The sequence below is a fragment of the Chaetodon auriga genome, chromosome 10, assembly GCF_051107435.1.
Source record: "Chaetodon auriga isolate fChaAug3 chromosome 10, fChaAug3.hap1, whole genome shotgun sequence".
Lineage (NCBI taxonomy): Eukaryota > Metazoa > Chordata > Actinopteri > Chaetodontiformes > Chaetodontidae > Chaetodon > Chaetodon auriga.
The window spans coordinates 24,390,241-24,441,277 of record NC_135083.1 but is presented as its reverse complement, the minus strand read 5'-3'; the positions used below and the strand labels follow the sequence as shown (position 1 = coordinate 24,441,277).

At 41.3% G+C, this 51,037-nt stretch overlaps 1 protein-coding gene across 1 annotated transcript; it reads left to right on the top strand.

Annotated features, from left to right (window-relative positions):
• The first annotated feature begins 4,289 nt into the window (after positions 1-4,289).
• LOC143326492 (zinc finger protein PLAGL2-like) lies at positions 4,290-45,708 on the top strand. The gene is made up of 4 exons (XM_076740058.1): positions 4,290-4,540; positions 42,146-42,308; positions 42,403-42,894; positions 43,783-45,708. Exons 3-4 carry the CDS (start codon positions 42,560-42,562, stop codon positions 45,266-45,268), a joined length of 1,821 nt encoding a protein of 606 aa, XP_076596173.1. The 5' UTR covers positions 4,290-4,540; positions 42,146-42,308; positions 42,403-42,559; the 3' UTR covers positions 45,269-45,708.
• Positions 45,709-51,037: the final 5,329 nt, after the last annotated feature.

Genomic DNA, 51,037 nt, shown 5'->3' with positions numbered 1-51,037 from the left:
GTTTAATATTACCATAAAATAAAAACAAAAGCCTAAAAAGAAGTGTTTGGAAAGTAACTGAAGCCAAAAATTCTGTCTAAATCCATGATTTTTAAGTCTTTTCAGTCTATGAACTGAACAGGATTCATTTAATCTCACCCTGAGACCCAGCTTCATTACAACATACTAAAATGGCACAACCTATTTTTACACAACTATAATTAAAGAAAAGTTGGCCAAAAAACAAAACTGAGCGAAAAAATCATGTATGCCCGTAACAGGCGGGAAGGGTCCCGCTCTGTGCCGGCAGTCTGCCCCATCCTTTCTAAGCTGTTTATCACCATCTCTGCTAATGTAAACCGCCCATCTGTTTTAAACAAAACACATAAAAAACACACAGTCATTTCCCACCATGCCAGACCATGAAAATAGGGATTGCTCGGTATTCTGGTGCCAAAAATACACTCCAGATGTGAACAAATTGTCCTCCTTACTAATTACTATTGTGTTCACTGATGCTGATTTGGGATCCCTTAGATGTAGATGGGGCTGAAAGTACTGCCAGAACTTGTGGATGTGTGTGTATTTGTTCGGAATCTTGAACATGCGTGATTCTAAAGCTGGTGGTGTTAAAAGAAGAGCTGGGAATTAAAGGGTGTTAAAGGAAAGATAGGTGAATTGGGATGAGACTGGAGGAGCAGTTGGAGATGTGACTACTGTTATATAGCCACCATAAACAGACACAGATGTTTCTACTCAGTGCCTGATGAAGGCTTTATTTAAGGGAGCCCATCGCTTTCTTCTGTTGTGTCTTCAGAGTTTCTGAGAGGCTGGCTTTCTCATCCCTTACAGTGCATCTAATCAGGACTGATTAGGTGTGTGGTAGCCAGAGACATGCAGGGGGGGCGGCTGCTCCAGAGGCTGCCCCCCTGCTCTTCTCCTTACTGGATGGTTTCTGCATGTGAGAGGTTTCCCAGACCGGAGAGATGAGAGAGACAGACAGGAATCAGAGCGAACCACTGCCACGGCATGATGTGGCGTTCCGAGATAGATAGTTAAAAATCACTCCGCAACTCCAAATAACAGAGCATTACGCAACTGTAATCAACCTGACTGCGGTCACACCAACCACACTGTAACCCGAATAAACAAACAATGGCATAATGAAAGAAATCTTCCTCTTCGTGCTGGGAAATCGCTTCACCTCATCCATCTTCAACCTCCTGCTTCTCCATCATCTATTCTGGTCCAGTTTCTGTTTGTTTTAGGGCATCCTCGTTCTGCAGGAGGAAAACAACAAAACAGCTGCATCAGACTGCAGCCAATAGAGAGAGTGAAGTAAGGACTTCCTCGCAAAACTCCGCCTGGACACTCTTCACGTAGTGTTAAAACATTGTGATTACCACAGATCATCTGTTTAACTCCATCAAAGAGGCTGGGATGGAACGCCAGGCTGTGACAGACACATGCTTCCATGCAGTCTGCCTGGAGTGAAAGAGTAGATGCTGTCGTAGCCACAGTCACTTCTCTGTGAGCTTACCTCCTGTAAAACATGGAAATTTACTGTGAAAGCAAACTTAATCACAGTGTATCAAACGACTGCCTTCATCTCCCTCTTCTCCACGTTATCTAAATTTCTTAATTTATTACAGGCTAAATAACCAGTTGTCTTTGGTTTTGTAAAATTCATGTTTATCAATTTCTTTTCAACCAATTTCTAATGTCAGAAGAGTTGATTAATTTTCAGAGATAATTAGATAAAGAAGAGAGAGAGAGCCTTTAGCAATAACAACTGTGTGTGTAATGTGTGTGTGAAAGATTAACCCTAATTCTGTAACAAAGTACAATGAAATAATTGCTTCAATTTGATCATCTGTTTTTCCTCTTTTAGAGTCATGTAATAGATGAAGCCTCAGCTCTGAATGTTACGTATTTCACTGTAATAATGGATTCATTCTTAAATGAGCTTCGTGTAGAAATCATTTTTACATTCTAACCTGGGCCCATGATGAAATCTGAGCTTTCTCAGTTTAATTGTTTCATCCTTAACAATTCTTTCAATTGTTTTTATAATAGATGAATAAAGATTGATGACCTTGAGAATTAGCCTTTAAAGTGAAGTATACTGGATTTAGTTGAATCACTTTTTATTCAAAAAACAAAAAACAAATAACTTGTTCAGATTGTCTGCTTTTCCTTCTCATTCCAGTGTTCTATTTTAAGCATTTTTCACTCGGGCTGCTTTCAAAAAAAAAATGTTTGCTGAAAACAAAAAAACTTATTTGACTTTTCAAAGCCTAATCAAAAGGTGCACGGCAGCCTGGACTTCACATGGGCCTTACTGTTTTTACGTAGTTTTTAAATGCCTCACCATCTCCACCACTCGACTCAATGAGGTTTTAAAGTTGTTTTGGATCCCGTTTTTCTTCAGTTACTGTGCATTTAAACAGGAGTATGACTTCACTGGACCCCTCAGATGAAAACAACTGTCCGATCACTGAGGATCAGAATAATACCTGCTGTTAGGTCCAAAGGGATGGCTGTCCTTTCCGCCCCCAGCTCCTCTGAAAATCAGCCTTCATCTCTCAGTACTTCAAACTATTTTCATCACACTGCAGCAACAGGTAAGCCACTATGCTTTCGAAGGCATTTCCCCTAAACAGCTGGCATTTTCTAACCCGCTCCCTGTATTGAACACGCCAAAAGGCTTTTGATGCTTTCATGTTCGGTCGGAAATGGCGCAATTAGGAAGCAATAATTGATTAGCAATCAAAATATAAATAAATACAACTGGGCTTCTCCACGATGCTGTTTCTTTATCTAGTGGTCAGAAAGCAGCTAAATCAGTCATTTTTCGTCACGTTTTTTGAATAGGCTAATTAAACTAAAACATCAAGCACAAACACAGCAACATAAAGAATCCAATATATAATGATTCAAGTCAAGTGTAAAATAAATCAACAGGCATAAAATGTGTCTCTTTTGTTAGCGTTTATTAGTCTGTTATCTCCGATAATGCTTGAAAACACAGGCAGAAGAATTTTTTTTTCTCTGAATATAGAACTTGAGCAGACGGGCAGCACTTGAAGGCAGCATTATTGAAGACTCTTGCTCCCCCACCCCCCATAGGCCCACTCACTCCCTGCACAAACACATTTCACCCTGCGGGCTTGGTGGGGCTGGGAAGAGGTGGTGGGGGGTTAGGGTGATGAGGAAACGAGTTGATGTGCCCTGGAAGTAATTCTTTCACCCACCCTCCTCCTCCTCCTCCGCCACCACAAAAAAAAAAAAAAAAAAAGCAAGGTGGGAGAAACTAGACCACCACGAGCCTTGAACACGTGGGAGCCGGTGGCATCCAGGGACCAGGATCTTCCTCCGTGTTCACACTTGCTGACGCTTAAAGAGAAAAATCAGACTTTGGAGAATGAATTGTTAAAGTAGGCCCACGTGCTTTCTGTTCTCTGATTAAGACGTTTAAAAAAAAATAAAAAATAAATAAATAATTAACGACTGACATTTTAGATTTTATTTTCGTTATTTTTACCATTTAAACACATTTATCTTTAGTGTGGACATGACAAATGTTAACGTTCCCCAAATAAATAAAACCTGAAAATTCAGTGTGATAATAGACTGATGATATGTGCTCTGCATATATATATATATTTTTTTTACACTTTTCCGTTCTTACATAGTCTAAAACTGAGGTGGCATCGTGGTCATTATTATAATACACTGATTCCTGTTATAAATACACTTTTCTTTTTTCAGTTTATTGCAACATGTTCAGTGAGAAGCTATAAAAAATAAACAGAAAACTTAGATTTAATAACGAGAAAATTGATTGGGAATGTAGAAGCTGCTGTGTGCTGACTGAAAATAAATCCTCTCATTCGTGCTCTGTTTCAGAGGCAAAGGACCAGAATAAAACAAACCAAGCCAATAAAAGCAGAGCCGTTCGATCCTGCCGTTTCTGAAAACACTGTTCAATATTTAACAACTGCAATAAACTTAAACCAGCTGTTAGTGACACTGGAATATTTGAAATAGATAATGCCGTGTGAAAGTTTGACTACAGGCAGCAGAATGAAATCGACTGAAATATTAGATGTCACGTCAGACGTCGGCTCATTTCATTAAATAACACTGAACGCAGAGTGTCGACGAGGAAGCTGCAGGTGGATGAAGTGAACTCTGCTCGTGGCTGGACGACAGGCTGGAGCTGCTCAAAGAAGTAAACTGTCCCTGGCTGAAAAAAAAAAAAAAAAAAAAAAAAAAAAAAAAAAAGTTTGTGAAAGTGGCCTGACGTCACACTCCCACAATGCTTACCGCCCCATGAATCCGCTGCAGCCTGAGGGGAGCCAGGCACACTCTCAGGCCCCGAATATAGAAAAATTATTGAAAAAATTCGGAAAAAAAGAATCAAACAACCAATCGAGAGGAGAAAAGAGCGTGGAGCGGCGGCGTGGGCTCTCCCACGGCGGGTTTCTGGTCCGGTCCGGAATGGAAGGTTACCGGGGCTCCATGTGAAATTGACTAATGCGGTGCTGGAAACTTTTTGGTGGGTAAACTGCTCGTTTTTTTTTTTTCGCTAAGACCTCATAATGTGGCTGCACGTCCTCATGTGTGCATGTGTGCCTTTTAAACAACTTTACGGGCTTTATGTGAGCTGCGGGCTCGCGCTGCCTGACACATCGACGTGCGCCACACTTGAATTGTTCTGAATGTGTTGTTACTATCGCGCAATCCGACTTTGCATAATTTTGCCTGTTTTTTTTGCGGCAGCGTGGACGGATCTGGGTATTTAATTTTTAATTAGTCGATTGGCTCCTCTTTGTCGAGAAGCTGCTTTCGCTCGACAAACATGTTGCAGAAGCGAAGCTGTGAAGTTGTTAAACACGGCGCACTTTGTCCAGCGGCCCTCGCTGTTGACGTTTGATGTTCTTTGCAAGTTTTCGGCGATCTGGTGAGTTTGAAGCAATTTGTGGATATTTATCTGGTGTGGCATGCCGCTGCAGAGGGAGGCAGATAGAGGGAATGACCCGTGGTGTGTGTGTTATTATGCGACAGGAGATAAAAGTTGCTGTAGTGTGGAAGCTGTTTTCTGTGTGTGCATCACACTCTTCCGACATTCTTTAAATCAGGAGTTTTGGGTCTGATATTCAGGCGTCCCCTAAAACCTTGAAGCCATTGTTGCTGGCTGAATGTACATTTGGCCTCTCCACTGGGTTATCTGCATGGCTTATGTCATGTTTTTCGCTGATCGGAAGTTTTGTGTCTCTTGCTTGCATGTGAGTGTGTCTGTGTGTGTGTGTGTGTGTGTGTGTGTGTGTGTGTGTGTGTGTGTGAGAGAGAGAGAATGTGCCTTTGCTTAAAGCGGGTAAATAACAACCAAGACCCCACCAAAGGAGGGTGGGGGTCAGAATGTGGGGGTTCAGTTTATGCACTTGTTATTGATAGTTGCCTTGTCTGCAGGCTCCTTCTTTTTACACTTTTATCGGGAGTGTGGAAATCAGCCACAAGTACTGCTGGAGAAACAAAAAGTGACTATTCTGCTGCGAAAAAAAACAAAACAAACAAACAAAAAGCAAAAACAGAAACTGCACTAACAGGGACAGATAATGAGTTTCTGCTGAGCTTCTTGCGATGTGCTGTGTGTGCATGCTTTCTCTGTATATCTCTGGGATGTTGCTGTTCTTGTCCCTGCAGAAACATTCTATAATTTATTACTGATGTTTGTTTTCTTGTTGAACGTGGAGCTTGCACTCAAAATGCACTTGTTTCTATTTAGATGTTTTCATAACATCAGCTAGAGGCTAAGCTATCATAAGCTAAGCTATAAGACATCATGTGGTCACACAGGGGTTCCACATGTTCGTGCATCCCCTCAGCCAACAGGGGACGGTTTCTGAATGGATCCACTGGTTTGTAAAATGTCAAAAAAAAAAAACAGTGAAAAGTACCTGTTTCAGTTTCTTTTTCAAAGTTGAGGTCTTCACATGGCTTGTTTTGTTCACCCAACAGGCCAAAAACCAAACATTATTGATTTGCTATCACACAAGTCAAAGAAAAACAAAGTCCTGAAAGGCGAGCAGCAGGGATCAGGGACTGTTTGCAGTTTTTTCTTGAAAAAAGACTCAAACAATTCATCAGTTTTCCAAATTATTTGTGGTTGATTTTCTGTTGATTGGCTAATCAATTCACTGATTGTTTGTGTCAGCTCAAGGTTCCACCTGCACTCGCCAGATAGGTTCCTCAATACCCTTCTGCAACAAGATGTCTAACATCAGTTTTACTTGTCATTCAGTTAAGAGATAATTGTGTGAGAATCACATAATACATAGTTAGTAATTACATGAACACAATGTAAAGAAGTTCTGTACAAAGACATATTGATTTACTGTAATTATCCTGATGATTTGTGCAGAAAAAAGAAGCAATCATTTACTTATTAGAGGTAAATCACGACCTTGAGGCAGCATTTAATGTAAGGCCGCAGCACTTCAGTTCCACGCTACCTCAAGAAGTTAAATGTCAAAGCTGCAGAGCAGTAAAGTGTGCTGAAGTGAGTTTAGGTGGGTTTTTCCCTCCGCCCCTGCAGCAGGTCTGAGACAAGCAAGTTCCATCAAGGCCTCCAGCTACATAATAAGGAAATGGAAGTGAGTTTGTCACAAGACAATTCCTTTGTTGCTGCGAGTTGTCGTGCAAGTTGAGACCCATGTGCTGATGTTTGCTACTCTCTCGCTATAACAGCCCTGTTAGCGATGGACCTGCTTCACGGGCTCCAGCAGATTTAATATCCTCCAGAGATTTCTCAAACATGTGGAACTTTAACTGAGGTTGTTTGTGTTGTGGTGCACCTGTTTTTAGATGCAGTGACAGACAGTGCGCAGCTTGTGTAATTGGCATTAATAGTTATGTTAAACATTAAAAGAGATGTATTTGTGAATGATCCACAAGGAAATTCATGCTCATGTGTTTCCCAAAGTGGTTAAAAATGACACCAGACCGCACGTAGAAATTAAACTGGCATTGGACATGTTTCAGTAAATGTTGATTGCTCACTGTAATGGCCATAGAATAATGACACCATCGGCATTTAGGTTGGTTCCGATAAGCCTGCTGTCGCCATGTGGCTCTGTCTGAATGAAGGCTTCACTTACAGGACGAAGGATAGAAAATCAGTGGACAGAAAATATGTCATCATTATCTCTGCTGTGCGCTTTATTTCATTTTGTAAAGACATAAAATAACATGATACATACTCACATACTCACACACTAAAGACTTAAAGCAACAGCAATACTCACACTGTGTTATTAACACACGTAAAAGGATGTCACTTTCACCTCACCTCCTCAGTGAACATGCTTCCTGTCTCTTTTTTCCAAAGTGCTGTTGATCATTTCTTCTCAGAAATTTGGAAACAAATGTGGTGTGTCCTGTGCTGCATTTAGTTGCTCTGAGGGAAATGGGAAAGTGAACTGGTCGTCTTCGCGACAGCAGCACCGACAATAATACCACTTGGACAACAGTAGGGGACAGCTGAAAAGTTGTCTGTTTCCACTTTAAACAATTACTTAAATAACAGTTGACCAGAAAAGCTTTAAGCACATCCAGGACTTAGATTATATAAAATTCTTTATCTGTTATTTTTCTATGTAGAGAAATAAAGTAGGTAAAATAAGTCCGTAGAGGTCGTCCCTCTTACCTCTAAATATTTTTTCACAGTCATAAACTCCTGATGATCGGTGTTATTCTGGTGCTCAGGCACTCTTGGCTGCTCTCCTCTCTAAAATCTTTTCTGCTGGGTCCATTGAGCCAGCTTCTTCTCATTAACTTCCATGCATTGCCTTGCATTACTTCCATGCCCCTGTGGTCGGAGGCAGCACGTTTCATGTTTGCCTTTGTGATTGAGTGAATGTGTTTGCCTGTAAGAGCTTGCACACATGCCTGTTTGTGAGATGGTAGATGTGTGCGTGCATGTGTGTGTGCGTGTGTGTGTGTGTGTGTGTGTGTCTGAACTCATGACGTGAGCCTGTGTGTTTGCGAGAGAGAGCGAGGGAGCTGTTTTTGAGCCTGAAGGGAGGTCTTCTCCTCTGAAAATCCCCCACAATTCTTTGCACCTCTGCGGGCAGCAGCAGCGGTGGTAGTGGCAGCAGAGACGGTGGTGGCGGCAGCAACAGCAGGCTGATTTCCATGAGAAAAGAGCATCAGTTGGGTTAATGGGAGGGACAGCCCTCTGAGGGGACAAATGGTAGTTAATAACCAGGGAAGAATCGGAAAAGCTCTGATCCCTTTCTTTGTGCTTCTTCACCTTCTAGAGGCAGGGATGGGATGTGGTGTGTGGGGGTGCAGAGGAGATGGGTGAGGGAACACGAGACACTGCGTTCGTGCTAGAATGGATGTTTTTCACTGAAGGGCTGCAATAAGATTGTACTATTTGTTATTTTCTCAGGACAGCAGGGGAAAAAAAAGGCTCAGAGCCTGAGAACTGGAATGCAGTGTGGGACATCGCAGAAGAAGTGTCTGTGTGTGTGTGTGTGTGTGTGTGTGTGTGTGTGTGCGCGCGCGCTCAAACGTAAGGGATGAAGTTTGTGTACTTGCCCTTTTCGCGTACTCACATGTACATGTGTTTACATGCATGTGTGTTCAGTGTCAGTGAGGAGCAGTCAGATGTTTGTTTATTTGTGATCGTTGAGCTTTCAGGCAGAAGCGGTCGGTCATTCGGGTCACTCTGAGAGAGGGGCGGCTGGAAAGGAGGAGAGAGATGCTCAATGGACTGTGTGTTGGTTATCCAGAGAATGAAAGAGTGAAAGAGAACACAGTCGGGGTTTCAGAGACAGACAGGAAGAAAGAGAAGATGAGAAATAGGGAGAAAGGGGAAAACCCAGCTCAGGTTCAAATATCCATCCCTGCGTTTCTCCAGCTCTGCTGAGTGCTGATGATGTTTCAGAAGCTCACACGCAATAAAAAATAGTATTACCTGAGAAGTGTTTTGTCTTTCTCTAAATGTGTCTGTGTCCTGAGAACTGTCCTGCACTGACAGCTGCAGTCAGTGCTTTGTCACATTACTAGTCTTTATTACTTCTTCTTTAATCTAACATTTACTGATTTCAATGATAGTTTTGCCAGTTTTGGCGAGGCTCTTGTGTTGCTGCTTGTTTCACATTTGAGAAAAAATGTTAATATTCCCCAAAGAAGAAGTGACAAAAAAAGTTCTGTTTTTGTATCAGTACTGAAACTCAGGAACACCAAAAAGTGTACCCAGCCCTTCAACACGCAGTCCTGTTCCTTCAAGACTGGGACGCTGGGTACAACCTGGATATATTAGAATGTGGTCATTTGCGAGTGTAACACTGTTTTCTTTTTTCTTTTGCATATACAATTATCCCAGTATTGCCAGCAGATTTGCTGCGTTTGTCACATTGGTCTGATGATAGCAGTAGCTGATGTTGGCTAATGTCAGTGAAGGTTGAAAACTTGTTGATTTTACTGAGTCAGTTTGGCGGTTCTGACAGATTTTTCTTTCTTAGTTAATGACCCTTCTCTACTTGTGTTACTAATACATTTTGAAATTGGTCATCAGGCCATACTTGACAATGTGGTAAGCAAAAGTTACCACATTGAGGTTTTCTTTAATGTCTGAAATTATTTTGAGGAAGATGGAAATAAATTAAAGGAAACAGTTTTTGTTTCCTTCTTTTACATTGAAGTTGATCACTCTACTGATTCATACGATGTGCCTGTGAACACTGTGGCTCTTTCACATTCGATTAACATGGTTTTTATTTGGGATAAAGTTGACAAAAACATGCACTAACATTACTCTTGACTCTCTTTGTAGTAAGCACAGCGCTATATACATTAACTACATTGAGTTGGCAGAGAGAAGAATGATGCTTTGCTGTGTAATAGACTGATTGAAAACAGACATACAAATGTGTGCAGTGCAACACACACACACACACACACACACACACACACACACACACACACACACACACACTCTCGCATACACTCGCATACACACAGATATTTACAAGGCTAAGTAAAAAAAAGAACTTTAATTTTTTGTTATGCATAGGCACAAAGTTAATAATATAGGCACACATGCTCTCATTTACTCACACTCTCGCAGAGGCTTTTTGGACCAGCGCACATTCTGATGGGCCCTGCAGTATGCCGGTCAGAAATAGTAAGAGGATGCTAGATGCTTGAACCACATACTGCCACTTTTCCTTGTGGATCTTTTTCTAGGAAGAGCGGGGCAGCTGTGGCTTTTCAGAACCTAGATCCATCCATCAACCAGCGCCCATGGTTTACACCACACAACACATACACTCTTTCCTCTCCCTCTTTTCCCTCCCTCCCCTCTTCCCTCCTTTCTCCATTTCCTTGTATCTTAATTTTTCCTTTTCTTCTCTCTGTCTCCCCCCCCCCCCCCCTTTTCTCACTCTCACACTCTGGCCATCCGTCCCTCTCTGTTTTGCCCCTCATCCTTCTCTTCCAGACTGAGTTTACAGCCCCCAGGCCACTTCCGCCAGGCTGTCTGCAACAGATTTATTAATAGGCTTTTCTCTCTCTGCAGTAAACACACCGTTGGTTTAGGGGGTCGTCTCTCTGACACTGATAGACTTGTACTTAACCTTAGGTGCTGACTGACTTGGAAGAGAGGAAAGTGTGTGGGTTTCAAAGATAGATTTAGTCATAGATGGACGGCTGGAAATAAACAAAAATAGGAAACAGAAATGACTTACAGTGAAAGAGCCAACAAGGTGTGCGAAGTTTTTTCTTTTTTTAAGGATTTTTCAGAGTTTGATGAGGTGAGAAACAGGATGTTATGTCACAAAGGTCATTTGGTGGATTTAGTTGTGTGTGTTGCAAGCATGCAGTGTATGTCAGAATGCTAATCCACTGTAATACACCTCAGCAGTTGCAACAAAATTGTCTCACTGCTCGGTCCATTTATTGATTCTGGTTTGGAGCTCTCTATCAATGCACACATCAACAGACGGAGTGGCCTGGTTGTCATGAAGTTGTGGAAGTTGAAAATCTTTGGTCCATGTGGGTTGAAAAGTAAAGATTTAAAGTTCCTTCTTGACCAAAACAAGTGACCATTCACCTCTTCAGTTACAGTTACTTACTATGTTCTGTCATGTCCTGTGATAACTGTGAGGATTTACCACTCTGATTTTTTGTTGTAATTTCTGATTTCAGACAGAGGGAAAGAAAAGCAGGCTTCTCATTTCTAGCAGGCCAACGTTGACTTGTCTGCTGAAATGACAAATGTAACTAGCAGTTGTACCAAGCTAGCTAATTAAGCTAACATAGCTCCAGGAGTTGAAAACAATGTTTCTTTCTTAATATTGAACTAATTCAGCTACTTTGTTTTAAAATGGGAACCCGTAAAAGCATCTTAAATAGTTACTCGATAGCCGGGCCTATATAATTAGTATTATTCTAAAAGACTGAGGCTAAAGCCATGCGTCCCAGACAAAAAGCCTGCATCCTCACCAGCTGATGGAGCAGACATGAAAATAAAGACACAACATTGTTGTCTTATTGCAGTGTAGAGCTATTAAGTCCTCGTGTTACACGAATGATGAGGAATTTTCAGTGCTTAGCTCACATACTTGGACAAGCAGGCAGGATTAGATTATCACTGTTAATGTAACGAAAGAAAAGGCTCTCAGGATGAGGATAACCATGCTCTTGATGCAATGCTTTTTCAGGTAATGAGTTAGAGGTAACTTCCCCAAAGAGCATAGAAGAGGTAACCTTAACGTCCTGGAGCATCCTGGAGCAGAGGACACAGAGGAAATAACAAACTGTTACACAGTAGAAATGTTCGCTGGCTTGGGCAGTAGCACTGGGGTAGTTTGCCTCTGTGGGAAGTAAGCTAGTCAGCCAGACATGCTAACATTTACAGCCTACATTAGAGCAAATAAACACTGTTTAATCCTTCCTTACACTTTATTTTACACACTGTAAACTGGACTGCATGACTGGATGGATTCTGGTATGTTAACAGAGTCCAGAGTGTGTCTTTCGTGTGATGGAAATTAACTTATTGCTTTTGGTTTTGATTTTTATTTCACCTCATGGTGAATTCATTAAGCAGAACGTTGCTAGTAAAAATAGATTCAGCTAACGTGTTTTGAGAAGCAAAGGGAGAGAGCAGATATGGGTGAATAAAACCTCATGTCAGGCTTTAGCATGACACACAGGTCTCCCTCGACATACAGGCTTACCCCAGTTCATTCAGCAGTGGGCTGCTCCTGTGTCAGCCACAAGAATTCTTTATATTGTAATGATTGTGTTCGTGGATGCTTTAGGAATAATCATGTTGTGCTATTGAAGAAGGCAAATCACACTTCATATCAAAGCCAGTCATTTGTAGGCTACATGTCCACATGAAGATAACATCAGATACAGGCAACAGTAGACAGGCAGCCAGCAGTGATGTTTTTAAGTGATCTTATCGATACCTTCATGTAGCTAAAGATAAGTAAAATATTTTTTTTGAAGAAGTAGCTAAATCAAAGACAATCAACATGCAAAGAAAAGTGCATTCCCTCTTAAAAAACGTGTTGCACGGTGTCTGTTTCTAACTCCATGCACAGTGGATGTAACACTTAACTTGACTCTTGACTAATGATCTGAGACTTGACTTGCAATCTACCTCAAAGACATGAAGCTTGACTTGGACTTGCATGGAATGACTTGTGAAGATCTCCGGCCGACACACAGTAATCTGTATTAAAACACACAGTAACTCTTATTTTGAGTAGTTCATTGACCGAGGACTGTTACACTTTACTGGAGTTGGTTAGGCAAATGATAATTGTACTTATACTCGAGGAAAGATTTTTAATATTCTACCTGCCAGTAATCATGCTGAACAGAATGCTCAGGAAAAAGCCAGGGAAGTGGCATCAAAGTGTTATTTTGTTTTAGCACTGTGAACTGCCGATTTCACGATCAATTAATCTGTTGATTGCTTTCTAAATTAATTGAGTAATTGTTTAGTCCAGAGCCCACAGGGATGTTCAGCTTCTTTGTTCCTTCCAAACTGATTCAGTTTCTACAAAGTTGAACTGCAGCAGATCCTCTCTTTAGCAGCACTGAAACCAGCCAAATATTTGACATTTTTGCATGAAAAATGATTCATCATGATTCATTAATTACCAAAACTCTTCATGATTTATTTCCTGTCAGTTGAGTAATTGGTTAATTGACTGAGTCGCATTTTTGGATATATTATGTCGTTCATCTTATGTCATGTATAGCATTACTAATTCTACATACGCTTTTGAAGCTTCTAACCTTGTTTTAGTGGGATGTGACTGTCCTTTTTTCTCTTCTGCTATTGTTTATGATTCAGTTATTGATCTGTGGGGTGCGATGCTGCATACAGCTGCCCTTGCAGTGATAAATAAAGCTGAATTGAATTTTTAAATTTAGTTTGAAAATGTATTTACTCCCTTATGTGACATAAATGCTTGTAATTCATCATGAACCGTAGCTGCATTGCTCTTATGAGCGAGCATTTGGAAGCGTACTGAAAACCAGTGAAACACGCGGCCGGTGAGGAGTCGGTGTCACACAGAGACGACTCTGACTGATTCACATAGCTCGTGGTCAGAGTGACTGTACGGTGACTAAGTCAGCAACTGATGATTGTTTCCTTCATGAATAAATTATAGAAAAAGAGCCAAACACAGACACAATCTTGAATTCATATTATTATTATGTGTTCACATAGTAAGCTGCGACTGGAGCCAAGGTGGAGGTATTGTGGTGCACTGGTATCACATGCTGTATCACCAAGGAATGCGCCAGTTCTAGACCATCTCATGTGCACATGAAAGATAGTTAGAAAGGACTGATGCATGCCAGAGTGTTGTTGAGATTCAACACGTGACTCAGCACAGAGATATGAGCGTGTGTGTGTGTACAGTAATATTTGGAATATGGAGCTGGTCTGTCCAGCCCAGTCTAGAGATGCCGACTAGTGAGTCAGCGGATGGGATGAAACTCGATCCACGCAGCGAGAGAGAGAGTGAGAGAGTACCTCCTGACTCATACTCTCACTCTCACACACACATCCAGCTACAGTAGCGGTGACAGATGATTGGGCTGCTCCTGATTCACACTCATGAGCAAGTAAGAAGGGAGACGGGAAAAAGGGAGAGAAAGCAGAATGTAGTCACATTGTCTGATGATACATCCCTTCTTCCTTCCTCTGAAGCGATTTTTAATAACGCCTCCACCACCCCGCCCTGCTCAGCAATCCCCTACTCACTAAATAATGCCAAGCAAAACGTCCAACTGCCTGGTAGACAAAAGACATTTCTCCAACATGCGAGCGTTCACTGTTCGAGACGCAGCTGGAAAGATGGACAGTGAAAATCAGAGTTACTCATAATATATGAGAATTAGTTGAAACAAATAAAATATTAACTAATGCACTTAAAATATCAAAAGTAAAAGTAGTCATTATAAAGTACGGCCTCTGTCAGTGTCAGAAATATTATAACATGCAGTTTATCATTTATTTGTTTTGAGCAGCATTTTAATGTTGCTGGTGAAGGTGGAGCCGATTCTAATTTCAATAGTTCCCTCTGAAATCTGTGAAGTATTAAATAGCAGAAAATGGAAATACTCAAATAAAGTGCAAATACCTTAAAACAGTACTTAAGTGGAATACTTGCTTAAAAGTACTTGGTTACATTTCGCAACTGCGTGCAGGTAAAATGTACAAGGAAAATGCTCAATTCTGCATATCAAAAACGTTTTGATCCTGGCTAAACTCATCCAACACATCCGAGAGGGATTATGAGCCGTTTCATATGCTAGGTATTGTGTTAAATTGTGTTATTACAAGTAAAAAGGAACTTTGTCCACATAGATTTGGATATTTATCTTTATGAGATGTCCTTGCGTCTTTGCAGTGTTGATACATTGAATTTATCATTCTGACAAGCAGAAATTCAGTCGTAGATATCAAAAAATTGTATGTATTAAGATTTACATCATCTTCTAAAACACCTATACTGAACGATTATCCAGATTGTTGTTGAGTCCTTTTTCTCAGATTTGAATGAAAATCTAATTCATTATATATACATTATACAAGTGAAGTCATTGTTTGGTTTGGTTAGACTGGACCAATCAGAATTTGAATTCAGAAAATAGCAAGTGATGAAAACAGAATAACAAGTGCAGTTTCTGCAGTTATCATCATGACCAGCAGAAATTCATAGACATCTAAATTGTAATAATGGACTATTTAAGTTTGCCATACTGACACAATCCTCAAACAGGTATGTGTTGTACATTTATGATGTCATTAAACATCTACATCAGCCCTGGTATTTAGCATTTATATGCAGCATATAAACAACTCTAAACTGCTTCATGATAAAAGCAGATGGAAGGACATTTTAAGCCTTTTTTTGCCTCTGCCAAGGAGATTATGTTTTTGGTTTGTTTGTTGATTTGTTTGTCAGCAGAATTACAGAAAAGCTGCTCTCGGGTGTAACATGGGCCAAGAAAGAGCCCAATATATTTTGGAGTGCATCCAAGTCACTGGATGGATGCACAAGTGATTTTTCACTTTTGTTTAACATTGCGAGATGCCTTGGTGGAATAAATGCCAACCATTAATGGCCAGTAAATGGTAGTTCAATCCAAAACATATCCAGTTGTAGAAAAATAGGTGTGGCAATGGAAACACATACAGACATAACATGCAACTGGTTTTATTCATACTCCCGTCCAAATGTGATGGTCTGCAACAAACACTGAGATATTAAGAAGAAATGTTCCAACTCTACAGTAACAGGTAATAATGTTGCCTGTGAAGTTTGTGCTTGCAGATTTGCATTCATACAAGAGTATTTGCCTTGGAGGAGGTCTCTTCGAGTTCTTAATGTATTTGTCACTCAGAACTTCACAGAACTGTGAAGCATCTGTAACTGGTCTGTACAGTGAATGATGGATAGCACAGTGTAACATAGCTGATTCCACAGATGAACAAATCCTCGCAGTGTGTTATAAAATATTTAGGATTTATGAAGAGTGTATCCACGTGAACAAAGAGTTTCAAACTGTACATAAATATATAAATTAAAAAGGTGCTCTGTTAGCCTAAAGGTTAAGACCTGCACAACATCACCATCCACAGCTTGAGTCCAGCTGGGGTCCATCCTGTCTCTCACTGTGTTTCCTACCTGGGCCTCGCTAACTCAAAGTCCCCTTACAAAGCTTTCTTTTCCAGAGCTTTCAGCCACATCCTGTGGTCTTCATCTGCCAACAACAATTTAAAATACAGAAATCTATCAACATTCACATGATGAATACCTTATGTCTCATATTCAAATAAAATTAGAAACTGTTCCATATGATTGCATTTGTGTTATATATATCATTCATTGTCTATCAGTTGCAGATGTTGAGTTACAGTTGTTGACAAATATATTAATGTCCTTATATCCATTTCTGCCTACATACTATGATAGAGCATGTTTTTCTGCTGATTCTAATTCTTAATAGGAGGGTTACATTTTAGACCCAGTGACTGATTTTCTTACCTGATTCCAGGAAGGCTTTGCATGCATTACTTCAGTGATCGCCATCCTAATTACCACCAGGATGTTCACACTCGTCTTCTATCCTTCATCAGCCGTTAGCTTCCCTGCTTTTCTTCCCTGTCTGTCCTGTTTCTTAACATGCGTCCTCTATTCCTCTCCCCTCCTGGCTCTCATTCTTAATGCTGTGTTTTGATCAGTTGCTGAGCCGCCTCGCTTCCTCCCATCACTGTGCATTTGCCCTCTTTTCTTTAGCCATACTTCTCCTCATTATTTTCTCAAGCATATTCCTTGGTGCCGCTCTCTTCTCAGACCTTTGAATTTTTCCTGTTCTCCTCTGTTTTTCTTTCCTCCACAACCACTTACCAAATTAAACCCCTCACCCACTCAAATGCATTCCATCAGCTTCATAAACACACACGTGGTACCAAACATGTAATGGTACTCAGAGGGACTTCCTCCTCTCTCCACCTCTTCCCTCACATCTTTCCATCTCTTCTCCCCACCACCCCGTCTCTCTCTCTGCCTCTCCCTCTATCTTCTGCTCAAAGTCTTGGTGAACAACAAGTTGGAAAAATGAAAGTAGGGTGACAACTGCGAGTCCCCTTTTTGCGTCCCCTCCAGGGCCAGTGTGAAGTTTTCAGTTTGATTGAAGGCCTCTTTTCTGTGGTGTGCGGTGTGAAAGCTGTCCTAATTGAATGATAAAGTGCTCCGAGATGGAGTCCAGTGAATAGGCAACAATGGCCAGCCTGTGTGTGGTAGAGGGATTTTGGTTCACATCCAGCCTCTGCCTCTCTACTCCGAGAGGGGGCCTATTATAACACTCTCTGCTGGACTCGGTCACGTGATGTTGCCTCGCTCCCTGCTACTCACCCCGCTCTCCTCTCCTGCCCTCCCCATTCGTCCCCCCTCCCCTCTCCCATCTCCCCCGGCCCAGTGTGGACTGGCCAATCTGGTCACATCATCGGCCTCCTCTTCACTCTGCTGGTTTGGTTGGATGGTCTCATTTTGTCAGTGAGTGATTTTCAGTAGCAGCTATCTGTGTACGTATGTGTGTGTGTGTGTGGGTGTGAGTGTATGTGTATCTGTCTGTCTGTACATATCTATTAAGTCAAAGCAGATCTCTGTGAGCCTATCCTGTGTATCTAGGACACCAGGGTGAGAAACAGACTGTAAGAAAATGGAGCTTTCTTAAGTTTCAGAAATGAAAAATCACCTGATTCCAAGTCAAAGATCCCTAGTTTTGGCTTTTGCTCTTTGTGTGAACAGGAGTTATGAGCAGGTCAGTGTTTTCCGCTTGTTAAATTGTTTGGAGGGGTGGGTGGGGTGGGGGGTAAATTTTGGGGGTCTGAAGAAGTTAACGTATCTAATATTTCACAAGAAAAAAAATGCGAAAATGAGAGAAAAGTTAAAACATGATGGGACATTTATTTTAGTTTGTCCTTATTTACTAAATTAGTGCACAAAAGAAGTGCAGACAAATACCAGCTGCACTGTCTGGAAACATCTGATGTAAACTCTGCTGCACTGTTTTATCACACACACACACACTGAGGGAGACTATAGCACAGAGGCAGAGATGAAGAGAGACAGAAGCACAAAGGATGCATTCTAAAGTTACTTTACAGTAGCTCTCAGACAGCTTTACCTCTTTGTTTCTCTCTGTTTTTGCTTGTTTTTTCCAACAGCTCCAGCCCAGCAGCTAATAATAACAGGCTGTTATTTTATCTTCAGAAAGTTTGTAAGAATTAAAAATGAATCTGCCAGAGTGATTTTCAGAAACTCATTCAGTCACTCATCTTTTTATTGAGCTGGTGCCATCAGCCCATTTAACTAGTATTTCTTCACACACACACACACACACACACACACACACACACACACACACACACACACACACACACACACAGCAGCATCCCTGCAGGATGAATACACACTTCCAGCTCTGAAAGTGTCTTCTCATCAACCAACATGCAGTTCAGCAGCCACAACCTTCATTTTCAGACATGAGTAACAGATGTCTGGCTTCAGATCTTACTTAGCAGCACTTAATGTGCATCAGATAAGCTGTGGCCTGCCTCATTTACATCTCTAGTCTTAGAAAATCTCCCACCACAATAAATAAAGACGGTGATGCAAAATGTGTGTCCCTGGTGGTCCTCTCGAAAATAGCCCCAATAATAGAAATATACTCTACTATACATTTTTTCGTATTTAGTCCTTCCTCAATCTTCTTATGACCTCTTAGGCTTATCTTGGGGAGGCCCGACCCTGAGGTTGAGAACCATCGTATTAGAGGCATGGTATCTTCATATATGATGATCCCAGTGGGCTCAATGGGCTCAGTGTTTCAGCGTAATCAGGTCCCCTTTTTCCAGCTCTTCTGATGCTGCATATTTAGATGTTAATCCTCAGTTTAATGTAAAAACTGACCCGTTTGTTAAAGTTTAGCCAGGCCAGGTTTGAAGCTGTTCACCTGCTGCTGGTTGTTGGTGTGAGGATGTGAAGGCGATTGGTTGATCTCCCTTCATTCTCAGCTAGATGGCAGCATGGCCACCAAGAACCCAATCGGTACTTTTCTGATATTAACTGATACTAAACTGATATCTAGAACTGCTGTGATTTGCAGGGGAATACTCGCTGCATGTGGAGGAGTTGAGTTGGTCGGTTTTGTCCTGACCGGCAGGGGTGTTAGCCGGCACGGAGGGGCTGAAGATGGGTGTGCAGCACGGAGCTGTGGTATGGATGCTGGCAATCTGTTAACTATTTTACCCTTCAACTGAAACCAAAACCTTTTTCAGAGAAAGGCAGCGCTTCTAACAGAGCTCCTTACATTTCCCCCACCCCACACCCACACACACCCACACACACCCACACACACACACACACACTCTCTCTCTCTCTCTGTCAACACACACACTCTCTCTCTCTCTCTCTCTCTCTCTCTCTCTCTCTCTCAACACACACACACACACACACACACACACACACACACACACACACACACACACACATTTAAGTGTCAGAGAGGTAGTGAGGTGGAAGACCACCCTCTGGCATCCCACTCATTCAAATGAGTGTGTGTTTTTATCTCTGGGGGCTGGAAGAAAGGAGAAGGAAAGTGCTGTGTTAAAATGTGTTAATGAATAACTCTGTGCTCAACACTCTTACTGCACCGAGTCACCGTTAGTCCTTCCCTACTCCTTCCCAACACAACCTTTCCTTCTTTCTTTCTTTCTTTCTTTCTTTCTTTCTTTCTTTCTTTCTTTCAGTACATGTGTTAGCTTGCATTACACATTCATATTGAACTGAAGGATATTGTAGGTCAGATTGGTAATATTGGAGAATATAAAGTGATTCAGAGAGTTTACTCTCGGGGGTTTCATCAAGTATCGGACAAAAGTGAAATGTTGCTGCTGGCGCTAGAGGAGAAGTCTTGGGTTCACTGAAGTCATTAGGATTTATCCTCTGAGGACCATGAATATTCAGCGTTACATGACAATCCATCCAATCGTTGTTGAGATATTTCAGTGTAGACCAAAGTGTTGGACCAACCAACAGTGACAGTGCCGCTCCTACAGTAATGTCATTGGCATAGTTAAACAGTAGGTGAAAACAATGGCCAGATAATTAAGCTGCTGAAAATGCCAGATGTTTCTGTAATATGAGCAGATGTTGTCTTTGTTTAAGGCGAGGCGACTTTTGCTATTAAACACTCTGGGAAACCAAGTCTTCACTCCTGTCAAAATATTAGCACAGTGACATACTTTTTTATCAAGTTTTATTGTGTTGGTAATTTTATTTGATTTATGATTTATCAATAACTAAGACTTTAGTGGGTGTTAAGTTAACAGAGGCTCAGCATATTTATTGTTAGATCCTCTGCAGTCAGTGGCTGGCTCAAGTCAACCAGCTGCAGACATCAGCAGACGCTCTGTGCTGTCCCATGACTGTACTGCGGTCATTTTGTAAAACTTTGCCTTCAGTTGTATGTTGTGTGCTGATACATTGGATTAAAACAGACTTGATGGACTCTACATTTGTCCTGCTGCCATCAGTAGTGACATCATCAGTCAGGAGGAGCCACACAGGCACAAGCCAAAACACCTCCTCCACCATGTTTGACAGATGATGTGCATCACAGGCCAAAGGTAACGCAGCCGTACCCGCTGGACTTCTCTGCTCTGCCTGTGGCACTTGGCCTCAAACCCACTGGTTCCTACTGCTATCTGAAATCTGTGTAGCACACTATGTGCAGCTGGTTGGGATCATTTTTTATGTAAGGTAACATGGGCCCAGTGCTGCTATGGTACTAAAAACTGACTTTGCAGCATGTAGCAGACAGCAGAAACACCAAACTTTACAATGACATTGACATAGGAAGTAGATTTAATTAGCCTTATCATGGCCGATACTTAATTCCAGTATCCATCAGGTTTATTGGATTGGTGAATCCCTCGTTGAAAAAATAGTCAATTAGTTTATTAATTGATTGACAGAAAATTAACCTACAATCAAGTCAATTAATCAGGAAGATAGTTGACAGATTAATCAATAATGAAAATGATCATTAGTTGCAGCTTGAATAGAAGCCTGTACAGTCACCTCAGTTTGTATTACACACCTGCTGTAGGCTATATTTTGGAGCTTCTCCTTCCTTTGTCTCCCACGCTGGGCGGCCCACCTCTGATCTGTTACCCAATAGGTGCCGTTCTGCTCCAGTACAAAGAGTCATCTGTGAGGTCTGACACTGGAGAGAGGAAGAACGGGTCGTGGTGACGTGGGTGAAGCTCTGCTTGTTGTAGTGTGATTCTGTCAGGCCTGTGAATCTGGGGCCTTGGCCTGTAGTCATTTAGCAGTATACCCTAAGTCATTCAGCCTTTTTGTTACTTTCAGCACTAACAAAAAGGCTGAATGAGATGATTTTCTCTGTACTGCACAAACTGTCACTCTGCTGTTTTAAACCCCTGCATGTACACCAGCGTTGAGCGCGTGTTGTCTGTTCCTGTCAGCTGTTCTGTTCCTTTCTTTTCTCTTTTCATCTCATTCTTGTTATTTTGTTGTGCCCCCCCCCCCTCCCTCCTGCTGGCCTGTCGTATGGCTGTCATCTGCCTGAAGGTGCCTGAAGCCTCCGATTCTCAAGAACGTGATCAAGTTTCAAAAAAATTCAAGGAATGCAAGCTGCCCACTGCCCATTTTTCAAGGCCGTGTTTATGCAAGAATGTTATTTTTACAAGTCTCTACCTTTAAACTCCCACCCCCAACACACACACACACACACACACACACACACACACACACACATACAGTACTTTCCTCCTTTTCCCCTCCATTACTCTGAACATCCCTTAAAAATTCACATGGAGAATGGATAAAGAGGGGGGGTGGGGTTGGATGTGGTGGTGGTGGGGGGGGACATTCAGCAAACAAGAAAGCAAACAGAGGAACATTAGCTGTGTGAAAGGGGTAAGGAAAGAAAAAAAGTGGAAAAGGCTGCGGGATCTATTGAAACCTGTAGATTTCTGTAAACAAAAGCCCTTTTAACAATGCCTGTTGTTTTAAGTTGAGCTGACGTTGCCAAACTTAGAGATTGTTTGTTGCTGACCCCATCTGAATCAGAGAGAGCCAGTGGCAGCCCAGGGAAACAAAAGTGTCAGAGACCCAGTGGCTGCATGAACTGGCTCAGACCACAGGCTGCATGTGTTTCAATCAGAACAACTAAATAATGACTGTGTGCCAGTCTGTGTGTGTGTGTGTGTGCGCGTGCGTGCGTGTGTGTGTGTGTGTGTATGCGTGCATGCACGTGTATTGTGCATCGTCTTTCATAGATACATTGTTTTTATAGCTGCAAAAACTCACTGAATAGCAGGCTGCTACTAATACTAGACATCAGTATTCAGGACATTTTGTCAGCATTCCTACTGGCTTTAGAAAATAAGACAAGTGCAGTGTGAATCCATAGAGCCTTTCAGATAATCACCGTGTTATAGAAATCTAATGGCAATTTCATGTCTGAACAAGCACCCTGGTCAACTTTACTTAAAAATCATCAAAACTTAATCTTAAATCTTAAATCTTACTAGTTCTGACTGAATATTTCTGTATCCCTTCCAGCCTGGAAAGGATACAGAAATACGAGTCTGAACTGAACAGTGTCAGATGAACACAAAGGCCACAGAAGGGCAAGCTAAACCACTCACAGGGAGAAAGTAACAAGAGATAAAATGTGTTTAATAAACCACAAACATTAGCCACCAATGCAGGGAATAAGCCCATTTTCACATTGTTGATGTAAACATCAACAGCAGCATACTGGACTGAGTGAGTGATGTCTTGTCAGCTAGAAGAAAACATGCTCATGATGACACCAGAAAAGAGAAGAATTCTTGAAGGAATATCCAGATATTACTGACTTCTAGTTAAAATGTCTTCAGACTTGATGAAACACTGCCAGTGGAGGGAATTCATTTCGCTGGACAATACTGCAGTTTGGCCTGCTGAGAAGTTTCCATAACAATTATTTTGGAAAATGGAAGATAACTCTGGTAATATCAATATAATGGGACTTTGTGGCTTGGGGTCTGTTGAATCCAAATGAACCATCATGCACAGGAATTCTTGGGAAATTAAAATCTGGGAGATATTAAAGATGCTGTAATACTTTTATATGAGCAATGGATCAAATGACTATGTGAAGTGTGCAGTTCATGGGTCAGAGATTCAGAGATTTATCACCTGACAGCAGTTCTAGATGGCTGTAGCATGATGATCTAGCATTTTAGCATTTTTAGGCTAATTGTTTTGGTTTGGATTCCTATCAGGAGGAGACATACTGTAAAAGAAAGATTATTGGACTTACATTGGACTTACTTAAAGTGTGTGTGTGTGTGAGTGTGAGTGTGTATAAAAACTATTATTTTATGCATTCATGCACATTCCTTCAAGAGGGAGGTGGTCAGCTGGTCCCAGGTCTGCTGGCGCTGTGTCATCCTACAGCAGCCACACCTCCACATTACTGCGTTCAAAGCATCATAATGGCTGATGCCACACCAGGGGCGTGCTTTCAGATAGCACTCGCAGCTAATATTTACAGATGAATTCGCAGTGTACAGTGCAGTGAGCTCAGGTTGTGAACGCTGGTCTGAAGCCAGTACATCAGAGACTCATGGTGACACTGAGCTGACAGAGAGCAGTGTGTCTGGTGTGTTAATGCACTATGCTAACAGTAAAAACAGAGTGCATTGAACTAGCCATGCTCATGCTGGTGTAGCCTCACTAAGGGAGACAGAAAAGTAGAGATCAAAATATGCACATGAAAAAAAAAGATAAACTACTTTTATTTCTCGTGGACATGACTGATACAGTGTTTCAGCCACTGGCGGTCTTCTTCAGGTCAAAGTGCAATAAAAGTGAATTGGCAGTTAATTATGAAACATCACAACATTGTGTCATAATTAGCCTAAATGAGCCATCTGATCTTAGACATGTTCAGAATGATGACAGGCTGATTTGGTCACATCTCTTATTGTCATCACGCACTTGGAGAAGCCTGAATATGTTCACTCACAGCTGATCTGAATTTGCCAAATCAGAATGGCAACAACAAGCAATGAATACAGTTTTAAAAAATCTTTACTTATTGATGGACTTAATAGAGTGTTTCGTGATCACACATGAGAGATAGCGACGGGGAATATTGTCCTGGTGTCTACTGCATGTGGCAGGTTATCAAATCAGGAGATTCATCACACATAAATACTGGTGTAGGTTCACTTCATCACCTTTACCTGAGGCAGACCATCTGTGGCTGAAATAATTCCAGTAGTGGACCAAGGAGGAGAAGGAAGGAGCGCAGAGAAACAGGAGTTACTTTCCACCCTTTGGATCCTGTCGTGTGTTCATAGACACAGCTCCATGAGCAAAAAAGAAAGAAAATCTGGACCTCACTCATTTCTGCGTACAATCTTGATCACAATGTAATACAGTAATATCATGATAACAATGTGTCACGGCTATCTAAAGTATTCTGGCTTTGTACTCAATGTTACATATTTCATACAGTAAATGTTATAGGCTTCTGTTCTGTACTGTAAGTGAGGAGGACAGTGGTTGTATAAGTGCATGTTTGTTGTGTCTGCAAAGGCTCTGCTCTTTAAACATGTTGAAGAGAGAGAGTGAGAGAGAGAGAGAGAGGGGTGGGGGTGGGGGGGTGGGGTTAGAGAGGGGGAGGCCGATTGGCGTGACGCCCACTGGCACTGTGCCCACATCTCCGGCTGCTGTGGAGCTCCGTGTCATGGCCAGGACTCCCTGCCAGAAGGGCTTTCCCCAGAATCACCTCTACACACACACACACACACACACACACACACACACACACACACACTGACTCTTCCACACAAAAAACCACATGCCGTACACTCACTCATGCTGTCCATGTGTTTAATGTCAATATTTTGATAAAGTTCTGCCAAGCAAACACTATATGCTGTGCTAATGGTCTGACTCGGCCGTTTTTTTACTGCTTACCAATAACGAGAATGAAGTGTGCTTTAACTGGTGTTAATATAAACATCATGAAAATCAGAGGGCCTATAGGTTTTCTAAGATGCAGTTACATAACTGTTGTACTTAAGTACAATTTTGAGGTACTTGGAATTTCCTTGAGTATTTCTACTTTATGCTACCTTAAACGTCTACGACACAACATTTCAGAGGGCAACATCGCACTTTTTAGTTCATAAAAGATGATGATGCATTATCATTGATTAAACAGCGTAGTGATACAGAAGATCCACCTTAACCTCAACTTTATTCTTATTTATTTATTCGTTTGGTCAGCTGTGGTTGATTTAAACATGCTACAGACAAGATCAAACTTCATTGGTGTAAACTTTGATTTGACTTTGATGTAACTTAACCATATAACCAGGACTTATACTTTATTTACATTATTTTTACATTGTGGTATTTCTTCTTCAACTGAAGAAAATAACCTCAGTACTACTCATCAACCTCAACCCTTAAAAATATCTACAGATGCACTGAAATGAGGAAAGATGAAAGTTTCACATGTGGATGTGAGTGTATCATAAAGTTAAAATGTGATTAAAGCCATCTTTTAAAAAGTTTAGGAAATGTGATAAAAGCTCTTTGTCAGTGTGAATAGTATTGTTTCATCCCACAGGAAGGTCACAGAGGACATTTCGGTGAATCATATGTAATTAAAGACAACATGTGTCCCGGTTTAAATGTGACTTGGTAATACCTCGTGAAGTGATGTGCCCCTGATGGGACCAATTGAATTGACTTATTTAGAATTACTGCATAGAGAATGACATGTCAAATAGATAACCAAAGTTGCAACTCTCTTAATGTACAGAATAAAAAAAGTCCACATGTGGGATTACATGTGATCACCGTTCATCATGGAAGACGATTTGTACAGAAGAATCCGTGCATACTGTATGTGAGGGACAGAAAATGAAACAATGCCTGTTGTCAACAGAATCAACAGAATGCATTTGTTTTAATTTGGCCTGAAAATGTTACATAAGAGATGAGACCAGAAAATCCTATGGAGTGAATATCTGTTAGGACTACTTTGACAGCATCCACCCTCATCCTCATCCTCAGAGAATGCCCAAGTCCTTGTGCTGATTATGAAAGGAGATCGGTGAGAGAGATTCCTCTAAGTACAACCACCACAGAGAGAGAGAGAGAGAGAGAGAGAGAGAGAGAGAGAGAGAGAGAGAGAGAGAGAGAGAGACGCCCTGTTGGTGTTTGTTTGTGGAGCCACTTAATTTTCTAATTAGCCTCCACCAAACCCCAACCATCATTAAACGAAGCATGTGTGTTACCCAGATGTCTCTCTCCGTCTGATGGTACCAGCCTGGGCTTGAAGAGCCGACGGAGAGAAAGTGAGAAATGGTGAGACAGATGCGTCTGTGCTAACGTGACATTGCACTTTGATGGAAATTATGTTTATGGGAGATGTCTTACAGTGTGTGCCAGCTTTTCCACGCACATACACGCACATAGACACACACACATATACACACTGTAAGACTTGAAGACTGGTTATTTTGATAGGTGCCTCCCAAATGTGTCTGTGGACCGCAGAAGGAGACGAAGGAAGGGAGGTGAAAGAAAAGAGAAGAGGAGGCTCCTAATGAGCAGGCTGATTTCTGGGTGTTTGAATTGGCATGCAGGACAGAAAGAAGAGGAGGAATGAGGGATGGAGGGTGAAGAGATGAAGGAGCAGCAGATGCACTGGCAGGGAGGAGGAGGAGGATGAGAGGAGGAAGTAGGGTCGGTGCATGTTCTGTCAGACAGTTGTCCCTCGTTACTTATTTTATTTACTTATTTTATTTATTTATTTATGTTCTGGCCAAATTGCCAACAGCAGGAATAAATGGTACTGTCTTTCCCCTTTGAAAAATGTATCCTCTCTTAAAGTCAAACTGAAATTTTCACTTTTTGTGGAAAATTTCAATGATGCTGAAATTCGAAAAACGAGGATAAAACCGCTCATAACTGATGGAAGAGTGTTTAAGCTTAAAGCGTCTGGGTGGGCGTTTCTCTTAGGAGGGCTTGACTGACCTTTGAGAGTTGAATGCATTACTTACTGGTAGCCTCTGTTGCCCTCTGTAGTTCCACTCAGTCTCTCATTGAGCATTTCTTTCATCTGTCTGTCTGAAAAAATGTATTCATAAGGTTTATTCTGCATACATCACTTGTTATTACAAGTTGAAATCTTTGTGATTTTAACAAAGTTAATTTGTTAGCATATAAAAAAAAACTACAACTTGAATTTTCAGTTAGTTCTCAGTCTACGTAGATGGAGAAGTTGTTTACGTATAGCCACTAAAAAACCTTAATAACAACAACCCACATCAGCTTTCCTGCCTAAGACCCCTTCTTAACTAACATACAGACATGAAGACACCTCTTGTCATGATCCTGAGCTTGTTAAACAAGCAATCTAACGAACATTCAGGAAAAGTGCACAGCTAACAACAGGCAAGATATCTCATTAGCTGCTCAGCTGCAGCATGTTAAACAGCATGTAAAGAGCCCATCCTCATGTTCCCATGTTCCCAGGTGTGTGCCTCTTGATATAAACTAACATTGTAAGAGACTGGTAAGGTCTATATTTATAGTTCAAAGAACTAAGGGAGGTGGATGTTTCTGCTGTGTTTGAATGGTAAAAATACATTCACAGAGATCCGTTAGACACATAAGTGTCTGTCCATGACACGTAGGCTACAGCGCAAGTGTGTTTACTTTGTCTGTCATTCCCTATGTTGTAACACCGCCACTCTGGCTGCCTGCCAGCTGCTGTCAATCAAACACAGACATGCCCCAGAATATAGGAATAATTCTCATCTTTCTCCAGAGATCTTCCATTTAATAGTAAGAAAGTATTTATTATACATTTAAAAAAAACACATTGACATTGTTTTTGTATTTTTAATTAGGTTATCTTGCTAACATTACAAGTAATTCCCACTAGATGTACTTTTCATCCATGTTATTTAAATACCTGCTGAGTCATCATCAGAACCTGCACGCTCACAGTTTTCATGACACTGGGGTCTTAAGGGGGCGGCTGGAGCTTCAGGAGGCAGAGCAGTTGTCCACTTATCAGAGGGTTGGACCCCTGGCCCCTCTGGTCTACACGTCGAAGCCTGCTTGGACAAGATACTGAAACCCCCGATGCTACACCACTGGTGTGTGAGCATGTGTGAGTGTGAATTGTTATTGCTAGTACACTAGTGGCAAGGTGTAAGAACGTGTGTGAATGGGTGAATGCTGGCTTGTCTAGTAAAGTGCTTTGAGCGGTCGGTAACACTATAAGCACTTTATAAATACAGTCCATTTACCAGTATTGAAACGAGGGTCTCTAGCGAGCCTTAGCTGTCCTCCTTTTATGGCATGTGGTGATAGCCAGTAAGTTGTAGGCTAGTTCTGTAACCTCAGCACTCCGTACATTACCCCGTGATTCAAATCACAACACAAAATAATGTACAGAGCCATGGACTGATGTGGGTGCTCTTATGATTAACAGCAGGAAGAGTGTTAACTGCCTGTCAACTCCAAAAGTTGGGTTGCAAAAATAAAACAAAACATGATAACTTGCTAATCCTTTTTGACATGTACTCAGGGACACTTCGTCAAACTGTTGGGGGTAAACACGGTTTGTTTGCAAATGATTAGATTCCGTTTTTGCTTATGTTTTACTCAGCGTCACAATTAATTTGGAAACGGGGTCGTTTGAAATCTTTTTAGTGCCCACTTGACAGATGTTGCATCAGTTCATCAGTCCTGACAGAATCAGTCAGAGCCAAACATTCATGCACTCTGGAAACGTAACTAATCACTGAGAAAAAAAAAAGTTTTGGGTTATTACAGTTTTGCTAATATATGTACACAAGTCAAAGACGAACATCAATTATTATGATTCTAATTTCTGTTCTGATTTGAATTGAAATTTTGGACATTCCACGTATGATTATAAATGTTTGATTGGATTTGGGTTGAGTGTTGTGGGCCTGTGCATTCATGTGGGAAGAATAGGCAAGGACTTGTTCATGCATCTGTGTGTGTGTGTGTGTGTGTGTGTGTGTGTGTGTGTGTGTGTGTGTGTGTGTGTGTGCATATCTCAGAGTGTGTGGCCTGCGGTCTCACTAACAGACACATTCCCAGTGTCAAATAGGCAGCATGGACTCAGTGTCACCCCCAACAACCTGGCTGACCCCTACATCCTCCTCACCAGCTCAGCACACACAGACACATGCACACACACACACACACACACACACACACACACACTGGACAGATACATTAGTGGAAGTTTAACGAGTGATACTAATTGATGTGCCTCTAATTTACCTAATATCATCTAATATACCTGCAGTGTTACTTATTCTGCTACCGTCGCACTGTGCTTTTGTATCGTCTTTTGTAAATATTTTTGTATATTACGTGACAAATGTGTGTATGTTGAGACGGTGTAGCCTTATGCTAGGAATCTGTTCTCCTGTTCCTCCATAGGAACCCGTCCGTCTGTTGTGCCGCAGATGGATGATTGATCCTTATTGGCTTTGACTGTACGATTTCAGGAGACTGTCTTGTTTTACACATTTGAAGTATTCATTTCAACTCAGTTTTATTTTTTTATAGCACCAAGTCACAACAACATTGCCTCGGTACATTTTAGTTAACTCACTGGTTTCATCTGGCTTCACTGTTGAATGTAGCTGGATATCATCTGCATCATAATGAAAGTGTGTTTCCTGATAATATGTCATATGTTGTTATGTAGAAAGAAGAAGTTTGCATTTCACCCTGAAACCTATTCTGGAACTGTGTTTCCTTCCTTGTTTGTGCTTTAGCTGTTATATAAATTGTATGACATTGTAGCATGAGTTGTGGGGTTTATGCACTTCTCACTCAAGACACCACCGGGTGTGTATCCGTAATGTCGTGTATGCGTATTTGCTCTGTCCTCCAGACTCTCCAATGCCTACCAGTTGCGTTTCAGAAGAGGAGCGTTTTACCTGCCAAGCTTTGTTGACTTGTTCAGATCATGTTCATTTGGTCATTTTGCCTTGATTGTTGTGCTTCTACCGTGGGTAAGTAGGCTTCATAGTAAAATGCTTTTTTTTTCCTGTTTTAATTATGTCTAATGTTTTTGTACGATCGGAGGTCTGCATAAGGTGTTTTATTTTGAAACTTTACCAGAATCTCACAGTTCCGGTGTCTGACTTCCCGTGTGGCTCGATCTGCCCCGTGTAGATTGATGTGTCATCCTTCAAAAACAGACTCAGCGCGTTTTCTCACCGGTGCACAACATAGATACGCTTCTGAAATGGAGATGCTCCGTGTCTGGGGGAATTGCGCTCATTGACTATAATGGCAGCAACAAGCTCCATTATATGCATTGTGGACAGAACATGGATGTTACACACCCAGTGGAAATTAGTTGTTGGAGATCACTTGCCGTTATGGAGTATTGTGGAGTCATTTTCTGTTGATTCAGTTTTGTAGGGGAGGCTGTTTTTGTTATTTTTGTACGCTCTGCTGCTCATGTCAACTACCTAGTTATTGTTAGTTAGGCATATTATGTATTTTGTCACGAACATACAGGTACCCAACCCATACTGACTTCTCAGACACCAAAAATACCATTGTAGTCATAAAAGCATTTGTCAGAAGAGAATTTAACTTCTTACCCACAACATTAGAATGCAAACAAAGAACTTTGCCTCTCCCAGGCTCTACAAATACATCTTACCACCAAGAAGCTTCCTTCCTAAAACAGGACAGAACGATGTGGCTCTAGGAATTGCAGTGGTCAGCCAGTCTGCCACTTTTGTCCAGACTGAAACAGCTCAACAACTGTTGAATCCATAACATTTTGTACAGACATGCTTAGTCCCCAGAGGATGAATCCTACAGGCTCATTTTTACTGTGTGTTTAGCGCTAACAAGCCAAACTAAGAAGATGAATCTGGTAAAAATAACCTGCTGAACATCAGCATGTTAGAATTGTCACTGTGAACATGTTAGCATACTGATGTTAGCATTTAGCTCAAAACACTGCTGTGCCTAAGTACTGCCTCACAGAGTTTTTTATTTAGAATCTATTATTTATAATCTATTATAATTTTCAGTGTTCACAGAAAATGGGTAGAGCAGTTTGTTCATGAGTCACGGGGTTGGTGGTCCAATCCACTGTTCCCCCTGTCCGCAGGTCGAAAGACTCTGCAACCCCAAGTTGCTCCCGATGGGCAGGCCAGCACCTTGGATGGCATCTCCACCATCACTGGGGTGTGAATGGGTGAATGACAGACAAATTATAAAGGACTTTGTCTGTTAGGGTCCATTCACCACTCTTTCTGCTTCTGGAATGTCAGAAGTCCACCATTTCTTTTGCATTGCTATTTAGCTGGTTAGCTATATGTTGAATCACTGTTGTGTGCAATTGTCAATAAAATGTTCCTCCAACTGGATATGAACATGTCAGATAATTACTTAAATGTAGCCTCTAAATGAGTGCAACATCGATTACAGTAAAGGCAAATGTGTGTATTTTTTCACTGGCTTCTAACAGCGGGGTGAAGTCAGGAGAAATAGGCAGTGCAGAGGTGAAGGTGTTCCTTGGTGACAGTTAGATGAGCCCCCCCCCCCCAACCACACACACACACAACCACACCACAGCCTGGGCCAGGAGACCAGGGCAGCAGGGCTGGTTTTATGGCCACATCCCGACCCAATGCGGCCAGGACTAACTGTCGGGATGGATGAGGGTTTGGCATGGCAGAGCTGAGCTCCGTCTGGGGGGAGGGACTCTTCCTCTCGCCACCAACCGCTCCTCTTCACCCTGGTTCAGAAAGCACAAGCAGGAGAGGAACTGAAACCTGGGGGAGGAGAGGAGGAGGGAGGAAGGATGGAGTGAGACAGAAAGAGAGGGAACACTGGTGAAATAGATGAGGGGCTTGAGCTGTGTTGTCACTCTCGGACATGACAGAGCTGCTGCAGACCTCGCACTTTGCCCTCATGTCTTCTGCCTTTCAAGGTCGATTGATAATTCCCTGCCATGTTAGAGCATAACATTACAATGATAGAGTATTCATTTATTCTGTCATATTCTATCATAGATCACCATTTTTGTGCCGCTTTCTGATGTTTTGCAGATCACATGACTTGTTGATTAATCCCTACAATGGACACTTAATCTATTTAGTAATTTACACATTGATTTTCTTGGTCATTATTTATCTTTATATTTATTTATGCTGTGTTTGCCTGAGTAGTTGTGTTATCCTCATCTATAGCTTCTATCTGTTGCCGGTAACATTCTCAGAAAATAAATAAATCTAATCTAGTCCCAATTTGATTGAATATAGCAAAAAAAGAAATTTCCTGGAAATGTTTTCTGACATCACTGAAGTGAAGTGATAGCAGCCATGCTGCCTTCATCCTCCCTGGCTTCCAGTCCTGATCAATGTGGTTAGTAAAGCGTGACCTGCCACCCCGCCCTCCTCTCTCTCAGCCATGGACGGGTGCAAAGACCCTGATTCCACCACTTCAAATGACTCTCATTTTCCCTCCCTTTTCTGTCACCCTTTAAGCCTCTGGTCTACCTCGCTTCTGCCCAACACTAACCTCCCTGCTTACCCACAAGCATGTTAATGTGTCACATGCTTGTAATGGTGTTTTTAGTAACTTTCTAAAACCATGAATTTGTTCTTTTTCAGATTGTGACATATTTGTTTTTCAAAAGGTGAAAAAAAAGATTATTCTCTAATTATTATTAGAGAATTCTGTTGTGTTTCATAATGACATTGTTATTATTATTGTTATTATTATTATCTATTTATTAACTTTCTATTTACTGCATGTCTTTTTCAAGAGTGCTCCGGATAAGATAGGGTGTAATACCAATGAGTATCAGAAGAGACTGTGCAACTTCTGTCGTTCACAATAATTTTCTCTGTTTTAGTTCAAACGACTGAATGCAATATGTTCTCCAGAGCAGCCCCCCCCCCCAACCTTCCTTCTCTCCCCACGAGTGCGGCTGTTGTCACCTAAGCTCCGGATGGTGAACTCACTTTCTATATTTAGTTTGCTTGTGTAGTTTAGTCAAGCAGCTTCTGGAGCCGCAGCGTCTTGCTACACGATCACGGTTTCCCAGAGGCTGCCAGCCTGCTCTGCTCTGCTCTGGTCTGGTCCGGTCTGGCATGAGCACCACAAAGAATCGGACATACCCGTAAAGCTTTCTCACATGTTGCTCAGTATGGCTGTGGCAGGCAATGAAGGGGTTAATACTAGTCACTCAGCATGAGGGAGCCATGGCGGGCAGGCAGGCAGTGCAGAGGCTGACCTCTGACCCCTCAGGAAAGGAATGTGGAAGCTCTTTCATCCAGGACAGAAACTAAATACACCCAGGCGGTTGGAAAGTGGCAGTTCAATTCTGCTTTCAGCGTTTATAGGGGAAGTAAGCAGAGGTTCAATTTGAATGTGCTGTGGAGTGTTTGTCAAAGCGGCATCTGCCATTTTGGAATGGAGTTCCATTCTGCAGCAGTGTGTTTGTTACTTTGTGATCACTGCAGTGATGGTGATGTGTGATTAGTGGTTGGAAATGGCTGCAGTTGTGCTGTTTGTGCTGGCGGAAAATGCTGGGTATGAAGCAGTGTGCTCTGACCTAACCTATAACTTAGAGTGTTTGTAGTTATGTGACAAGATGGTCATTACCTATTACTGACATTTAGGGCTGCAACTAGTCATTATTTTTGTTAGCACTTAATCTGTCATTTTAGTTTCTTGACAAATTGATAAATTATTTAGCCAATGAAATATCAGAAAGTAGCAGAAAACATCCATCATAAGTTCCCAGAGTCCTTGGTGATGTCTTAAAAATTGCTTGTTTCGACCCAAGAACTGTCAAAACCCCAAAGATAGTTAATATATCATATTAGGCGAACGCAAGATAAAATAAGATAATCCTTTATTGCTCTCACAGTGGGGAAATTCAGTGTTACAGCAGCAAAGGGGATAGTGCAAAAGTACGAAGCATCAGTAAAAACTAGAAATGATAAATAAAGTAAACAACATAATTAGTAAAGTAGTAGTAAAACAATAGAATAGAATAGAATAGAATAGGATAAATCTTTATTGTCCACCGGGGGTGGAAATTTGTCTGTGATTCGAAAAATCGAAAAGGATTGAGTTCAGTTTCACATAGGATACACTGATTGCACAAGTGAATTTGGCAGTTTCTGTGTGTGTGGTCTACTGGGAGCAGTGTCGATTGTAAAGTCTGACAGCAGCAGGAGGGACGACCTGTCGAATCTCCTTCACACAGCGTGGGTGAAGCAGCCTGTCACTGAAGGAGCTGCCCGGTTCCGTCTCAGTGTCCTGCATCTGGTGGGACATGTCCTCCACCGTGTGACATAGCTGCTATTGAAGGTGCTTAAGAAATCAAATGAAAACACCACTATCACTGACCTGTGGCTGCTGAGGTCCTTGGTGTGCAGAGTCTTTGGCACTGGTACCATGTAAGATGTTTTTAAGGTGGGAGTTGGGGTCCTTGTTGCCAAAGTTGCTTTTAAAACCCCCCGGACTGCACGGGTGTTGTTTTGCTCCAACTCTTTCTTCATCCTGTAGCTGTTTTTCCCTCCCTGATCCTTCTCCTCAGCTCCCTCTGGACAGTTTTTCAGCTCCTCTTTATTTCCTGACTTAAGGACCCTCTTTTTACCTTGATGGGGGCCTTTATGTTAGGAGTAATCCAAGACTCGCTGTTGGAAAAACACTGGGAAGAGGGAATTCCTCATGTTTCACAAGCTGGAGCCAGCAAATTCTGGTATTTTCCCTTGGAAAATGTTTTCAAATATTAATCAGTGATCTCAATTATTGTTGATTGGAATATAATTAGTTGGCTCATGAATCAGTATTGGATGATATTTAACGTGATTTCATGCACTTCATATGAAAAGTTTCCATCTGTGCTCCATTTTTTTATTTTCATTTTATAACCCACTATAGAACTGTAGAATTAGAATAGAATGAAGTTCAAAAACAGTAGGTTTATGGTGTTGCACAGTGCTCCATTACATGATGCTGGAGTTAAACAGTCTGAGAGGTGTTGGTATGAAGGACCTGGATGCAGCAGTCTGCTACTGAAGGAGCTTCTTAAGCCCCCAACCATCTCATGCAGGGGATGGGATGGGTTGTCCATGATCAATGTCAGCCTAGCTAACATCCTCCTCCTTGATGGTGTCCAGAGGGCAGTCCAGGACAGAGCCAGCTCTCCTGACCAGTTTGATTAGTCTTTTTCTGTCCCTCCCAGAGCTTCCACAGCCCCAGCAGACCACTGCATAGAAAACTGCAGATACCACCACAGAGTCATGAAATATTTTTAACAGTGTCCTACATATTTCAGAGGACCTCAGTCTTCTCAGCAGATGAAGACAACTTTGGCCCTCCTTGTACAGGACGTTTGTGTTGTTTGTCCAGTCCAGTTTGTGGTTAAGGTGAACACCCAGGTATCTGTACTCACCCACAAGCTCGATGTCCAAACTCTGGATGTTCACCAGTGTGATCCATGGCACATTCCACCGCCTCCTTTGTCTTGCTGGCATTTATGTGCAGGTGGTTCAGTCCAGACCAGTTGACAACTATATGGTATAAATAAATATTGGACTGAGTCAATTTTGCATGATTAAAAATATATGTTGTATAAATATACTTCATTTGTGACAAACAATCAAATTGATGTGACAAACAAGGAAAATGAAGACTTGGAGCATGCAGCAACTGAAAATCAATATGAAGATGCCAGAGAGAGGAGTAATGGGCAGACAGCACTTCAGTCGCCAAAGCTTTGTTGTTGTTGTTTCTTTGTTGTGAATGCCTAGCAGGGATTGCAACAGCAAATGACATTATATAAGATGAAGAAGGTCATACTGCTCATCCCAGTATTAAGGAAAGCCTGTTTATAACTAGGATTGTATCAGCTGCATTGCATATTCTATGTTGTGGGGTTACAAATTAGTAGGCAGACATGCTTAATGGTTAGAGTAGCTTTTAGGGTTTTGTGGTAAAGGAGACTCTCCTTTGACTTTGTCTTGCCAGTGTGACTCTCATGGAAAAATAGTGAAGATCACGGATCTAACTGGTGGGAGTATTTTAGATAGACCTAACAATGTGATACTTTGTAAACTCTGCAAATTTGAAATGGCTTATCACAGCAGTACGACTGTTACGCACCAACGATTGAAGCAAAAGCATCCTGGAGCTCTTTGTCCAGATTGCAGCAACATCAACAAGCCCCCACCCAGGCATGCTATATTTGGATTATTAACACAGGGAACATGTTTCTACTGGAAGATATCATTGGAAGGCACACCAGAGAACTCCGACCATATAGAACTTCTGGATTTACATGATATAAAGAGTAACATGGCAACACTCAAGGACGGAATTATTTTGTTAATTCTGAGAGCAGGGCAGAGAAAGTGACAGCAGGCTACTTTCAAAATGTAATCTATTACATATACTTTAATTTGAAGTAATCTGACTTTACAATATTACCGTCTGTGTAGAGTAATGCATTACTGATTATACTACTTCATTCATTACTTTCATCAAAATAACTGCAGAAGTACAGCTAGCATTATGTTTGGCTTTATATTACAGTTACATTATAGTGTGTAATAATGATGTTATCTACTATAGCCTTGGCATAACCTGGTCTCTATGGCAATGTTAGATTGGTTGGTTTTGACAGGAATTATGCTGACAGTCTTGATCTGACTCGTTTTTCTTACTTGCACATCTCACGCAACAGGTTCGCTCTCATTTTAATGTATGCAGTTCTGTCTGCACCAGTCCCATGCAGGTTTGTGTTGCAGCTGTGTCTCACCAGTTTAACCACAAACTCAAGCCTTTATTTACCTTTATTTTTTCAATATATGTGTGAACATGCAGTTGATGCCCAATAAAAGGCAATGAATACATGTATTTATGTCCTTTTTGGCAACCTAGGCAGAGCAGACAGAGACAGCCACACACACACACACACACACACACACACACACACACTCACACAGACCTCTTTTGCACCAAGTTTGCTGAAAGCTGGAGCTATAGTGATGGCCCACATTTCCCATCATGCTGTGCTGGACTGAGTAGTTAAGAAATTTGCTATTAGTTTATAACATTGCTGTTTGCACCATAGTGTTCAGAACATGTAGTTCATAATGGAAATTCTTATTTGTGTCCTGGTTTCTATTTTTAACCATTTCTATATTTGACTAGAGTGTGTGTGAGTTTGTTTTGGGTATCAGTAAACAACACTGATCTGGTCAGTGCTTTCCTGCCAGGAGTAACACTTACGTGATATTGTAACTATAATAACATTACTGAAATTGTATTATGCCATCTATGAGTGTGAGAATGACTTAAACTAACGTTAAGGACTGTTGTTACTGTCTGTAAATCGTTTCAGTTAATTTCCTCGCACCACACTGATGCAAAATGCATTTGCAGTGATTATCTTAACTTCATATTACTCTAGTGATGAAATATATCCATGTTATAAACATTTCAAGTTTAAAGTCCAGTGCTTAAGTAAAACTGCTGTTCCTCCAGTTCAGGGAAAATGCTGCTGTGGCAGTAATTACATTTATCTATGTGTCACAGCAATCCTTTTGATTTTGAGGAAAATTTGAAAATGAAAAAGGTTTTTCATAGTTGTATGTGGTGTAAATGTATATTGTTATATTAACTGAGTAAAAAAAATCAGAATAACTGATAAATTAGTCATTTGATAAATTGACTCAACAAAAAAAGTAAAAACTAAAAAGTAATCGTTAGGTGCAGACTACGTTTTACCCAGAGCCATGTCGGCTGGTTATACTTAATGAGGTGTTAGCTACGTAATGCTTTGATAACCGCACGCACTCAGTGTGAAGTGTGAAGTAATTTTGATGACTGGTTGGCTGATGATATTGACAAAGCTGTAAAGATATACCAGAGGCCGAACAGGTAGATTTTGAGTGGGCAATGCACTCATCAAAGGGAAAACCAGAAAATGTTTTCTCCATAACAAAGTTGTATTTTTGTACAGCGTCAGTAAAGCATCAAAATACAAGCAAGCCTTTCCTTGGACACAAAATTAGCAGGATGAGTGCAGGATGAGACATCAACATCATTTTCTTTTTTCTCAGAAGTGACCAACTCTAAAGAATACCTACGAAATGTATTTTTTGTCATTTTTGGGTCAGATACAGGCGTATAGGTGACTATCACGGCAATATATGTCATAAAAAACATCTACTAGGATTTCATGGGAACTTTAGCATATTATTTTGTCTATTGGAAATGAACAAACTACTACTGAAACAAATAGCAGGTATTTGTCTGTTATCACCTGATTTAGACACTCCAGTCACAAGTTCTTAAACACGAATGCTAGTGAGTGCACAGATACTTATAAACCCTGCATAAAAGTTGATAAAATGATGAATTATTCAGAGATACAAAGATTGCATATATGTATATGTATATATATGTAAAGGAGGGCCACAATGAAATTTGAGATTTTCAAGTTTATGTGGAACTGATTTGAAAGAAAAAGCTTGCAGCAGTATTCCAGATCAAACTACTGAAAGCTGTGAATCTACAAATGACATTTGGAAAAAAAAATGGACATCAGTTAGTATTCTGCGTTTAAATGTTCCTTGTTTGTCATGTGTTGATACAAGTGTTAGTATTGTGTAAGTGCACGTGGAGCTCGTACATCAGTTGATCATAGCTGTAGTCTGATGGTGATGGGTTTACTGTACAAACACAACAGAAGTAAATGAACAGAGGGGTTTTATACATGTGGAGTGGGAACACAGAAACCTCAGCCTGATTGACACATAATGAGGAACATGCAGTCGCGTGTGAAGTGCTGCATAGAGACATGCAAGGAAGATCCTAATGCACATGCCGGTTGCTCCTTTGACATAAACAGAGACATGTGAGATGTTGATTAATTGGCTGGTAGAAAATCACTAACCATACTCATTGGCTGAGAAAAGATAAGGAACCCACTTGATGATGTACTGTAGAAGATTCAGGGAAATGAAGAGATTTGTTGCCTTAAATGATGGTTCAGTCCACATACCTCCTCTGAGTACTAACTCACTAATCGTATTAATGTACACTGCCCTGCAAAGGAGAGAACGGTAACTACAGAGAGGGTGAAGTTGAGAAAAAGAAAAAAGTTTTTAGGATAGGCCCACCCATCCAGGAATTAGGCCGTCTCAGCAGCATTATTGTCGCTACATATATATATATATATATATATATTTTAATTGTTAATGTTAACGACAATTCCATTTAGTTGCTTTAAAGAGTGCAGCGTCAAGGTCTTGGTGTTGTGCATGCTGTCTCACTGTCATACTGTTTGGGGCACTTGAAGAAGTTTTGTGCTTTTGGCTGAACCACAGTGGTTCAGATCAGTCAGCATCCTATGAAGAACTCCTGGCAGCTATGGGTGGGCATAGTTTAGGTGTGTCAAGAATGAGAGAAGCTACTGTTTAAAAAAAACAACAAAGAGGTTTGTGTAGATTCTGCGATAGCATCAGTTATCAGTTCATCTGATTGGTTGAAGTTAGCCTGTGATCGATGGTGATATATGGTTCATCCAATCACTTGCTCAGAATTTTTTTTGAACTGCCTGCTCTTTTCCAGTTTCCATGGATGACTTACCAGATGGCTCTGTGTAATAAACCATCTGGTGTGTCAGGTTAGGAAATGTTTACTAAATTCTAATTCTAATAGTTCTTTAATTAGTTCATTAGTTGGTAGACTTGTTTCCTGAAATTAGAATTCTAAAACTAAATAACAGTATTAGTACAATAAAATTAAGTTGAAAGACAATATATGTTACTGTCCCAGTACAAAATTTGCTTTGTACTTGTGTGGAGAATTTCAGCAATAAACATTATTTACATCATAAGACAAATTATATTAAAAGAGTTGGCGTGTCAAACATAACATCACTGCTTGAGCTGATGTAGGTGGACAAACTAAATGATTAATAACACTGATGTCGGTTATATATATCTATTGAAACTGAAGAAATGTGCTGCACAATATATGGTGGAATTTTTGAGTATGGTGTGGGTGAAGAGTAACTGAAACAGTTTAATTGACAATAGAGTTATAATGTCATGTATACATAATGCAAGCATAATATTATTGCACAGGTCAGTATGAGTCATATGGGCTTTGTTGGGCCTGAGTGCATCCACGTGTTAAGTCACTGCTCCAAATGGTCTATCATGGTGTGTCCTTTGTTTTCAAGCTCTATTTGGTTTATTTCTATAACTTGATGGTGTGGATTCGCTTCAGTGTATTGTATCTGCCTGTCTGTGTGCCAGCCTTTGTGAGTGTATTTGAGCCTGCTGGCTTGGGGGGAGGGTGTGTACATGATGTTGCATTCGGCGTGACCAGAACTCTGTGTGTTGTATGTGCTGTTGTGTGCAGAGGAGAGAGGCAGTGCGACACGGCATGGTTCAGGCCAGGAATGTGCGACGTGGGTAGGCTGTACAATAGAGCTGGGCTCCCTGAGGGTGGTCAATGGGACGGGTGTCAGCCCCTGCACCCTCCCCACTGGGTGATGACCACCACACAACGCTACAGCTGTCAGGTCCTCTTAACCACATACATTATGAGAACAAACACACATGTATGCACATGTACACACTGAGACATATGAGCACACAGGAGCACATGCGCTAAAGTGTATCGTGTGTAGAAGAAATGACATGAACACACTCATAACTCTCATATGGACATGTTTTAGCCACATCTACCAACCTGTGGATACATGTTTGTGTATTTCTATGTAAAACTGTAGATATAAACATCTGCAAAAACAATCAAAGTTGTCTTTCTTAACTCATCGACTTCTTACACAGAAATTATGCCGTTACATTTGGAGTTGTGTATGTATGTGCAGACCTCATGCATGTGTGCATTCTGTCACATACGTATGGCCACATGTGTTTACAGTACTTATATGCACTCTCAGTTCATGTGACCGACGGCTAACATTGAGATCTGTCTGCTCAACCTTGGACTTAGCTGGTGTGTTCGCTAGCAGGGGTCACAGAGGTCACTAAGGGTAAATAAGGGAATGCAGAGATGACAGGGAGAGAGGGAGTTCAGCGATCTCATAGGAGCAAAAGTTACTATAGTTTGTGGTTTTTTATGATAAACAAGTGCAGGTCAGTAGCTGCTTTGCAGTTTTCGATTATGGTATCCTTTTTTCACTTCAGAGTTGTTGGCCATTTTCAACTGTTGTCAAGAATTTGTTGAGTTCAGGTAATCCTGGTTCTAGGAAGAAGCCTGATTGTGTGTGGCGTAAACACTCCCCCTCCCCAACCCTCCTCCACCCGCCACTTTTTTTACCCTGGGGGTTGAGTGTGTGTGTGTGTGTGTGTGTGTGTGTGTGTGTGTGTGTGTGTGTGTGTGTGTGTGTGTGTGTGTGTGTTTTCCTAAGGATTACAGGAGTCTTATCCAGTTTCATAACAAGTACATACATGTACACACATTAACACACACACAAAGCTGTCTTTGTGCACTATGCTGTCATCTGAAGACACACATGATGAGGGATGAGGCTGTGTAATTACATTCAGTCTTCACATATGGTTGTACAAATAAAGGTATTGTGGTGTGACTGATTGAGAATCATCATTCACAGAACAGTTTTTTGCTAATCCTTTGCTGTTGTCTGCCATGTCAGACAGACTTGTCATTCAGCTCCCCCTAGTGAGCGCAGAGGAAACTTGATTTTGAAGTGGAATATGGACATGTGTTTCAAGTCAAGCCTGTTGAATTAAAGGCTTGAGAGGTTTCATTTTTGACTTGCTTGGGTTTTGACAGTTTGAATATTGTCTACATTAATGCATTTTGTTACAATTTTGTCAAATCTTAAAAATAAAAACAATGCAGTCACTTTTTGTCTACTCACCTTTATGTCTCTCATGTTTGCTTGCTTCTTGCAGAACAGTAAAAATGCAAAGCAGTGTTTCCCACTCACCGCCAACCATAGCTGTTGGGACTGGGTGAGGAGGACAGAACAAGAGAGTAAAGGAGAGGAGCGAATGAAGCAGAGAGTGAGAGAAGGAAAGTGCAGAGACAAAAGAAGAACGAATAGGATTTTAACAGGTAAAAAGGAGACTTTATGAGAAAAATATGTTCAATGTTGCCAAAAGCTTGGAAACAGTTAGCTTCAAAGCATGTACCTTTTATCTCACCACAGATTTTGGATTACTTTGATGTTTCCACTGGATCATTGGCCCTTCCTGTGAGCTTCATTTTCGATAACCCCCCCCCACACACACACAACTTCCACGGTGAGCCTGCAAGGCAGGAGAGCCATAAGTGAATTTTCATGGCAGCGGCACTTTAGGGCTGCCATGGCAGCTGCTGCCGCCGATGCCTCACACCGTATTACCGCACTGACGCCGGAGGAAGAGGGACGACGGACTGCCACCAGGCTGTTTGGTAGCGCCGCCCCACTGCCACGGACAGAGAGAGAGAGAGAGCAAGAGAGGGGGAAAGAGAAAGAGAGGGAGAGGGAAGAAGAAGAGGTAGGGAGAGCAAGTGGGAACGAGTGTTTGGTTTGCGGAGACCTGTTCACCTCACAGGAGAAGCTCCGGCTCCACGCCTTGAGTCACACAGGAGAGAAACCCTTCCACTGCTCACAGCCACACTGTCCCAAGGCCTTCAGCTCTAAATACAAACTCTTCAGGTACTGCACGTTAATCCCATCACTCAGTTCACATTCTTTTAATTACAGTATGCAGCATGGCTTCTTTAGTTTTCTCAGAATCCCCAGTGAGCCACCTCAGAAAGGATAGAGTTGTTACTTTTATTAACTATGTATGAACCTGATAAAGTACTTAATCTTCAGAAAACAATAACGTAACCAATAAAGAAGCTATAAACAATATTACTATGATAACAATGAATCACATGAGTACTTGTATGTAAAAGGCGTCACTGATAATAATAAACTCCCAAAGCATAATCACTGGATGCTGCAGTTCCACCTAGCTCTACGAAGAGTTTTAGCATCTTTTAGCTTATTGTTTTGATTTCATGGTCTGCAACATTTCTGCTTTGGGACACCACTCTCATTAGCAGGCAGTTGTTAGAGTTAAAAGAAGAATAAATATTAGACTTACATTCATGTGGTCGGCCGACTCCATTTCAGTGTTAATGTGTTTCTGTAATTGCTGGATGTGTGAATAAGCAGCTGTTGGCTAGCACCTTCTATAAAATTTCTATGTAGTGTTTCCAGCTTGGTTGCCCTTAGTGGCCAAAAAAACCCCCCCAAAACAATCAGTGCAGATTTTAATGGCTCAAGTCTCAAATTCATCAACATACTAAGATGTTTGGAATCTGGTGAATCACAGGAAGTGGTTCCAAAACCCATTTTAGGCCTTGACTGCAAACCGCTGTGACTCATTTATGTATATATGGACACCAGGGATTTGACTGAAAGGAATTCATGCCTCACTTTAGCATGCGCACTACTGGCAGCCTGCATAACATGACAATAAGACAATAAATGCGTAACTCCTCCTGAAACACCCCTACCATTTACAATCTCTCTTTTTCTTGTGTTCCTCTGCAGGCATATGGCCACACACTCTCCACAGAAGACCCATCAGTGCTCATTCTGTGAGAAAATGTTTCACCGAAAAGACCACCTGAAGAACCACCTGCAGACCCATGACCCCAACAAGGAGGCCTTTAAGTGTGAGGAGTGTGGGAAGCACTACAACACCAAGCTGGGATATAAGCGCCATGTGGCCATGCACTCTGCCACAGCAGGGGATCTCACCTGTAAAGTGTGCATGCAGACCTACGAGAGCACGCCTGTGCTTTTGGAGCACCTCAAGAGCCACTCCGGGAAGTCTTCAGGTGGCACCAAGGAGAAAAAGCACCCATGTGACCACTGTGACCGTCGTTTCTACACACGGAAGGATGTGAGACGGCACATGGTGGTCCACACGGGCCGAAAGGACTTCCTGTGCCAGTACTGTGCCCAGCGCTTTGGTAGAAAAGACCATCTGACACGCCATGTGAAGAAGAGCCACTCACAGGAGCTGCTGAAAATCAAGACGGAGCCTCCTGATATGCTAGGTCTTTTAGCTTCCGGGTCACCACCTTGCGCTGTGAAGGAGGAGCTCAGTCCCATGATGTGTGGCATGGGTCCCAACAAAGACCCCATGATGGGCAAGCCGTTCCCCAGTGGGCCCCCTTTTCAGATGGGAATGTACAACCCCCACCATCTCCAGGCCATGTCTAATTCTGGGGTGGGACACCCACACCCGTCCCTGATGCCCAGTTCCTTGTCTGCAGCTATGGGCATGGGCTGTCACATGGAATCACCTGGACCTCTTCACCCACACTCCCATCACCACCACCATCATCACCACCATCACCACCACCACCATTCCCCTCCGCTGCCCCCACACCACCAACCTCCGGCTCCCCAGCAGCAGCACCAGCCCCAGCCAGCCCCCAAATACCAGCTGGGATCTACCTCATACCTGCTGGATAAGCCCTTGAAAGTGGAGATGGAGAGCTTCCTCATGGATCTGCAGAGTGGCTCGCCAGGCCCGGTTCCCTCTGCAGAGCCCCACATTGCTGCCTCGCCCCCTAAGGATGGACTGGAGTCCACCTCGGGCCTGGAGGAGGAGCTTTGTGGGGATCCCCTCCTGTCCAAGAGCCCCGCGGTGATCGCTGAGTCTCTGTGTGCTGCTAACATGGACTTCTCCCACCTGCTGGGGTTTCTGCCCCTCAACCTGCCTCCCTACAGCACTCCCATGAGTACGGGAGGGCTGGTAATGGGCTACACCTCATCTGCAACCTCCTCTTCTTCTTCCATCTCCTCTTCCTCATCTCTGCACGCTGCCGAGCCCCATGCTGCAGCAGTTGCCGCGGCAGCTGCTGCCGTTGCCACAGCACCTCTTACCTCTTTGCAACCGCAACCTCAGGAGCAGCAGAGCTCCAGTGGGGGTCTGGGCCTCGGACCCCTGCACCCCCTCCCATCAGTGTTCAGCTCCAGCCTTAGTACCACCACACTGCCTCGCTTCCACCAGGCCTTCCAGTGAGAGAGCCAGCCCTCGGTCCAGCCCTGCCCAGCCAAGATGGCCTCCACACCATCCTCAGCTCAGTTCAGCTCTGCATGGATATTTCTGGCTGTGGTTTACAGGGCGTGATCACAATGTTGGAGAATTAGAATAAATCAATAAAAACACAAATGAACACTTAGAAGCCTTAAATGAAAGCGCACAAAAGCTTTTTATTGAGCCTTAAAAGGAAGTTAAACCCCTTTGAACAAAAAGGAAAAGGTGAGAAAAGAAGTTGAAGCGGCTTTTTATTTGGGCCTTTTTCGCCTGTCCTATAGCTATAACAATGTATTAACCCATCTTCTTTTTATTTCCAGTTACTTCCCCTTTTATCCCCCTTCCATCCCTTATTTAGTAGAATAGAGGGCAGGATCAGTAGGCTAAAAGGCGTGGTACTGCTTACTTTCTAAAGTAATAATATTAAAAAAAAAAATCAAAGATTATTTTTAGTGATTATCTGTCTTGTTGTGACCCAGAAAAAATATAGTTTGAAGTGGATATTTTGTTTTACTTTATTTTTCTTTTCCAAATGTAAGAACATGGTAGAATGTGTCTCATCTTGAGTTTTGAACCACCTAATAACCTAAACTGTCATGATCAGTATGAAGAGGAGAGAGATCAGTGAAGGAAAGAAGACATGTAGACGTAGACAGTGAGTCAATGATTGAACCTGAGCTTCCTCTAGATAGCTAGGCTAGAGCCACAAAAGCAGCCCTGTCTCTAAAAAAAAAAGTGCTCTTCCAACAAGAAAAACAATTCGCTAAATGTCCCTATTATTTCCTTTTAACTGTAACTGATGTGCTCCTGATGTGAGTCTCACTAAATGAAAAACAGACTGTTATCATATGATAGATAAGTGTAAGCTGCCAAACACAAAGACCCACATGGCCACATATTTTTAAAAGAAAAAAGAAAGAAATGTGAAAGTGTGTGAGTTGGTTAAAAATGATGTAATATTTTCACTATTCCTCAAGAGAAGCACTTTTTTTTTTTCTTCTTTTTTTTTTAGCAGAACGCACTTCATCTCTAGGAATCTCCTTGGGAAACCTCTTGTCTTGAGTAGACTTTCTCCTCACTTTCCTTCCTTCACGTATCTTCCTTCTAACAGTTAAAAGTTCCAATGATAAGTATAATTGCAGCTGTGTCTTGGCTTCTCAACATACCTAAAATATATATTTTTGGAATAAAGTACCAACACATCTTAAGGCAGTCTTTTAAAAAGATGCATCATCATCATGGTAATGATGAACCCTGACATATGTGAATGGCAAAACACAAAAAGAATTACAGTGACAGATGAGGAAAAATGTGTTAAAGAATGTTATTGCAGTGTACGAAATATCTCAAAAATGAATATTATTATTGCTTTTATCTCAGTAAGGTGTATTTTAGGTAGACGTATTAAAATTAAGTGATGATGTTTTTGATGTCTGGCAGGTTTACATTTGTGTGTATCTTGCATTATTGATCAAACAAATGGATGAAGTATTAGCTTTTTCCCTTAAGCTTTCTCTGTCATATCCAATCTTTACCTTTACATGTACTTGAGTTAGTATAGCAGAATCATAACTGTGGATGGGAAATATCTATAGAAGGCTGTTAGTGGCTTAATAATCAATTAAGATTTGAACTAGATAGACTGTGTCATAGGGATGCTGAAATGGATGGCCTTTGAATCTACTGTATGATCTTTAGGTCTGTATCCAGTCGAATATGTAACCCCTGCGCTGTGATGAAATCCCAGCCAGTTTCCTCCGAGCTCAGTGGTTTTTGATGTCTTGGAGTGTAGATCCTTTCAAACCTGTCACCACCAGCCTATAAAAACCTGAGCCCAAAGTTAACCTAAGCCTCAAAGTGAAATAGGTGCTCTTAATCTAGTGTTCTGTCTATGGCATGACCACCACAAGTGCCATGTCCATAACTATCCATAACTTTGTCCGTAAATGTGGCCCCAGTCATAAAAGAAGACCTGCCACAGGTGATCCCTAACACCAATAAATGTTGAGTGAAAATGAACACACACACAGAGAAAAACAACAGGAAAATCATAGCACATAGAAAATAAAATACATATTGCTGCTTTTAGCTACAGTTGCTGATGGACGACAACTGTAGACCACTAGAACATTTCAATTTTTTTGCAAGATGGACAGTGAGCTGAAAACATGCACAGACCGAACCGACTTAGTGTTCATCATCCCCGGGCCCCATCCCCTCTGTGCCCCTCCTCCTCCTCTTTCTGCTGCTTTGTAGAGTCAAAGGAAAAGGGTCTGAAAATACAGCAATATCCAGAAGAACTCAGTCACCGAATTCCTGGCTTTGACATTCAAAGCACAGGGGGACACATGACTGACTGCATAACTTGGGGTATTGCTCATAGTCATGTATTTGTTTTGTTTGTTGTCATATGATATATTATTTTCTGTTTGTATAAAACAGGACCTCGAGAAACAACACAACACATCACCTCATTTTTATTTGTTTTATTTTTCTTACCAAAACCTGGGGAGAAGAAACTACATTTTTGCACAATTGCTTGTTACAAAATGCTATAAGTGTTATCCAGTTTTTGATACTGTAGGATATGAAATCCCAACGATGAGCACCTGATTGCCCCTGAGTGGTAGACAGGTAATTATTCCCCTTGGAAGGTAGAAGCATCTGAAAATTCAGAATCCGAAAGCTCTGATGCAGGAAAAGCTTCTCCACAGTCTGCTGTTTGATTACAACTTCACAGCCAAAATCCTAGATTTTATAATCCAAGTTCTGAACTAAATTGCAATTTGTTTTACACTTATTATTATTACTCCTCTTATTATTATTAGTCTCCCCCCTGGAAGCTCATTATTATAATAATGACTCTTTAAAATGATCAAACTTTTTACTGATCCTAAATAAATTAGCTGTCGGCACCTTTCTGAGAATTTACGTGATACGTATATTTACAAAAGGCAAGATTCAAATTTGATCTTTATTATGAGCTGAAAAAAAGGTGGTTTTTAAGAAAAACCCTTTTGGCTTAAGCCAAATTTGTAGCAATCAAATTGATCATCTATATTTTTGTAACAAATATCCATTAAGTTTAAAAAAAAAAAAAAGTTATGGAAAAGCTTTTGGCAGGTATTAAGTTTGTCCTCCCTGGGTTTCTGTGAGCTAATCTGAATTCTAGCACTTTCAACCTTTAAAAAAAAAGAGTATTTTTCTTTTAAAATTTCAGCTTATATGTTCATATGTTTTTAATTTTGTATTGATCCTGTATGTATGTGCCATTAGTTTGATGTGTAGACTTTATCAACCTTTGTGTTTTTCTCTTCTCCAAAAAATAACAGTATTCTTGATAGACTTTCACTAATATCCCTCTACATACGAACCCCCTGCCCCATCTTCTTTGAAACCTTTTGTTTTGGGGTAAGCTTTGCCTTCTCTCTCAAATTTATCGCGTCAAACTCTATAGCCAAGTGCTTGAAGGGAACAGCAACAACATAGAGTATCTGTTACTCTGAGGCAGTGAGAAACAACACTGTTGTCAGTGAAGCGTCAAAGCCACAACCTGACCACAACCTGCCAGTGAAGGCTGTTGCAACAGACTCATTTTCACAGGCCATTTTTAGATCATGTAGCTAACAGAAATTAAGCCAGGGGTGACCCCAGAATATAGCACTTAGAGCTTTCAGCCATGGTCACTAAACAGGCTGTCCCTGCCAAGAAGGAGCTGCTTCATGCTGATAATGACTCCTGTGAATTCTGCCATGGTGCTGCAAGAATGACAGCTTCTGTTTTCCATTGCAGAGAGGGTAATTGACTCAAATGTCGTTTTCCCATAACCTGTCGATGTTAAACATTAAAGTTGGTGAAAAAAGGATTTTGTTTTCGATATTTTAAGACAGAAGTGAAAAAGTGTTGGTTGCTGAATGTGGAACTTTCACTTGCTGTGAAACACTGACAACAACAGATCTCACGCCCGTTGTAACCCTTGAGCTCACACTGGTGGTTTTTCAGAGGTGTTTCCAGAGCAGTTCACCCAGAACTGGGTCACTCATTTTTCATAGAGGTATCATCCTGTTGCTGGACTTAAACCTCCATCTGTATGGAGGCCCATTTCTACTTAGAAAAGAAAAAAATCGAAAAAAATCACAGAAATTTCTGCAAAATAAAAATACTCATGGTTAATCACAAAAGTTGACTAAGTCAAAATTAGAAGCTATGAAGTCAGAATTTGACCTTCTATCTAATAATTCTGACTTATGAAGTCAAACTGATTTACTGTTTCATAATTTTGAGTTGCGAAGTCAAAGTAGACCACTTCGTTACTTCTAGTGTGTACTACAAAATGATACGTTGAAAATTTGATTTAATATCTCTTAATTCTGACTTACAACATCTTAATTTTGACTTATAAGATCAAAAGTATCAAATGAAATGTTTTAGTTACTACAGTATCACATAATGAGTGATTTACTTTTGCATGCTGTCATTCAACCTTTTCTGGTAAAAATGGGCTTCTGTAGTCAAGCTGACACAAAAAGCTGATATGAAATCAGACTAATATCAACTCTTCAGCTCTTATATGCAGAGAGACGTAAAATGGATCCTCTCCTCACCTCTGACAGCGGTGTTGTTCTGTTCCTTGGCTTGGCTGTAGCTCCATTACCTCGACCTGCACCTACTAGGGATGCACTTATCCTCACCTTTTTCCTCTTTACTACTAGGTGCAGAACACAACATTTTAAGGGAATTTGTTCATCAGTTTAAGCCTTAGAAAAACTGATTTGATTTAATAATGCTCTCTCTTTCTCTCCCTCTCTTTGTTTTTGCTTTTAGTAGGAAACTGGGTACTGTCTGATGCAGGCAACATCCACATGTAGTTTTATATATTTCTAGCTTAATGTAAGTCTTGCATTCCAACCTCTTTGTGTATCTTGTTTAGGGACATAGCCCATTTTATTTTTATCACTTGCTATTACAGCCACCTCTGGAACAAAAAGGGTGAAAAAAGGTGAAAGAAAATAGAACATTTGCATTCATTTCACTTACTATTTTATATAGCATGGAGTTTATCAACTACAGGGAGAATTATATAAATGATGTGCTTTGGAGAAAGAAACTAAACGAGAAGTCTTGCTTTTTGTTACATATCTCACATGCAATTAGTTGCTGCAATGTAAAAGTGACAGATTTGTATATTGGTTGATCCAAAGAGATGATGAACACAACAACAGAACTATTGACTTATTGTACAGTACAGTGTATCTTTGAGTTGTCATGTGTTATGTTGAAATGATTAAAAGACAAACCAGTGGTTTCATACCCTAGTTGCATCTCTTTTTTTTTTTTTTTTGACTTTGAAGAGTTTCTACTCTACTTGAAATCCACTACAAAAGAATTGTATCAAAATAAAAGTCATTATTCTAAATCATGGCCTAAGCTTTAAACAGCACTGTGACTACCATGGCTGACACTGTGGTCAGGTCCTCTGGGTTGTTTCCTGGGAATTTGAGGGCTTTAGAAATGTGGGTATAATTTTATAAAATAAAAAAAAACAACAACATTTCTTTAGGTTGATTCGAGCATTCTAAAGGCCCATTGGAATTTTACTCTTTGTTGTATGGGGAGGAGGAACATTTAGACCTTCAACCGACAATGACTTTTACACCTAAGACCTTAGTTGGAAATAAAATGGCAGCACTTTATTGTAATAGTCTCTAATTTCCAAACAAATCCAAGGGTATCTCCTGCAGAGAACAATGAAAT

What these genes read in the sequence shown, in the direction of transcription:
- LOC143326492 (XM_076740058.1), top strand. Translation starts at nt 42,560, where the DNA reads ATGGCAGCTGCTGCCGCCGATGCCTCACACCGTATTACCGCACTGACG. An exon ending in TCTAAATACAAACTCTTCAG is followed by an intron (nt 42,895 to 43,782) that starts GTACTGCACGTT and finishes GTTCCTCTGCAG; the next exon opens with GCATATGGCCACACACTCTC.